This window comes from Chiloscyllium plagiosum, unplaced genomic scaffold (genome assembly GCF_037043375.1).
Source record: "Chiloscyllium plagiosum isolate Xiang-an unplaced genomic scaffold, Cpla_swu_hap1 HiC_scaffold_7, whole genome shotgun sequence".
Classification (NCBI taxonomy): Eukaryota; Metazoa; Chordata; class Chondrichthyes; order Orectolobiformes; family Hemiscylliidae; genus Chiloscyllium; species Chiloscyllium plagiosum.
This window is the reverse complement of record NW_028270145.1, coordinates 99776771-99848859: the sequence shown is the minus strand read 5'-3', so window position 1 is coordinate 99848859 and position 72089 is coordinate 99776771.

The window sequence follows — 72089 nt, the reverse complement described above, 5'->3', positions numbered from 1 at the left end:
CAGTTAGGTGAAATAACTCCACAGAGGCCGATATCACATCATCAAGACACCCTTCATTTACATATGGAGAGTCCTTTCCATTGATGCAGCTTCTTCAGAGTGAGCAGAACCTATAAGACCACAAGACATAGGAGTGGAAGTAAGGCCATTCAGCTCATCGAGTCCACTCCGCCATTCAATCATAGCTGATGGGCATTTCAACGCCTCTTAACCACACTCTCCCCGTATTCCTTAATTCCTCGTGAGATCAAGAATTCATCAATCTCTACCTTGAAGACATTTAATGTCCCGGCCTCCACTGCGCTCCATGGCAATGAATTCTACAGGCCCACCACTCTCTGGCTGAAGAAATGTCTCCTAATTTCTGTTCTACATTGACCCCCTCTAATTCTAAGGCTGTGCCCACGGGTTCTAATATTCCCGCCTTACGAAAACAAATTCCCAGCATCCATCCTTTCTAAACAATGCATTATCTTATAAGTTTCTATTAGATCTCCCCTCAACCTACCATTCCAGGGATCATCTGTGTGAATCTCCGCTGGACATGCTCCAATGCTATTATGTCCTTCCTAAGGTGAGGGGCCCAAAAGTGGACACAGTATTCTAAATGGGGCCTAACCAGAGTTTTATAAAGTCTCAATAGTACATCGGTTCTTTTACATTTCAACCTTTTTGAGATAACTGATAACATTACATTTGCTTTCTTAACCACGGACTTAATCTGCAAGTCAACCTTTAGAGAATCCTGGACTAGCATTCCCAGATCCCTTTGTACTGTGGCTTTAGGAATTTTCTCACCATTTAGAAAATAGTCCGTCCCTGTATTCTTTTTTTCCGAAGTGCAAGACCTCGAATTTGCTCAAATTGAATTTCATCAGCCATCAGAACCTTTGATACTCCTGCTTATATCTGTCAGCCAGGCCTCCCTGAATGGACCAGATTATCATTCCCAATCAAGGAACTTGTATTCTATGAGGCACAAAAATTGCTGGAAAAGATCAGCAGGTCTGGCAGCATCTGTGAAGAGAAATCAGAGTTAATGTTTCGTGTCCAGTGACCCTTCTTCAGAAGGTAAGGGACTGGGTATTTATCCAGCTGTGAAAAATGGTTTACTGTTTGTTAGAAATTCCCATAAAGGTAAACCAATGTGTCAGGCTTCACAATCGCTACGACCCGTGCTGCCCATTCTGCAAACTGGACTGCTTCACTGATGGTTCCTTTGCTTTCCAAACCTTCTGATTTCTGTCTTTACTTTTGCCTGTGAGGCAAATGGCACTGTATAGGCACTGAATAAATAGCCTTGCAGAATTGTGGAATCGCTTCCTAGTCAACATCCAAGGTGGCCTTAGCTCCTTAGATAGGCCCTAAACCTTTCTGAAAAGTCCAGATATGTAATTAGGACGTCACTCAGGTAGCCATTTTGTAATCAATAAATGTCAAGCCAATCGAGGTGAATCTTTCTCAACCAATTGTTCCAAGCCAGATGCAGGTGGACTTTCCAGGGTATGCACTCTCCTGGATATCGGCCTGTGAGTTCTTTACTCAATTAAGGTCTAGTGGGATTCTTGCTATTAGATTAGATTACTTACAGTGTGGAAACAGGCCCTTCGGCCCAACAAGTTCACACCGACCCGCCGAAGCGCAACCCACCCATACCCCTACATTTATCCCTTACCTAACACTATGGACAATTTAGCATGGCCAATTCATCTGACTTGCACATCTTTGGACTGTGGGAGGAAACCGGAGCACCCGGAGGAAACCCACGCAGACACGGGGAGAACATGCAAACTCCACACAGTCAGTCGCCTGAGTCGGGAATTGAACCCGGGTCTCTGGTGCTGTGAGGCAGCAGTGCTAACCACTGTGCCACCGTGCCGCCCGCTATCTTGAGTCCGGATACCACTACAATGGACCCGGATCCAGAAAATAATTTTAACCATTTGGCCAAGGCTTGGCTTTGTTTGCGGTTTTGCAGTGGGCTGACCAAGAGTCTGTCTGTTCAGGATATGACTTGAGTGAGGCTATGACAATTGCCTGCACTCAAGTAGTGTTCCCCAAGCTCAGACAAACTAGCAAAGGTGTCCACCTCCACTGAAATACCGTGCAACTCAAATGCTCCACTTGCTGCATTTTCCAATGATAAACTCAGGTGTAGTGTCTGTTTGAAGTCCAGTTGGGCTGCAGCTGGTTGGCACTTTTGCATGGTTATATCATTAATCTCACATACCAAATGGTCTGTCAGCATCTCATTAAGGGCTAAACCAAAGTCACTTCCAGTCATCTTAACTCAGTCAAAAATCCCGATACAGATTCCCCTGGTTCTCGAATTGCCGAGTAAAACCAATAGAGTCAGAATTAGAGGAATATTCCTGAACCAAATTCATCAACTCTTGAAATGTTTTAATATTAGGTGCCTCAGGGAAAATTAGGCTCTTAATAACCCAAAAATCTGCAAGTCCGTAAGCTGTCAGGAAAATTACTCATTGCTTTTCATCTCCCCAGAAGAAAGAATGCATTCTTTCCAAATACTGGGTCCAGTCTTTGATGACAGAATCAAATGAGTCAAGTAACAGCATGATGCCAGAAATGGTTACCCCAATTCAACAACAACTGTTGTGAGCAAATTTCATCAGAACCATGTTTTTCTCTTATCATCACTGAGAGCCCACCTAACCTGCACATCTTTGGAACTGTGGGAGAAAACCCACCCAGACACAGGGCAAATGTACAAACTCCACACAGTTTCCTGAGGCTTGAATCGAATGTGGGTTCCTGATGTTGTGAGGCAGCTGTGCTAACATCTGAGATGAGTGGACATAATAGCTCTTGAAGGGTGAATAAGTTGTGTACAACTGATACCATCTGAAGTATTTTACATTCAGCTCTTTAAATTTAGAAAAAAGCTGCAGTTTGTTAGTGAGAGTTTAAAATCAGACTCTGCAGGAATGCCTTGATTGACCAACTTAAATTCAAAGTAAAAATATTTAACCAAATTGTGATGTTTAAGTAGAGCTCATTGTTACACTTCACCAAGAGCTATCATTGAGTCAGCATGAATGTTTGGCTGTGTTTCAAAAGCTACAATTATCTCAATGGAGTTTCTGAGTTCATAGTATGCTTGACCACTTAACAGACTAATAACGAAGTAACTGTTAATTATTTGGAATATGAATAGAAAATCTGTTTGTTTTTGATAGGAAATCACCCACTGAGGAGGATTAAAACTTTGAATTAATTTTCTGAATGGGTGTTTATTTCTCTCATTATCTAGTGTGTAGGAATGAGAGCCACATTAAATGTTAGATTTATTTTTAAATGTCAATATGGCTCCTGAGGCCTGTCCAGCACGGATACCAAATGACAGGCACTGGAGACAGCATGCAGGATTTGAAGAGGCACAAGAAGTGGATGGGGATGATGGGATATGAGGGAGGAGGGCTGAAAGACCTAACTGCTAAAATGTTTGGAATGAAGCCTTGTAGCTATCCTGCTCATCAGCACATGCTCCATTTTCCATTCACCATCCCCAACACCATGTGAGAAACTATGCCTTTTGGTGCACTTTTTACAAAGATGGATTTGGTATGTCAGGCAATGTTCACTTGTATTGATAAGCAAAATCCAACTCTCCAGAAGGTTAGAATGTGAGAGAATATGAATGTAAGAGAGCATACAGTTGACTAAGCCCCTTGAACCAGCTCTACCATTTCATGAAATCATGGCTAATCTTTTGGGGCCAAAATTCAGGTTTTGCACTTTTTAACCCCATAATCTTTGACTCTCATGTAGGTCAAAAATCCACCTAATACAGCATTACCAATGAATGCACCTCCTCTCCTGCACTCTGAACATAGAACATAGAATATTATGGCACAATACAGGCCCTTTAGCCCTCGATGTTGTGCCAACCTGTGAAACCAATCTAAAGCCAAATAGCCTGCACAATTCCATTATCATCCATATGTTTATCCAATGATCATTTAAACGCCCTTAAAGTTGGTGAGTCTACTAATGTTGCAGGCAGGGAATTCCATGCCCTTACTACTCTCTGAGTAAAGAATCTACCTCTGACATCTATACTATATCTATCACCCTTCAATTTAAAGCTATGTCCCCTCATGCTAGCCATTGCCATCGCCGTCCACCATATCTAATCCTCTGATCATTTTGTATGTCTCTATTAAGTCTTTCTAACAAAAACAGCCTCAAGTCTCTCAGCCTTTCCTCATAAGACCTTCCCCCTATACCAGACAACATCCTGGTAAATCTCCTCTGCACCCTTTCCAATCCTTCTACAACCTTCCTATAATGCAGCAACCAGAACTGTACGCAATGCTTCAAGTGCGGCCACACCAGAATTTCGGTACAGTTGCAACTTCACCTCATGGCTCCAAAGCTCAATCCCTCTAAAACTAAAAACTAACACTTCGTACGCCTTCCTCACAACTGTATCAACCTGGGTGGCAACTTTCAGGAATCTATGCACATGGACACCGAGATCTCTCTGCTCATCCACATGACCAAGAATCGTACCATTAGCCGAGTACTCTATATTCCTGCTGTTCCTTCCAAAGTGAATCACCTCAGACCTTTCCGCATTTAACTCATTTTCCACCTCTCAGCTCAGCTCTACAATTTACCTATGTCCCTCTATAACATGCAACCTCCTTCCACACTATCCACAACTCCACCAAAGTTAATGTCATCAGCAAATTTACTAACCCATCCTTCTATGCCCTCATCCAAGTCTTTTATAAAAATGACAAACAGCAGTGGCCCCAAAATGATAGCATAAGGACACCTCCTCCTTATGAACGTCAATCCGATCTAGTTTAATAGCCTGTATCTTAGTATCCTTCTCGATTACATTATCTTTATCCTGTGTGAATACTGACAAAAATATTCATTTAGCACCTCTCTTATCTCTTTGGACTCCATGCACATCTTCCCACTACTGTCCTTGGCTGGCCCTAATTTTACTCTAGCCATTTTTTTATTCCTGACATTCTTATCAAAAGCTTTAGGGTTTTTTCTTGATCCTACGCACCAAAGACTTCTTATGTACCCTCCTGGCTCTTCTTAGCTCTCTCTTTAAGTCCTTCCTGGCTAACTTGTATCTCTCAAGTGCCCTTGCTGAGTCTTCACATCTCATCTTTACATAAGCCTCCTCCTTCTTCTCGACAAGAGATTCAACTTCTTTAGTAAACCACGGTTCCCTCGCTTGACCACTTACTCACTGCCTGACAGGTACACGCTTATCAAAGACATACAGTAGCTATTCCTTGAACAAGCTCCATATTTCAGTTGTGGCCATTCCCTGTAATTTCCCTCCCCATTTGATGCATCCTAAATCTTGCCCAATTGCCTCATAATTGCCTTTTTGCCAGCTATAACTCTTGCCCTGCAGTATGTACCTATCCCTTTCCATCGCTAATGTGAACGTAACCAAATTGTGGTCACTATCACCAACATGCTCACCTACCTCCAAATCTAGCACCTGACCTAGATCATTACCTAGTACCAACTGCAATGTGCTTCACCTCTTGTTGGTCTATCTACATACTGTGTCAGGAAACCCTCCTGCACACATTGGACAACAACTTACCCATCTAAAGTACTTGAACTATAGCATTTTCAATCAATATTTGGAAAGTTAAATTCCCCCAAAACAACTATCCTGTTACTTTCACTCCTGTCCAGAATCATCTTTGTAATCCTTTCCTCTACATCTCTGGAACTATTCGGAGGCTGATAGAAAACCCCCAACAGGGTGACCTTTTCTTTCCTGTTTCTAACCTCAGCCCATACTATTTCAGTAGACAAGCCCTCATCAAATGTCCTTTCTGCCACCTTAATACTGTCCTTGACAAACAATGCCACACCTCCCCCTCTTTTACCTCCTTCCTTGACCTTACTGAAACATTTAAATTCTGGAACCTGCAACGGCTATTCCTGTCCCTGCTCTCTCCATGTCTCCAAAATGGCCACAACATCGAAGTCCCAGGTCCCAACCCATGCTGCAAGTTCACCCATCTTATTCCAGATGCTCCCGGCATTGAGGTAGACATACTTCAAACCACCTTTCTGCTTGCTAGTACACTCCTATGACCTTGAAACCTTATTCATAACCTCACTAATTCCAACCCTCTGTACACTGGAGCGACAATTCAGATTCCCTTTCCCCTGCTGAATTAGTTTAAACTGTCCCAAAGAGTATTAGCAAATCTCCCCCCCCCCCCCCCCCCCCGCCCGAGGATATTGGTACCCCTCTAGTTCAGGTGTACACCATCCTGTTTATAGAGGTCTTACCTACCCCAGAATGCACCCTGATTATCCAAATATCTGAATCCCTCCCTCCTGCATCATCTCTATAGCCACATGTTCAACTGCTCTTTCTCCCTATTCCTCAACTCGCTAGCATGTGGCGCAGGTAACAAACAAGAAAAAACAACTCTGTTTATTCTAGCTGTAAGCTTCCTTGAATTTCTGCCTTAAATCCCCATCAACTTTACTACCTATGTTGTTGGTGCTCCCCCCTCCCCTTTAAGTATCCCAAAAACACGATCCAAGACATCACAAACCCCGGCACTTGGGTGGCAAAACACCAACTGCGAATCCCTCTCATTCCCACAGATTCTCCTATCTGTCCCCTAACTATGGAGTCACCAATAACTAATGCTCTACTCCTCTCCCCTCTTCCCTTCTCAGCAACAAGGACACACTCTGTGCTAGAGACCTGTACCCCATAGCTTACCCCAGGTGAAGAGAATTCCACTAACTAATTCCCCTTTTAGAGAAGAAGTTCCTCCTTATCTTCACCTGATATGGGAGTCACCTTCATTTGAACTTATATCCTCTAGTTCTACTTTCCCTCAAAGAAAGGAAAATCCACTTAACATCTATGCTGTCAAACATTCTCAGAATCTTATATGTTTCAATAAGGTCATTTATAATTCTTCAAAATGCTCACCCTACTCAATCTTTCCTCATAAGACAACCATTTCATCCCAGGAATTAGCATTGTGCACCTTCTCTGAACTGTTTCCAAAGCAGGTATGCTCCTCCTTGAGTAAGTTAGCCAAACCTGTACATAGGCTTCAAGCTGTTCTTGTACCACTGTTGCTTCTGATATATATAAATGATTTGGAGGAAGGTGTAGGTTGCCTTATTAGCAAGTTTGCAGATGACGCTAAGATTGGTAGAGTAGCAGATAGTGAAGGAGACTGTCAGAGAATACAGCAGAATATAGACAGATTGGAGAGTTGGGCAGAGAAGCAGCAGATAAAGTTCAATCCGGACAAATATGATACATTTTGGAAGATGAATTCCAGAGTGAACTGTACAGCATAGGGAAAAGTCCTGGGGAAAATTGATGTATGGAGAGATCAGGTCCATTGTTCCCTGAAGGTGGCAACGCAGGTCAGTAGAATGGTCAAGAAGGCACACGGAATGCTTTCCTTCACCAGTCGGGGTATTGAGTACACGAGTTGACAGGTCATGTTACAGTTGTATAAGACTTTGGTTCGGCCATATTTGGAATACTGCATACAGTTCTGGCTGCCACATTACCAAAAAGATGTGGATGCTTTGGAGATGGTGCAGAGGAGGTTCACCAGGATGTTGCCTGGTATGGAGGGTGCTAGCTATGAGGAGAGGTTGAGTAGAGTAGGATTATTTTCATTGGAAGGAAGGCAGTTGAGGGGGGGCATGCTTGAGGCTGACAAAATCATGAAAGGTGGAGGCAGGGTGGATCGCAAGAAACTTTTTCCCAGAGTGGAGGACTCAATTAGAGGGGAAAAGTTTAGAGGAAATATATGTGGAAAGTTCTTTACACAGAAGGTGGTGGTTACCTGGAATGCATTGCCAGCGGAGGTGATTGGGCTGTGAATGATCGCATCATTTAAGATGTATCTAGACACATGCATGAATGGACAGGGAGCAAAGGGATACAGACCCTCAGAAAATAGGTGACAGATTTAGATAGAGGATCTGGATCAGCGCAGACTTGGAGGGCCGAAGTGCCTGTTCCTGTGCTGTAATGTTCTTTGTTTTTTGTTCTCACCAATGCCCTGTAGAGTTGCAGCAAAATCCCTACTTTGATAGTTCACCCCTTTGCAATAAAGGTCAACATTCCACTTGCCATCCTCACTACTTGCTCTGCCTGCATGCTGACATTTTTGATTCATTAGTTGTGTGCTAAGTGTCAGATTTTATGTGCAGTTGCAGTCATAGCTGTAGGTGGCACTGTGATAGGGCTTTTCAGTTTAGAGCTGCTTCAACTTTTACAGCTCTGAAAAGCATTCGCAAGCAAGGCAATGAATCCTGTAGGTGAATCACAGCTGACTTCGTTAAGGTTATTAATTTACTAATAATTGATTCATTTAGCAACATGCTATTGCAAGGATAAGATCCTATCTTTAGTAATGCGGTAATCTGAGTGATGCTAGAAAGCAAGCTGATTGTCTGAAACAATCCCTCCCTATCCAAAGAAGTTGAAGGGCTCAGGGAATTCCTTGTCACCAACAGGTAACTAATTTGTGAGCTTTGACCACAAAATGGATTCAAATCCCACCATGGCAGATGGTGAAATTTGAATTCAATAAAAATCTGGAATAGATAGCGGGACCAATGTCAACCATATAACCACTGTGAATGGTCACTAAAAACCCATATGTTCACTCATGTTCTTCAGGGAGGTAAACTGCCATCTTTACTTGGCATGGTTTCCATGTGACTCCAGGCCTACAGCAATACAGTTGACCTTTAACTAAAAATTAGACACGGGAAAGAAATGTTGGCTGAATTATCCATGCATGAATAATTCCTATTATTTATAAAAGATTGAGGAACAAAGCATCAAAGGTGCTGCAGAACAAATTACAATCCAATCATGGTTGAGATAGAACAGTGCGAAACAGTTCTCCTTGCTGTACTAGGCCTAAGGGCCCATTTGGTTCAGAGGGAAGTCTGGAAAGACCGTCCTCACGGTTGTCACAGGGAAGCAGTCTTGGAAGAGGTGTCCTCACATTCAGTATCACCGTCAGCATGGATTTACAAAAGGGTGACATTTGTATTTGACAAATTGCCTGAAATGCTTTAAGTGTTGGCATTAGTAGAGTTGATCAGGGGAGGCCAGTGGATGCGGCTTATTTGAACTTTCAGAGGGCTTTCAACAAAGTCTGATGTAAGAGATTATGTGTAAATTTAAAACGTGAGGGATTGGTGGAAGTGTATTGGGATGGACAGGAAGTTGCTTCGCAAGCAAAAATCAAAGAATAAGAATAAACAGGACTTTCTTCTGAATGGCAGGTAGATACCACAGGAACCGGTTCCATGAATCCAGCTATTCACAATATAGGTTAAAGATTTCGATGAGGAAACTAAATGTGGTATCTCAAAATTTCACAGATAACACAAAGCTGGAACTTAGGGTGAGCTGTGAGGAGAGTGTAGAGATATTACAGAGCGAATTGGACATAGGAACGTTAAGAATTAGGAGTGGAGATAGGCAAGTCACCCCTTCTAGCTCGCTGTGCCATTTAACAGGATCATGGCTGATCTTATCCTGATCTCAACTCCACTTTCCTGTCTGCTCCCCATTGCTTCTTTTTTTTACTGTTTTTCATCAGAAACGTACCTATTTCTTTCTTGAATTTGAGATTGATTCTGCCTCCAATACATTCTGGGATAGTGAGTTGCCCAGATTCACAACCCTCTGAGAGTAGACTTTCCTCATCTTAGATTTGAACCTTTGTTCTCTCACTCTGTTTCTATGACCTCTTGTTCTAGACTGAGTCCCACATGGGGGAACAACTGATCAATGTCCATCTTATCAATCTCCTTTAGTATTTCATACACCACTTCTTTATTTTTATAATCCAGTCTTTTTACAATAAATGCCAGAATTCCATTTGCCTTTCTTATTACATGCTGTACCTGCACACCCATCTGCCAGATTCTCATCCATTCCTTTAGCCTATCAATATCCATCTGTAAACTCTTTATCTTCTCCTCACCGTCTGCTTTCCCACATATTAGTGTAATCTGCGAATTTTGTGCAATATACTCTGTCCCTGCTTCCAGATCATTTATATAGAGATTAAGTAGTTGAGGTCAGAGAACTGAACCCTGCATCACCTGTGAAATTACAGTTTGTCATTCAGAGAAGGACCCATTTATCTCCATCCTCCACTTTTTATCAGTCATCCAAATGTTTATCCAAGCCCATATCGTATCCTTAACCCCCTGGATATAACCATCCGGAACAGTCTTTTATAGGGCACTTTGTAAAATGCCTTCTGGAAGTCTAAATATACCATATCCACTGGATCACCATGATCCACTTACTGCTTACATCCTCAAAGAATTCCAAGTTTGTCAAGCATGACTAGTTCTTCATGAAACTGTTCTGACATCAGTGAATTGAGCTTTGTTTTTTCAAGTGTTCAGTTAATTCCTCTTTTAAAGTTTAGGCCAGCAACTTCCCCACTCCCCGGAGGTCAAACTAAATCATTTACAGTTTCCCACTTTTTGCCTATCTCCTTTTTTAAATAAGGGTGTCACAGCAACATGTTTCTAATCCACTGATATATTTCCAGAATCATAAAATCCCTACAGTGTGGAAACAGGCACTTCAGCCCAACAAGTCCACACCGACCCTCCAAAGAGTAGCCTACGCTATTACTCTACATTTACCCCTGATTAATGCACCTAACCTACACAACCTACACATCCCTGAACACTGTGGGCAATTTAGCATGGCTAATACACCTTAATCTGAACATCTTTGGACTGTTGGAGGAAACTAAAGCAGCTGGAGGAAACCCACGCAGACATGGAGAAAACATACAAACTCCACAGAGACAGTTGCCCAAGGCTGGAATCAAACCTGGATTCCTGGCACCGTGAGGCAGCAGTGCTAACCACTGAGCCACCGTGCCACCATGATTGTCTCCCAGGGATGTGTTAATGGGCCAGCACAAGACTTGCTGAGCCAAATAACCTCCATTTTTTCAGTATGTTTTTGGCACACTCCCTCTACCTGCTCTGTGCTCCTTCAACCTGACTAGTATTACACACAAGTGTTGGAAGCAACAGAATAGCATTCAGCCCATTGAGATAGATCATTGAACATCAGCATGGCCGATGTTGGGCTTCAACACCACCTTTAAGTTTGCTCACTCATGGGCCTCGCTGGCTGGGCCCAGCATTTATTGCCTGTCCCTGATTGCCCCCTTCAGAAGGTGGTGATGAGCTGCCTTCTTGAACCACTGCAGTCCGCCTGTTGTGGGTTGACCCACAATGCCCTTATGGAGGGAATTCCAGGATATTGACCCAGTGACAGTAAAGGAACGGCAATATATTTTCAAGTCAGGATGGTGAGTGGCTTGGAAGGGAACTTACTGGTGTCTCTATGTATCTGTTGCCTTTGTCCTTCTAGATGGAAGTTGTCGTAAGTTCGGAAGGTGCTGTCTAAGAGTAAATTTCTGCAGTGCATTTATAGAGAGGACACACTCTGCTACCGAGCATTGGTGGTAGAGGGAGTGGATGTTTGTGGATGTGGTGCTAATCAAGCGGACTGCTTTGTACTGGATGGTAAAAACGAGGTAAAAATGAGGTAAAAACATCATCCTTGTACTGGATGGTGTCAAGCTTCTTAAGTGTTGGAGCTGCACCAATCCAGGCAAGTGGGGAGTATTCCATCACACTCCTGACTTGCCTGCTCTCCATTTCCCATGATTCCTGAGACTGCGCCTCTGCCAGACTTGAAAGTATTCAGTAATGGAGTATCCACGCTACTCTCATGAGAACAACTGAATAGGTTCACAGCCCTTTAAATGAAGTTGTTTTTTTGTATTATAGTCTTAAAAAATAGGTCAGCTGAACTGAGCCTGTGCTGCCCAAGTATTATAATTGAACATCCATCATTGCCTCAAACTCCAAAAACCAACCACTCTCTCTGTAATATGCTCAACAGCCAAGTGTCTGCAGTTCCTGGGGGTTGCAAACTCTACTGGTCAGTATCCCTCTGAGGGAAGTAATTTCATAGAATCCCTACAGTGTGGAAGGAGGTTGTTCAGCCCATCAACTGCACTGACCTTGAAAGAATCTAGGGAATTTTGGAAAATCATAACTAATACATCCATTATTTCTGCTGCCACCTCCTTTAAGACTGTAGGTTGCAGGCCATTAGGCCCCAGGGATTTATCTGCCTTTAATCTCATCAGTTTGCTGAATACCTTTTCCCTAGTTATAGCATTTACATCAAGTTCCTCTGTAGTAACTGCAGTTTTTGGAAAGAAATTATTAGCTTCCACTGTGAAAACAGAGACAAAATATTGGTTTATTGCCTCTGCCATTTCTGAATTTCCCATTATGACTTTACCAGCAGATGACTCCAAAATTAGAGGTGCAGTGGACAGCGAAGAAGGTTATGTCAGAGTACAAAGGGATCTTGATCAAATAGGCCAATGGGCTGAGGAGTGGCAGATGGAGTTTAATTTAGATAAATGTAAGGTGCTGCATTTTTGGAAAGGCAAATCAGAGCAGGACTTCTACATTTAATGGTAAGGTCATGGGGACTGTTGCTGAACAAAGAGACCTCAGAGTGCAGGTTCATAGTTCCTTGAAAGTGGAGTCAGAGGTAGGTTGGATAGTGAAGAAGATGTTTGGTATGCTTTCCATTATTGGACAGAGCATTGAGTATAAGAGTTGGGAGGCATGTTGCAGCTGTACAGGACATTGGTTAGGCCAGTGTTGGAATATTATGTGCAATTCTGTTCTCCTTCCTATCAGAAGGGCGTGGTGAAACTTGAAAGGGTTCAGAAAAGATTAACAAGGTTATTGACAGGGTTGGAGGATTTGAGCTATAGGGAGAGGCTAAATAGGGTGGGGCTGTTTCATAGAGGTTTATAAAATCATGAGGGGCATGGATAAGGTAAATAGACAAGATGTTTTCCCTGGGGAGGGGGAGTTCAAAGCTAGAGGACATGGGTTTACGGTGAGAAGGGAAAAATTTAAAAGGGACCCAAGAAGCAACTTTCCATGCAGAGTGTGGTGTTTGTATGGAATAGACGGCCAGAGGAAGTGGTAGAAGCTGGTATAATTACAATATTTAAAAGGCATCCGGATGGGTATATGATTGTGAAAGGTTTAGAGCTGGCAAATAGGACTGGATTAGGTTAGATATTTGGTCAGCATGGATGAGTTGGAGTGAAGGGTCTGTTTCTGTGCTGTACACCTCTATGACTCTATTTATGTCATCTAATAGACCAGCATTTACTTTCACTATTTTCTTCCTTTTTATATGTTTAGAGAAGTTTTGATATTGGTGCTTCTATTTTCTGCTAGTTTCCTTTCATAGTTCATCCTAGCTCTTTTGATTTAGTTTTAAATAACCCTTTGCTGACCTTTAAAGTTCTTAAAAATCCTATAGAGTGCCACTACCTTTTCGAGTATGATATGCCCTAGTTTTTGCCTTTATGTTATCCCTAACTTCCTTATTAAGCCATGGATGATTTTTCACCTTTTAAGATTTCCTCTTCCTCTCAGGAATAGACTTTAATTAAGAGATTAGTGAGTTTTGAGAAGATTTGTAGCTCAGGTTGAGGTTCTGGATATAGGTTTGCTTGCTGAGCTTGAAGATTCGCTTTCAGACATTTCGTCACCATACTAGATAACATCTTCAGTGAGCCTCTGGACAAGGCACTGTTGATGATTCCTGCTTTTTATTTATATGTTTGGGTTTCTTTGCATTGGTGATGCCATGTCCTGTGGTGATGTCATTTCTTATAGTGATGTCATTTCCTGTTCTTTTTCTCGGGGGTGGTAAATCGGGTCGAAGTGAATGTGTTTGTTGATTGAGTTCCAGTTGTGTCGTTGGGCTAATCATCCTCAATTGTTTCATTGATGACCTCTGTCCATCATAGATTCAAAAGTGAGGATATTCATTGATAATTACACAATGTTCAGATATATTTGTGAATCATCAGGTGCTGAAATGTGCAGCATGACTTTGACAACATCCAAGCTTGTGCTGATAAATAACATTTACTCCAGGCAGTGACTATCTCGAACAAAAGAGAATCAAACTTTCTTGACATTCGGTGGCATATCATCCCTGACTTCATCCCTTTAACATCTATGGGGTTACAATTGAACGGAAACATACCAAGACAAACCATATAAATACAGTGGCTACGAGAACAAATCAGAGACTTGAAATTACAGTTATAGAGTTGTACAATAAGGAAACAGACCCTTCGGTCCAACTTGTCCATGCCAACCGGATATTCTAAATTACAAAGATGATAAATGAGGGCAGGGCCATTGACATAATTGATATGGATTTCAGCAAGGTGTTCAACAATATTACTCATGGTAGACTGGTTAGCAAGGTTAGATCACATGGAATACTTGGAGAACTAGCCATATAGATACAGGACTGGCTTGAAGGAAGAAGACAGGTGGTGTTGGTGGATGGTTGCTTTTCAGACTAGAGGCCTGTGACCGGCGGTGTGCCACAAAGATTGGGAATGGGTCCACTGTTTTTTATCATTTATTTAAATTATTTGGACATGAAAGTAGGAGGTATGGTTAGTAATTTTACAGATGACATCAAAAGTGGATGTGTCATGGATAGCAAAGAAAGTTACCATAAGGTACAATGGGATCTTGATCAGATGAGCTAATGACAGATGGAGTTTAATTTAGATAATTGCGAGGTTCTGCATTTGGGAAAAGCAAATCAGGGCAGGAGTTGTACACTTAATGGTAAGGTCCTGGGGTGTGTTACTGAGTGCAGGTTCCTAGTTCCTAATAGTGGAGTCCCATTTGCCAGCATTTGGCCCATATTCCTCTAAACCTTACCCATCCAGATGCCTGTTAAGTGTTATAATCGTACCAGCCTCCACCACTTCCTCTGGCTGCTCATTCAATCAACGCACCAACCTCTGTGTCAAAACGTTGTCCCTTAAATCCCTTTTAAATCTTTCTTCTCTCACCTTAACCCATGTCCCCTAGTTTTGGACTCCCAACCCAGGGAAAAAGAGCTTGGCTACTCAACCTCTCCATGTACCTCACGATTTTATAAACCTCTATAAGGTCACCCCTCAGCCTCCGATGCTCCAAGGAAAACAGCCCCAGCCTATTCAGCCTCTCCCTATAGCTCAAACCCTGGTAGCATCCTTGTAAATCTTTTTTGAAACCTTGCAAGTTTCACAACATCCTTCGTACAGCAGGGAGACGAGAATTGAATTCAGTATTCCAATAGTGGCCAAAACAATGTCTTAGACAGCTGCAATATTACCTCTCAACTCCTTTACTCAATGCACTGACCAATAAAAGCGAGCATACTCAACACCTTCTTCGCTATCCTGTCTACCTGGGACTCATTCTGTATAATCCAAGATGGAGGGCAGGAAAATGGTTGTGGCTGAATGGGCTGTTCGCTTTGAGGTATTTTCAGTGTTGGATCTGATTTCCTCTAATTCTAGGTACAGAAATGACTGTTTAATAAGTTGTTGCATTGTTTTTGAACTTTGGAAAAAAAGATCAAAACAATAGATCTTTAAAAAGGAGGAAGAAAGACAAAGCAGGGACAATGTGGAAGATGAAACGTATGGAGGTAACCCTGCACAGCTGTTTGAATTTTGCAGAGAATAACACATTTCATGTCAATATAAACCCAGTTCACAATCTACACTGCACGAGTCAGGAGCATGAGGAGATGTTCCCCACTTGACTGGGTGATGGTAGCTCCAACAACATTCAAAAAGCTTGCCAACATCCACAAAAGCAGCCTGCTGGATTGGCACTCTGTTGACTATCCTCAATATTCACTCCTTGAAACCTGTACACGAAACACGGGTTACACCTGAACTAGAGGGGCACCAATATCCTGGGCAGGAGGTTTGCTGGAAGTCTTCAGGATGGTTTAAACTAGATTGCTTAGGGGGATGGGAACCAGAGTTACAGATCAGATAATGGAGTAGGTAGTGAACAGCCAGATACAGAGTGCAGTGAGTCTGTGAGGAAGGATAGGCACTTGATAGGGCAAAGGTGCAGTCAGTGTGATGGGTTGAAGTGTGTCTATTTTAATGTGAGTAGTATCAGGAATAAGGGTGACAAACTCAGAGCGTGGATCAGTACTTGGAACTATGATGTTGTGGCCATTACCAAGACTTGGATATCATAGGGGAAGGAATGGTTGTTTGATGTTCCAGGGTTTAGATGCATTAAAAAGAATTGGGGGGCGGAGGTAAAAGAGGTGGCGGAGTGGCATTACTAATCAGGGATAGTATTACAGCTGCAGAAAGAGAGGTCGTTGAGGAGAGTTTATCTACAGAGCCAGTATGGGTAAATGTCAGAAACAGGAAAGGAGCGGTCACTTTATTAGGAGTTTACTACAGACCACACGCCCCACGGTAATAGCAACAGAGACATGGAGGAGCAGATTAGGAGGCAGATTTTGGAAAGGTTCAGAAGTAACAGGGTTGTTGTCATGGGCAACTTTGACCTCCCTAATATTCCCCAATAGTAGCTGGTGAATATTTAAAAAATGGATGGCATGGTGGCTCAGTGGTTAGCACTGCTGCTTCACAGCGCCAAGGACCAAGGTTCGATTCCCATATCGTCTGTGTGGAGTTTGCACTTTCTCCCTGTGTCTGCGTGGATTTCTTCCAGGTGCTCCGATTTCCTCCCACAGTCTAAAGATGTGCAGGTCAGGAGAATCGATCATGCTAAATTGCTCATAGTGTTAGGTGCATTAGTCAAGAATAAATGTAGGAGAATGGGTCTGGGTGGGTTACTCATCAAAGAATCAGTGTGGGCTTGTTGGGCCAAATGGCCTGTTTCTACACTGGAGGGAATATAATCTAATCTAAATTGATTGGAACCTCCATAGTTCAAAGAGTTTGGATGGGACAGATTTTTTTCAGGTGTGTCCAGAAAGGGTCCCTGACTCAATATGTAGATAGGCCAACTAAAGGGGAGCCCATATTGGATTTGACACTTGGCAATGAACCATAGCAGGTGTCAGATGTCTCAGTGGGAGAGCATTTTGGTGATAGTGATCACAACTCCCTGACCTTTATGATATGCATGGAGAGTGATAGGAGCAATCGGTATGGGAAAATATTTAACTGGGGGAGGAGGAATTACAATGCTGTTAGGCAGGAACAAGAGGATGGCCAGAGTGAGGGCAGGACTGATCAAAGATAGTGGAGGGAACTTGCGCCTGGAGTCAGAGGAGGTGGGGGAGTCCTTAATGAATACTTTGCTTCAGTATTCACTACTAAGAGGGATGTTGACATTTCTGAGGACAGCATGAAACTGACTGATATGTTAGAAAGATTAATGTTAGGAAGGATGATGTGCTGAAAATTTTGAAAAACATAAAGATAGATAAATCCCCTGGACCAGATGGGATATACCCAAAGTTACTACAGGAAGCAGGGGAAGAGATTGCTGTGCCTTTGGTGATGATTTTTGCATCCTCACTGTCCACTGGAGTAGTGCCAGATGTTTGGAGAGTGGCAAATATTATTTCCTTGTTCAAGAAAGGGCATTAGGGATAATCCGGGGAATTACATACAACTCAGTCTTAGGTCTGTGGTGGGCAAAGTATTGGAAAGGATTCTGAGACACAGGATTTATGATTATTTGGAAAACCATAGTTTGATTAGAGATAGTCAGCATGGTTTTGTGAGGGGGAGATCATGTCTCACAAATCTTACTGAATTCTTTGAAAATGTGACAAAACATGTTGATGAAGATAGATAGTGGATGTGATGTACATGGATTTTAACAAGGCTTTTGATAAGGTTTCCCATGGTCGGCTCATTCAGAAATAAGGAGACATGGGATACAGGAAAATCTGGCTGTCTGGATACAGAATTGGCTGGCCCAGAGAAGACAGAGGGTGGTTATAGATGAAAAGTATTCATCTTGGATCTCGGTGACCAGTGATGTTCCACAGGGTTCAGTTCTGGAACCTCTGCTCTTTATGATTTTTATAAAAGACTTGGATAAGGAAGTGGATGAGTGGACGAGTAAGTTTGCCAATGACTTGAAGGCTGGTGGAGTTGTGTATAGTGTGGAAGGCTGTGGTCAGTTGTAATGGGACATTAACAGAATGCAGAGCTGGATTGATAAGTGGCAGATGGAGTTCAGCCTGGAAAAGTGCAAAGTCATTCACTTTGGAAGGTCGAATCTGAATGCAGAATACAGGGTTAAAGGCAGGAGTTTTGGCAGTGTGGAGGAACTGAGGGATCTTGGGGTCCGTGTTCATAGATCCCTCAAAGTTGCCACCCAGGTTGATAGGGCTGTTAAGAAGGTGGATGGTGTGTTGGCTCTCAGTCACAAGGGGTTTGAGTTTCAGAGCCACAGGTTATGCTGCAGCTCTATACAGCCCTGGTTAGACCACATTTGGAACATTGTGTTTAGTTCTGGTTGCCTCATTATAGGAAGGATATGGAAACTTCAGGGAGGTTGCAGAGGGTATTTACCAGTCTATTGCCTGGATAGGAGGGCACGTCTTATGAAGAAAGGTTGAGGGAGCTAGGGCTTTGCTCATTGGAGCTTAGAAGGATGAGAGACGACTTGATAGAGATATATAAGATGTTGTGAGGCATAGATAGAGTGAGTAGCCAGAGGCCTTTTCCTACAACACATTCTCCCCACGTCAGTGTGGGTTTCCTCCATGTGTTCTGGCTTCCTCCCACAGTCCAACGATTGCATGTTAGGTGAATTATCCATGCTAAATTGGTTGGAGTGTCCAGAGATGTGTAGGTGAGGTGCATTAGTCAAGGGTAAATATAGAATAATAGGGTAGGAGAACAGGTCTGGGTACGTTACTCTTCAGAGGGTCAGTATGGACTTCTTGGGCCAAAGGGCCTGTTTCCACACTGTGGGGATTCTATTCTATATATGACAGAAATATCTATCATGAGGGGCATAATTTTAAGGTAATTGGAGGAAGGGTTAGGGGAGATGTTAAGGTAGGTTCGTTTCACAGAGAGTAGTGGGTGCATGGAATGCACTGCCAGCAGTGGGAGGAGAGTCAGAGACATTAGGGACACTTAAGATAGTATAATCAAGGGTATATAGGTTAGTCCGATCTTAGGGTATGGTAAAAAGGCCGGCACAACATTGAGGGCCAAAGGGCCTGAATTGTGCTGTACTGCTCTTTGTTCTATGTCTATGTTCTATGATTAGTTAAAGAAAGGATGATATGCACTACTCTTTCTGGTATTCAAAATATATGATTTTTTTTGGGACACTAAATTACAACCTAAGTACGATATTATATTAATCTCTGCTGTGTGCCGATATAAGAAATTCATTGCACCCAATTTGTGTCAGGTCTAAATTGCAATAATAACTCCAATCCTTCTCTTGCTTTGCAGCCAGGCTTGCCAGATAACAATAGACAGTGGGAATCTAACTTTAAGTTCCATCCTATGCTCAAGAATTCTGAGGCTAAATGTACCACCTGCAAGCTAAAGTTTTAATACCTTAAATGCAGAATGAAAATACAATTGGCAACTTTTGTGCTCTGACTGGTACTTACTGACCAAGCCACAAGAGCAAAACTTCCCAAAGTGAGTGTCAGGACCCCAATTAAGGTCACAAGCTGCGATTGTGGGAATTGCGAAGTCAGGGGAAGCAATAGCCACCATGGAACCTCTGAGAGAGATATTATGGCTGGACCTGTGCTCGAACAGGCTTCCCATCTCACAGTTCTCACAGAGGTTGTGACAATCTTCCAGCCATGAAATGGGGTCACGGGGGAAAAAAAGATTGGGAAGCATTGTGTTAGAGTTAGGCTACCTTCTCAAAACATGAAATACAACTTCAGATTTTATCTCACCACCAATCTGAAGAATGTTTTTTGTAACAAACAAGCACTTCTGCTCTAACATAATAGAAATGCTTTTGAAATGCTTTTTTTTGCAGGAAAAGTAAAAGTGAACTTAGATTTATGTATAACACCTGCATAACATTAAAAATCACACAACTCCAAGTTATAGTCCAACAGGCGTATTTGGAAGCACTAGCTTTTACAGCACTGGTCCTTCATCAGGTGGTTCTGGAGCAGGACCATAAGACACAGAATTTATTGCAAAAGAATACAGTGTCATGCAACTGAAATGATATATTGAACAAACCTAGACTGCCGTTAAATCTTTCATCTTTTAGAATGGGTTGCAGGTTTCGGGTTATTAATATGTAAATCCCAGAACTACCTTTAAGCTACATTCTTGAGATAACTTAAGGTTTAATAAAAAAAGATGACATCTCAGCTCAGATAATGCATTAAAGGTGTAAGGTTAGAGTCTGCCTGTATCCCAATCTTGAGTCAGACTGGTTCTATTTCCAATGTAGACACAGCCTGCAGACTATGTGCTTTTTGAGCAAAATAGAATGTGTGTGTATGAGAGAATGTGTGCATGTGAGTGTGTGAGTGTGAGTGCACACAAGAGAATGTATGTTTGTGTGTACGTGCTTGGTAGAGTGTGTGCATGAATGTGACAGAGTATAAACCTGTGAGCGGGTGTGTGCGTGGGTGAGAGTGTCGGCGGTGAATGTGTGTGTATGAGACAGGGTCTGCGTGAGTGTGTGAGTATGTAAGAGTGTGTGTGTAAGAGAGTGTAGTGGAGTCACCTGTAGTATGACATGAACCCAAAGATTCCGGTTAAGGCCACCCTCATAGATACCGAACTTGGCTATCAACCTCTGATCAGCCACTCTGTGTTGTTGCGTATCCCGAAGTTGGCCTTGGAGGATGGTCGCCTATAGATCCGAGGCCGAATATCCCTGACTGCTGAAGTGTTCCCCAACTGGGAGGGAACATCCTTGTCGAGAGATTGTTGCACAGTGTCCATTCATCCGTTGCCGTGGCACCTGCTTGGTCTTGCCAATGTTCCATGCCTCAGGGCATCCTTGCCTGCTGTACATGCCATAGACCATGTTGGCCAAGTTACATGAGTACCTGCTGTGTACATGGTGGGTCGTTTCCCCAGTATAATGGTGGTATCCATGTCGACACTCTGACATGTCTTGGTTTCCATGTTGACACTCTGACATGTCTCGCAGTGGTTGCCATGACAAGGTTGTACGGTATTTTGTGGTCAATGTTGTCCTGAAGGCTGGGCAGTTTGCTGCGAACAATGGCCTGTTTAAGGTTTGACGGTTGTTTAATGGCAAGAAGTGGAGGCATAAGGAATGTCTTGGCGAGATGCTGATCCTCATTGATAATGTGTTGCAGGCTGCGAAGAACACAGTGTAGTTTCTCCGCTCAGTATTTGACAATGAAGGGTACCCTTTCAATTGCATCCCGTGTCTGTCTCCTGAGGAGATCATTACTGTTTCTCACTGTGGCATGTCGGAACTGGCAATCGATGAGTTGAGCATCGTACACTGTTCATATGAGGGCGTCCTTCAGCACTTTCAGGTGTCCATTGCATTCCTCCTCATCTGAACAGATCCTGTGTATGCGTTGGACTTGTCCGTGGGTGATGGCTGTTTTAATATGTTCAGGGTGGGAAGTGCAGCATCATGAGATTATCCATGAGATTGTGGTAGAGTGAGGTATTGAGGCACTCGTCCTTGATGGAGATGCGTGTGTCCAAGAATGAGACAGATACTAAAGAGTAGAGATTGATTAGAGTGGTGCTGGAAAAACACAGCAGGTGAGGCAGCATCCAAGGAGCAGAAAAATCTGGTGTATACTGCTGGTTGGAGGTTCTTGCAGCAAAGAAGTCTTGTTCAAACTTATACATGAAAACGTTGGCATATTGAGGTGCAAATTTGACCAAATCAGTGTCGACATGGACACCAACCACCATGTACACTGGCAGGTACTCATGTGACTCGGCCAACGTTGCCTATCACATATGCTGCAGGCAAGCATACCCTAAAGGATGGTACATTGGCAAGACCAAACAAATGCTACAACAATGGGTGAATGGACACTGTGCAACAATCACCAGACAGGGATGTTTGCTCCCAATCAGGGACATTCGGCCTTGGATCTACGGTTGACCATCTTCCGAGGTGGACTTCGGGATATGCAACAATGTTGAGTGGTCAAGCAGAGTAGCCAAGTTCAGTACCCATGAGGATGGCCTCAACTAGGACCCAGGTTCATGTCACACTACAGGTGACTCTACTACGCTAAACACACACACAAACACATGCACACACTCTCACATACTCACACACACACGCAGACACTCTCTCATACAAACGCTCTCTCTCATACACACACATACGTACCTCCCACATTCATACCCATGCACATACCTTTTCACAGGCTTATACTCCATCATACTCACGTACATACTCTACCAAGCACGTACACACATGAATACACACTCTCTCACGTGTACTCACACTCACATGCACACACTCACTCTCTCTGTCATGCACACATACACAAGACAATGGGGTAAATTTGCATTTGCAGAAATGTATTTGCAGCTACATTCTATTTTGCTCAAAAAGTACACAGTCTGCAGGCAGTCAATCCATATAACATTTTATCAATTCCTACTTTGGAAATAGAACCAATCTGACTCAAGTTTGGGATATAGACAGACTCTAACCTTACACCTTTAATGGAGGGATCTCAATTATCCAGCACTCGATTATCCGAATTTTGGATTATCCAAACAAGATCGCAAGGTCCTGATGCTTGGCTAAACTATATCATCCGGCATTTGATTATCTGGCATTTGATAAACCAAATGAAATACTCCCCACCTGATTTGTATAATCGAGGTTCCTCTGCATATCATTTGAGTTGCGTGACACTGTAATCTTTTGCTATAAATTCTGTGTCTTATGATCCTGCTCCACAACTACCTGATGAAGGAGCAGCACTCTGAAAGCTAGTACTTCCAAATAAACTTGTTGGACTATAACCTGGTGTTATGTGATTTTTAACTTTGTCTACCCCAGTCCAACACTGGCACCTCCACACCTTTCATTACTTTCGCATATCCCATAGCATTCAAAACTACTTTGAAAGATCGTCGCCATTGTGAAAAGTTGGAACAAAATAAACTAGATTACAGTAGATTAATGGATAATTAATCACTGGTGTAATACTGGAAACATGGCAGTTAATTTATGCACTTTAAATCGTACAAACAGCAATATAGTAAGAACTAGATAATCCGTATAATGATGTTGGTCGAGAGATATATATCCCCCAGGAAGAATGATTGAAACACAATGTTTGCATAAACATCTTTTTGATTCATTTTGAAGTGTTCTTTGAGGACCAACAGATAACTGGAATTACTACACCTTGGTTTCATCTTGAATTTCCACTTTTATGCGATGTGATCAGGCACGAAGCTGCCAGCTTTGTTGCAATTTTGGATTTCCAGTAAAGCCAATTCCAATGCAAGTGGGTCCATTCTGCAATGCAAACTGTCCATCAACACTAGCGAACTCTCATTATTCAAACTTTACTATACTTAAAGAACAACAAAAGCATTCTTTTTTTTATTTTGACAGCAATAAGAGCACAATATTTATTTAAGTAAAGTATCTTTAGCAGAAGAAGATATCGTAATAGGAGAACAAACAATCAAAAGTTGTCACTGAGCTGATGAAATGAAGATGGTCAAAGAGGTAGGTTTAAAGCTTGTCTTTATCATAGTATCCCTACAGTATGGAAGCAGGCAATTTGGGCCATCAAGTCCACACCCATCCTCTGAAGACCATCCCACCCAGACCCACCCAGTCCCTGTAAATCTGCAGTTCACATGGCTAATCCATCTAGCCTACACATTGCTGGATGCTATGGGCAATTTAACATGACCAATCCACATAAATTGCACATATTTGGACTGTGAGAGGAAACTGGAGCACCCGGAGAAAAACCCATGCAGACACTGGAGAATGTGCAAACTCCGCACAGACAGATGCCTGAGAATTGAATTGAACCTTGGTCAGTGACACTGTGAGGCAGTGTGAGTAACCACTGAGTCACTATGCCATCATTTAAAGATGGAGAAGTGATAGAGAGTATGTTTTCAGGAGGTAACTCTAGAGATCAGTGGCTAGCAAAAAGCAAGGAGAATGAGAGACTTATGAATAATCAGGATTGAATTAATAGAGTTCTGCAAGGACTGTAGGCTGGAGGAAGTATTGTAGAGAGGAATGAGGCCGGGAAGTAATTTAATGGGAGATGAGAATTTTACTTTTGAAATTTTGGCTGACTAGAGGCCAATATAAGTACATTGTGGACTAAATTTGAAACAAAATGGACTCAATGTATGGAAGATTAAAAGAAAGTTTGCAACCTATCATCTTGTCCTTGATTATTTCAGAGAGTTTGTTTTCTATTGTAAGACTCTGTTAATTTGCAGTACAATGAGAATTTTAAAATGCCTGTAACGAGACAAGACTTACATTTTGTATGTCATGCATCTAGAAAGCTAAACTCCTCAAAGTCAATTGATTGAGCACACTCATCTGCTAAAAGGATCCTGCAGTAACAAATCGTACTTTCTTCATTTCTGGTCAGTGTTGTACTTATTAATTTTTGATGAAAAGTTAAAATGTGATACAAATTCTGCAGTACCTATTAGTCACATACATTGTTTTACATTAGTTTCTGTTTGAATGTGTAACTAACAAGTAATGTTAAATGTACAGAACACAGACCTATGTATGATTTTAAGTCCGGTCATAGTTTGCATTGAATAGTCAATAAGCTTTTCCATTAAATTGGTATGACCATCTAGCTCCATTTCAAGGTCAATCATTCTGAGTGATCACATGTCCATTTACAATAGATTGAGAGAGTAGACCATAAATTAATTAATGTTGACAACCACAACTAATGGAATGTGTTTATTTATTTTTTCTTTTGCCTATTTTTCTAATCAACCTGTTCAGAGATATTGTTACACTGGTGCAGGTGGGACTTTAACCTTAGGTATCATGATTCACAGATGGAGGCTCCAGCTCTGTTCCACAATAGGCTCCCTTATTATTATTTTCATCCCTTTTTAGACAAGTAAATCACAACAGCTGCTTTCTATTCAGGCTTGTTCACGTTTCTGATGGACTATAAGTGATGTAATCAGATTTCCTAGGAAAGGCAACTGGACAGGCATTTGAAGGGAGCTAATTTAACAGGTTATTCAGGGAACAAATACTGAGTTGTCAGCTGAATTGGACAACATGTTGAAAGAGCCAGTGCAGGTGTAATAGAACAAATCCTGCATTCCCCCCTTCTTTTTCTGTAAGGTTGTATCAGGTTAATAATACTTCATGAAGAAATGTCAAAGCAAATGACCTCCAGATAGATATGGAATTCTGTGCACTTCATCTCTATAATGTTAGAGAGAGACACGCTAAGCTCAAAAAATGAATGACTCAGGAGTCTGTAACTGTATAGAATCATGGTCAGTAAAGATGTTTATGAGAATGTAGATTTAATTGAGGAACCCAGATTGGATCAAAAGCTATAACAGCAAAACATTTGGGATTAATAAACACCAATTAAAACTTGAAATTGGATTACAGCTCTATTTTAAAAAAAGTTGAGAAAGGCGAACCAAAGAATTATTAAGCACTTAACCTAACATCTGCTGTTGGCAAGTTATTAAAAGTCTCTAATTAAAGAGAGATTGACACTTTGAAAATTTTTAGCTGTAACCCAAGATGGGTTTCGAAAGAGTAGTGAGGTTTGCCGAACCTGGTCGAAGTTTTTGAAAAAGTAACTGGTGGAGGAAAGGAAATGTTGAGTGTTATTTCCATGGACATCCGGCAAGCATTAGAAAAATTCTCACATGAGAGACTGCAGGCCAAAGAAGAATTTAAGGCAGCAATTGGCCCAATTAGGAAATCAGTCATGTTGTAACTCTGTATGTGTCTCTGGCATTGATTTTTGTAAACCAGTGAATCCATGCCGTGCTGCTTTGCAAGGACTAGTGCTGTCCCCTGATTTGCTGGAAGGCCCAAGCATGAATAGTGCCTTCAATTAGTACTTTAGTCAGTCTAGTTGACTACCTTCCCCTTGTGGTCAGGAACCATCACTTCCCAAACACCACCTACATGAAGACTGGAAGCTTAGTAGGAGCAGAGCAGGCTTGAGGGGCCAAATGGCCTACATCTGTTTCTATTTTGTATGTTTCATATTTTGTATACTGGCAGGTCTGCTAGTTAATAACAAGATTTAGTCTATGCCTCCTTCTAAGCCTTCATTTCCATGATGAATATTTTGATTGTCTGTTTTATGTACTGTTAGTTGACGGAGGAATTTTTATCAGGAAGATAATGTTAAACTAGAAAACACCTTATCTTTCCACTGGATATTTTTACATACACATGGAACAGTCAGATAGTCTGTTGTCTCAGCTACATAATGAGAATTTTCTAAATCTCTCAAGACCACACTGAGCTTTGAGCTTCATTTCTCCACTCAGTTCTGATTCAGAAGAAATATAAGCCTAAAACCCAAAACGTATTTTACACTAAAAATAACCTGATGAATGATGGAAATAATATTACTGTTTCTCAACTTTTCTGCACAAGTTGAATAAAAATGCTAGCGTATGGCCAGAGGTGCACACAAAATAAATATGAGATGATAGTGTTTACAAAAACAGTTTTATACAGCTGTACCTGTATTAAATCATGGTCAGTACTTTCAAGAAAATTATCTGCATTTACAGTGGCCAAAATGGAATTTTTGGAAACTAAAATGCCCTTATTGATTTACTGAAATTGGATTGTGTTCTCTGCAGAAAGGAATTTCTGGAAGTCTCCTTTCTTGTGAGATGGTCAGGGTAAACAAGAAAACTAATCAACAAAAGATATAGTTAACACAATAGGGATATTATAAGAATATCCCTAGTCCAGAACAGATGGCCATGATGTTTTGCTGTCTTGCTTTCCATGCTGCGCTTTCCTCTGACAACTCCCCCACTTAGTCCAATCCAAAACAGCTATGCAAATGTGCGTAGAATACAGAGCACAATTCTGGCACAGTGCTATTGTTGCTAGACTAGCAATCCCCAATGCCAGATTAAAGTTCTGGGTACATAGTGTGATGACGCTGTTGCTTTAAGAGGTTATTTTGTTCTGAATTCCTTTTTTGAAGAGAGGTTATAAGGCAGAGGTGCAGAACTGGTTACTGAACACCTCATGAGTAAACAGTTTAGGAAGCCTTGAGTATTTTTAAGCACCTGAGTACACGTGGCCAGCTCTCTCAGATCCAGATATCTGCATTTTGGTTTTTCGGTAACATCAGATGATATTGGGCTCTCAAAAAGTTGGAGGTTTCAGTGAATGCCTCTTGGCTGCTACTCTCTTTGAATCTTCTTTTGATATTTTTACCTCCTGGATTGGAGAACTGCATGGGAGAACCTGTGGCTGAATTTGCCTTTTTGCCAAGGGGTGTGTTAATAGGATGCTACTGTATTGGAACACTTAATTAGTAATAGTTACTGCATCTATTATTCTGTTAAGTTTTCAATCTGTTCAGTTATTCTAAATTCCTCTTTTTTTGGTTGTATTTTAACTGCGTTTAAATAAATTGTGTTTTGCTCAACATCGAGTAGTTTGACCAGGGGTCTAAGCTACCTTCTTAAAATATTTTTGAGGGGGTCTGGTCTGGTCCATAACAATACGTTTGAATGTGATCATGAAATTTCAATTTATAAAGAACTGGAATAAAATACTAGTCGCTGTCAATTGTTGTAAAAATCCATCAGGTTCCTTTCGGGAAGGAAATCTGCTGCCCATTCTTGTTTGTGCATATATGTAACTCCAGACCTATAGCAATGTGATTTATCCTTAACAGCGTACTGAACAACTTGGGATGGACAACAATGCTGACCGCGCTGGAGACACTCGCATCCCATGAACAAGTGGGAAAAAAAATCCTGCATTGACTTTGTCACACGTTTTCAAGGCAGATTTCGGGTTTCAATTTTATGTACACTTATACATGCCTATGTCATCAGACAAATGCACAGTTCTTTTAAAAGCAGGTCACTCTCTTCTGCCAGAATATTTAGCCTGAAGCAGTGACATTCTCTTAATTGTCAGCATAATTACTAAGACTGGGTTGGAGGGAAAAGGAGGGAGAAGGTAACTAGAGATAAGAGGAGTAAGGAGGAGATAGTGAGGGAAAGAAAAGGTGATTGAGCAATAATGGTGAACAATGCCAGCCACTTGCTGGCTCAGGAAAGGACAGTTCAGAAGATCTAGGGAATGACTGCCCTTCAATCAAAGATTTGTTTGCTTTCCAGCCAGTTTTGCCCTGCCAACAACTGGTTTCTCATTAATCACTGCTGACTGAAACAGTTTTCTTCTTTGTCTATAAATTGCATATTGTAAGCATTATTAAACACAATAACTGCCTTCTCAAACAACTGAAAACAATTTTACAATATTTCTTCAAAATTCACAATCAATATTCATACTTTGCGACTCATCCCTCCAAACGTTACATTTCAAATGCAATTTAACACGAATTTTAGATTTAGTGCCATTACATAAAGATGCCACACAGAATTTATTTTACTCTTATCATCAACAACAGGCTTACTCCATTGTTATATGCCATGGAGTCTGGATGGTTTTTACTATTTTGTAACAGTCTACATGAATCTTGGCCTTGAAACTGTGGGAGTGAAAAGCCCCCAGACTTTGATTTTTATTCCCTGCTCTTCATCTGGAAAATATTTTGAACTATGACTTGTTGGAAATGTGAACTGATTAAATGAGTCCTTGGTAAATGGTGGAACCAACAGTGTATCTCCTTAATAAATAAGTAATTTTTATAGATTCACCATAGAAAGCATCCCTTCTGGATGCATCATGCCTTGGTATGGCAACTGCTCTGCCCAAGATCATAAGAAATTACAGGGAGCTGTGAACAAAGCCCAGTCCATCACAAAAACTAGCCTTCTATCTATTGACTCTGCCTATACTTCATGCTGCCTCGGGAAAACAGCCATAATAATCAAAGACCCCTTCCATCCCGGTTATACTCTCTTCCACCCTCTTCCATTTGGCAGAAAATACAAAAGTTTGAAAATATGAATGAACAGATTCAAGAACAACGTTTTCCCCCCCGTTATCAGCCTTATGAACAGACCTGCCGTATATTAGAGCTGATCTTTCTCTGTAGCTGTAACACTATGTTCTGCATTCTGTTCTATGATCCTGGCGTATTTATGTAAGATGTATTTGCCTGGTTAGCATGTAAAACAATATGTTTCACTGTATCTTGGTACATATGACAATAATGAATCAAACTAAATCAATTTAAGAGTTGAGAAAATTAAACAAAGGAGTACTGCAAGCCAGGACTGACCTCCCACACTACAGCGCTTGAAACACAAGATACATGACATGGCCCACAGGAAAGGAAAGCTCACCTCTTGATTTGCTTTAAGGCGTTGGTGGATAGAGTGATGGAGATGAGGGTATTCCTTTTCCTCACTGATAACCAATGGATGATGCCACACCACCCGACCAAGTAGGCCTGGATGTACATTTTAGCCTGAGCCTGTGCTATTCCCAGGTAAAGTGGGAAGACCAGCAGTATAGGAGAAAAGTCAATGGTCTTACGTGCAAGAATATGTGCCACCGAACTCTATCTGATAACTCACACTCAGAGCTGCTATTTGTTTGCACTCTGCCACCGTGCACACATCTCATCAAGGCTTATGAATGACTGCTCTAAGTATTGCACGCAGCACGATCACTCACAGGCTCTCAGCCATTACCAGTGAATACTCATTTTTAATCTGCGTAAGCTTTTATCCTTCTTTGTCAACCATCACCATCTTTTCTCTCATGCAGACACTAGCAGCATGTAGTGAATCTTCAGGAAGAAGGAGCACACATCAGAGACCTTAACTCACTGCCACCTCTGAACTCCTAGTACTGACAAAGCTTTCACCAACTTCTTTCTCCATGGTAACTCTTTCGAGATCAGGCTCAGGAGTAGTACCTGACAAGCAAATCACTGATGCAGTTAGTTAAGGAAGGAGGGCCCAGGTATCCGACAGTCAGAGCATGACAGACAACAGGTACCTGCACAATCATAAGGAGAAGAAGGTGCTGCTGTTGCCATTAATGGCTTTGTCAGATTGCATGGTCAAGCACAGCAAATAGGTTGTGTCAGTGGTACTCAGTAAGGAGATCAAAGGATGGAGGAGTACACCAACATTATGTTGGCTTTAGCAGGCATATGGCTGACTGTCCTTCAGTGGCTGCATTGGAGAGACAGTTCCAGCATAAGGTCCACTGGATATGTGCATCGATCTGCACTCCATCACTCTAGCCATAGGTATTCTGCATTTCTCAGCTCTCAGGAAGATGAGAAGGGGACATGTGACCTTAGCCCTGGCCCCCAAAGCCTTATCTTCACCATGGACATCCAGTCCCTGTACACCTCCATCCCCCATCACGAAGGCCTCAAAGCTCTCCGCTTCCTCCTTTCCCGCTGAACCAACCAGTACCCTTCCACTGACACCCTCCGTCGACTGATTGAACTGGTCCTCACTCTGAACAACTTCTCTTTCCAATCCTCCCACTTCCTCCAAACCAAAGGAGTAGCCATTGGCACCCGCATTAGCCCCAGCTATGCTTGCCTCTTCATAGGATATGTGGAACAGTCCATCTTCCGCAGCTACACTGATACCACCCCCCACCTTTTCCTCTGCTACATCGATGACTGTATCGGCGCTACCTTATGCTCCCACGAGGAGGTTGAACAGTTTATCCACTTTACTAACATCTTCCACCCCGACCTCAAATTTACCTGGACCGTCTCAGACTCCTCACTCTCCTTCCGAGACCTCTCCATTTCTATCTCGGACGACCGACTCAACACGGACGTTTACTATAAGCCGACTGACTCCCACAGCTACCTAGATTACACCTCCTCCCACCCTGCCCCCTGTAAAAACACCATCCCATATTCCCAATTCCTTCGCCTCCGCCGCATCTGCTCCCAGGAGGACCGATTCCAATACCGAACAACCCAGATGGCCTCCTTCTTCAAAGACCGCAATTTCCCCTCAGACATGGTTGACGATGCTCTCCACCGCATCTCCTCCACTTCCCGCTCCTCTGCCCTTGAACCCCGCCCCTCCAATCCCCACCAGGACAGAACCGCACTGGTCCTCACCTACCACCCCACCAACCTCCAGATACATCATATCATTCTTCGTCATTTCCGCCACATCCAAACAGACCCCACCACCAAGGATATATTTCCATCCCCTCCCCTATCAGCGTTCCGGAAAGACCACTCCCTCCGCGTCTCCCTCGTCAGATCCACACCCCCCACCAACCTAACCTCCACTCCTAGCACCTTCCCCTGCAACTGCAAGAAATGTAAAACTTGCACCCACACCTCCCCCCTCACTTCCCTCCAAGACCCCAAGGGATCCTTCCATATCTGTCAGAAATTCACCTGCACCTCCACACACATCATTTACTGCATCCGCTGCACCCGATGTGGCCTCCTATACATTGGGGAGACAGGCCGCCTACTTGCGGAACGTTTCAGAGAACACCTCTGGGACACCCGCACCAACCAACCCAATTGCCCTGTGGCTGAACACTTTAACTCCCCCTCCCACTCCGCCAAGAACATGCAGGTCCTTGGCCTTCTCCAGTGCCAGACCATGGCAACACGACGCCTGGAGGTAGAACGCCTCATCTTCCGCCTAGGAACCCTCCAACCACCAGGGATGAATGCAGATTTCTCCAGCTTTCTCATTTCCCCTCCCCCACCTTTTCTCAGTCCCAACCCTCAGACTCAGCACCACCTTCTTGACCTGCAATCTTCTTCCCGACCTCTCCGCTCCCACCCCCTCTCCGGCCTATCACCCTCACCTTAACCTCCTTCCACCTATCGTATTCCCAACGCCCCTCCCCCAAGTCCCTTCTCCCTACCTTTTATCTTAGCCTGCTTGGCACACCCTCCTCATTCCTGAAGAAGGGCTTATGCCTGAAATGTCGATTCTCCTGTTCCTTTGATGCTGCCTGACCTGCTGCACTTTTCCAGCAACACATTTTTAAGCTCTGATCTCCAGCATCTGCAGTCCTCACTTTCTCCTTACTTCAGTGACCCTAGCTTTCAGGATGGTTCCAGCAGTCATCCCATAAGGAGGAGGAGCAACAGACAGAACACCCAGAAACTTCTTGTGCCACTCCTGAGGTGTTCAACCCCTTCATCTCTCTCCCTGCCCGTGATCTCAGAGGCTGCAACACCAAGAAAGATGAAGCTGTACCTGGGTAGGAGATCTGATGCAGTCCTGGCTCCACTACACCTGAAGACATCAGTCTATGAACACCTCGGTCCTTCAAGCCAAAAAAGCAGACTCCCTCCAGCCTAGTTTAGATTCGATTACAGTGTGGAAACAGGCCCTTCGGCCCAACAAGTCCACACCGACCCGCTGAAGCGCAACCCACCCATACCCCTACATTTACCCCTTACCTAACACTACGGGCAATTTAGCATGGCCAATTCACCTGACCTGCACATTTTTGGACTGTGGGAGGAAACCGGAGCACCTGGAGGAAACCCACGCAGACACAGGGAGAACGTGCAAACTCCACACAGTCAGTCGCCTGAGGCGGGAATTGAACCTGGGTCTCAGGCGCTGTGAGGCAGCAGTGCTAACCACTGTGCCACCGTGCCGCCCACTGTGGCACGGTGGCACAGTGTGGAAGTCAGGACCGCAGCTAAATTTAGGGGGAATTTAAGTCTACTGCAGATCATGGAACAAATTCAAATTTTGTCTAAACTTCATAATAAAACAGATCTGCTGCTTTTACCATTATTCTTCATGCTTCCAATATTTTTAAATGCTTTCTAGTTCACTGTGTCTGCAGCAAAAAAGTCACGAACTATGGAGTGAATGTGCCACTAAATGATGCAACCTGACTGGAGCCTGACATTCATGTCTATTGGAGAACCAAGAGGAGATTAAGCCAAAGATGCCAAAGACACAAATTAAATAACAGACAATATTACAAATCGTTATATTAATTCCTGTCCTCTTTTATGTTTGAACATTATTGTATTTCAGTAATGCATGTCTCCTAATGATGTAATAACGCTCTGTTCCCACCAAAAATGTATTTGAATTTAATGTAATTCAGAGAAATGTTTTTGAAATGGCTGTGCACTATAGATCATTATCAGGCCATATGTTCTCCAGTATCCAAACCCGATACATCATCAAATTAAATTAGGCTTTGGCAAGACGTTATGGCTTACTACGACCCTACGACTGTGACATGCAATACCTTGCTTGAAAGGCCAATTCTGCTTATGATAATTTAAACTTTCTAAACATTATGTCACTGCAATTTAAATTGGCAGTGTGTCCAATTCCTGAGATTTCATTACATATTCAGCTGCCAGGATAATGATTAATATAGCTAGATTTAAAAAATGATTGAATATGATCAGGTGTTCCACCTTTTCATTTTAATGGTGAGATGATCCACTGTATGTGTATGTGTTGCATAATGTATGCAATCTAGAAAATTTATCACAATAAGTTGACACTTGGAAATTATTTAGTATCATGTGGGAAGATGGTGGCATAGTGGTAATGCGAGCCAATAAAACAAAAAACTGGCCTAATGCCCCAGCAACACTGGTTCAAATCCCACCACAATGCTTCGTAGAATCAAACCCAGTTGAAAGATCTGCATTAAAAAGTTTGCAAGAGCAAGTTATCATGGATTGTTGTGTAAATTCTTTGGGGAATTTATCTTATGGGGAAAGAAATTTGCTGTCTTCAACTCGTCCAGCCAACATGTAACTCTAGACTCACAACACTGTAATTAATTGTCATAAACCTACCCTCTGAGATGACCTGGAAAATCATCGGATTCAAGGCAAACAATTAAGGATGGACAACCAAATCTGCTTTTGCCTGCGACACCTATATCTTACAAAATAATTTAAAATGCAGAAACACTTAAGTAAAAATGTTTGGTTCCCTGCATTTGTTAGCTTCCTGCATGTGCTCTAAATTTATCGAATGTACAATGTAAACCTGCTCACATGTAGAATTGGAATTTGCATTTGATCAATCAACACTTTCCTAATATGCGGTGTAAATGTTGTGTTTCTCCATAAATTGATATTCTTACAAATTGTCCTGATGAATGCAAGATGAAAATCTTCAACAAAATGTTTTTTTTTAGCAACACTTAATTTCTCTCTATCATTTTTAAGTGTGAAACTGAGTTGTGATCCATGGTCTAACTAAACTCTGAAGGACAGAGGTAGCAATTTTTTGTCCATTTCTTGTGGATTCTTGGTTTTATTTCTGAATCTTGCATTTCAGTTTGAAATAACTGCACAGAGGTCAGTATACCAAATCAATCTTTATTTAAATGTGCGTAGTACATGGGTTCTGACCAGCCTCCTCAAAGCCAGTCTCTTTACTGAGAAGATCATCTGACACTCCTGTTTATTTTTTTTTTATTTTATTAAACAAGTTACAAAACAATTTACAAAAAACATTGACAGCTGTACACGAAAGACAGCAGTTTTACAAGGGAGGGGAGCAGCAAAGCTAGGCCCCGAACCCTACCGTTCAACCATTTTACAGGGAGAGGAGGACAAACCTCAAATCCCAGTTCCATGTGTGACAAGACAGTGACAATGACATTTATACATTAGACAATACCGTTACATACAAAAGTGCAGACAATACAGACCCAGCAAGCCCCCACCCCTCCCACCTTCCGACCACTCTAAGGCAGCCCGCCCCTACCCACCTTCTGGTTCTCGGTCCACCCCATGCCCCTTCCAGTTCTCGGTCCGCCCTGACACACCTTTCGACCACCTCTAGGACAGCCCGCCCCAGTACCCGCCCAGGGTGACACTCCTGTTTATATCTGTCAGCTAGGGCTCCCTGATTGGACCGGGTTAACAGTCTCAATCAAGGATCTCATAGTCAATAAATCCTGGTTCCAATCACTACAAGTTGCAGCAGTTTGATAGTTCTATTAAATGAAAGCCATAGCACAAATTTGTTTCGCAGACAGCACAGCACAGCAGAATTTGAGATACTGCCTACAAATGTTATCCCAGGGAATGGGTGTTATGTACAATCGAAGTTGCTCCCAGCATAGCGGAACCAGCATAGCTTCATTCAAACCTGCAATTTTGACCAACTGCTACTGTACATGAGATTCTTGTTGAATTGATAGTTTTGATCAAATTATCGAAGGATATGGGAAGCTCATGGATAGAGCTGTTTACAGTGGGTGAGATGGTTCTTTTGCTTGATGCCAGAACTAGATTCTTTGGCAGAGTAGCCATAAATTAGTGATGGCAAAAATAAGGACTGCTGATGCTGGAGATTAGAGTTGAGAGTGTAGTGCTGGTAAAGCACAGCAGGTCAGGCAGCATCCGAGGAGCAGGAGAATCGACGTTTCAGGCATAAGCCCTTCATCAGGACTCTCTGCTCCTCAGGTGCTGCCTGACCTGTGGTGCATTTCCAGCACCACATTCTCAATTTAGCAATCCCGAAGGCTGGACCTCTTGTTGCATTACTTCATAGATCTCAGAAAGGCACGGTATCTTTAAGACAGCTGGCTGACACCATGGTATCTGATACATGAGTGTAAAGGATCTTCATCTTGTTCTTTTTTATGGTCAGTTCATCAGTAAGTTGGTCAGTCGATCAGTTAAGTAATCAGTCAGTTGGTGAATCAATTTATGATACCCATTCAGTTAGTCATCCAGTCAAACATATTGATGCTGCTGTTACTCTATACACAAACATAAACTATGTGTAGAAACCAAACTATATGTGAGTTTGAGATCTCATCTCCGTGTACACAGTTGTTACTAATTTTGCAGACATCTGTCTCATTAATATCCCAAATCTCTGTGGTATATGTCACATTGACTAAGAAATAGAAAATCAAATCATATCATGTGGTGGCAAGAAGGCACTTGGAGATGCTGACAGCAAGTGAATACAAAGAGTCATACTGCACAGAAACAGACTCTTCATCCAACCAGTCCACACTGACTATAATCCCAAACTTAACTCGTACCACCTGTCTGCACTTGGCCCATATCCCTCCAAATATTTCTTATTCATGTACTTACCAAAATGTCTTTTTAATTAGACCCACATACACCACTTCCTCAGGAGGTTCATTCCACACAGGATCCACTCATTGTAAAAAAAAATGCACATCTTTTTTAAATCCTTCTCCTCTCATCTTAAAAATATATTCCCTACTTTTGAAATCCCCAACCCTAGGGAAAAGACATCTGCCATTCAACATACTTTGCCCGCTCATGATTTCATAAAAGTTTATAAATTCTATAAATTGGGTTAGCGTGGTAGCTCAGTGATTAGCACTGCTGCCTCATAGCACCAGGGACCTGGGTTCAAATCCAACCTTGGACAACTGTATGTGTGGAGTTTATACATTCTCCCTGTGTCTGTGTGGGTTTCCTCCGGGTTCTCCAATTACCTCCCATAGTGCAAAGATGTGCAGGTTAAGTGAATTGGCTATGCTAAATTGCCCATAGTCTTCAGGGATGTGTAGGTTAGGTTGCATTAGTCAGGGGTAAATACAGGGTAGGGGAATGGGTCTGGGTGGTTTACTCTTATAGAGGGTCAGTGTGGACTTGTTAGGCTGTAGGACCTGTTTCCACACTGTCAGGATTCTAATTCTAATCGATATGATACAAAAACCTAGTTGCAGGAAGTTGGTACCAAGGTCTGAAAAGGTGATAGCTGCAGTGGCAGTTGTTAAAATATATTTTCTTAACTGTCACCCATCATTTGTTTGAGCTTAAAGCTGAGTTTCACATCTAACAATCAAGACTGAAGGCTATAATCTGTACTGAGGCATGTAACAATAACAGAGGAACAATTGAGTGTACACTCTCTCTCAAGAAAATCAACAGGAGATTGCATCGTGTTTGTGTGTTTTTTTTAAATACAGTTTACAATTTGGCAAAGTCAGCCCACAATAAACAATTACCCAAAAAAGTCAAGACATAACAGATTTTATTTCTCAATTAGGCTTTATTTGTGGCAGGCCAACAGAATCTACTTGACATCTTGCAATAGCTTTATACGTCCTTTATTCTTGCTTGATGTGGGAGGCTTAGGAACGTGTCTGACATTCCTGACTCTTACACTTGCAAGAAGTGTGTCCAGCGACAGATCTTGTTTGACCACTCTGGAGCTGCGGATGGACTCACTGTGGAGCATCCACGATGCTGAGGAGGTTGTGGACAGCACGTTTAGTGAACTGGTCACAATGCAGGTTAGGGTTATAGAACATAGAACATGGAAAAATACAGCCTAGTACAGGCCCTTTGGCCCTCAATGTTGTGCCGATCCAAGCCCACCTAACCTACACTAGCCCACTATCCTCCATATGCCTATCCAATGCCCGTTTAAATGCCCATAAAGAGGGACAGTCCACCACTGCTACTGGCAGGGCATTCCATGAACTCACGACTCGCTGAGTAAAGAATCTACCCCTAACATCTGTCCTATACCTACCACCCCTTAATTTAAAGCTATGCCCCCTTGTAATAGCTGACTCCATACGTGGAAAAAGGTTCTCATGGTCAACCCTATCTAAACCCCTAATCATCTTGTACACCTCTATCAAGTCACCCCTAAACCTTCTTTTCTCCAAAAAAACAGCCCCAAGTGCCTCAGCCTTTCCTCATACGGTCTTCCTACCATACCAGGCAACATCCTGGTAAACCTCCTCTGCATCCCTTCCAGTGCCTCCACATCCTTCCTGTAGTATGGCGACCAAAACTGCACACAATACTCCAGATGCGGCCGCACCAGAGTCTTATACAACTGCAACATGACCTCAGGGCTCCGGAACTCAACTCCTCTAGCAATAAAAGCCAGTACGCCATATGCCTTCTTCACCGCACTATTTACCTGGGTGGCGACTTTCAGAGATCTGTGTACATGGACACCAAGATCCCTCTGCTCATCCACACTACCAAGTATCCGACCATTAGCCCAGTACTCCATTTTTTTGTTACTCATACCAAAGTGAATCACCTCACACTTACCTACATTGAACTCCATTTGCCACCTTTCTGCCCAGTTCTGCAGCTTATCTATATCCCGCTGTAACCTGACACATCCTTCCTCACTGTCAACAACTCCACCGACTTTCGTATCATCCGCAAACTTGCTCACCCAACCTTCTAGCCCCTCCTCCAGGTCATTTATAAAAATGACAAACAGCAATGCTCCCAAAACAGATCCTTGCAGAACACCACTAGTAACTGCACTCCAAGATGAACCTTTACCATCAACTACTACCCTCTGTCTTCTTCCAGCCAGCCAATTCCTAATCCAAACCTCCAACTCACCCTCAATGCCATAGCTCTGTATTTTTTGCAGTAGCCTACCATGGGGAACCTTATCAAACTCCTTACTAAAATCCATATACACCACATCTACCGCTTTACCCTCATCCACCTCCTTAGTCACCTTCTCAAAGAATTCAATAAGGTTTGTGAGGCACGACCTGCCCTTCACAAAACCATGCTGACTATCCTTGATCACATTATTCCTATCCATATGTTCATAAATCCTATCCTTTACAATTCTCTCTAAGACTTTGCCCACAACAGAAGTGAGACTCACTGGCCTACAGTTACTAGGGTTATTCCTACTCCCCTTCTTGAACAAGGGAACCACATTTGCTATCCTCCAGTCTTCTGACACTATTCCTGTAGACAACGAGGACATAAAAATCAAGGCCAATGGCTCTGCAATCTCCTCCCTTGCTTCCCTGAGAATCCTAGGATAAATGCCATCAGGCCCAGGGGACTTATCTATTTTCACCCTTTCCAGAATTTCCAACACCTCTTCCCTACATACCTCAAAGCCATCCATTCTAATTAATTGTGACTCAGTATTCACATCGGCAACAATGTCCTGTTCCTGAGTGAATACTGACGAAAAGTATTCATTCAGTGTCTCCCCAATCTCTTCAGCCTCCACACGCAACTTCCCACTACTATCCTTGACTGGACCTATTCCTACCTATAGAAAGCCTTTGGGTTTTCCCTAATCCTACCAACTAAGGACTTTTCATCTCCCCTCCTTGCTGCTCTTAGCTCTCTCTTCAGATCCTTCCTGGCTACCTTATAACTCTCAATCGCTCCAATTGAACCTTCACGCCTCATCTTTACAGAGGCCACCCTCTTCCATTTAACAAGGGATTCCAATTCCTTATTAAACCACGGCTCCCTCACACGACCCTTTCCTCCCTGCCTGACAGGTACATACTTATCAAGGACACTCAATAGTTGCTCGTTGAACAAGCTCCACATATCAATTGCGCCCTTGCCTTGAGGCCTACTTTTCCAAGCCACGCATCCTAAGTCGTGCCTCACCACATCATAATTTCCCTGCCCCCAGCTATAACTCTTGCCCTGCAGTGCACACTTATCCCTCTCCATCACAAGAGTAAAAGTCACCGAATTGTGGTCACTGTCCCCAAAGTGCTCACCTACCTCCAATTCTAACACCTGGCCTGGTTCATTACCCAGACCAAATCCACTATGGCCTCACCTCTTGTTGGCCTGTCTACATATTGTGTCAGGAAACCCTCCTGCACACATTGGACAAACGCCGACCCATCTAATGAACTCAAGCTATAGCTTTCCCAGTCAATATCAGGAAAGTTAAAGTCCCCCATAACAACCACCCTATTACTTTCACTCTTCTCCTAATCATCCTCGCAATCCTTTCTTCTACATCTCTAGGAGGCTTGTAGAAAACTCCTAACAGGGTGAGCTCACCTTTCCTATTCCTAACCTCAGCCCAAACTACCTCAGATGGCGAGTCTTCATCCATCGTCCTTTCCACCGCTGTAATACTATCTTTGACAAGCAATGCTACACCTCCCCCTCTTTTACCCCCACCTCTGACCCTACTAAAACATTTAAACCCTGGAACCTGCAACAGCCAATCCTGTCCCTGTTCTACCCATGTCTCCGTTATAGCCACAACATCGAAATCCCAGGTATCAACCCACACTGCAAATTCACTTACCTTATTTCGTATACTTCTTGCAATGAAGTATACACATTTCAAGCCACTTTCCTGTTTACAGGCACCCTCCTTTGAGATTGATGCCATGTTCCTAACCTCCCTACACTCCAGGTCCTGCGCCCTAAAGCTACAGTCTAGGTTCCCATGCCCCTGCAGAGTTAGTTTAACCCCCCCCCAAGAGCACTAGCAAACCTCCCCCCAAGGATACTGGTGCACCTCAGGTTCAGGTGTAGACCATCCTGTTTATAGAGGTCCCACCTTCCCCAGAAAGAATCCCAGATATCCAGATACCGGAATCCCTCCCTCCTGCACCATCCCTGTATCCACGCATTTAACTGTTCTCTCTCCCTATTCCTCGACTCTCTATCACGTGGCACGGGTAACAAACCAGGGACAACAACTCTGTTTGTTCTAACTCTGAGCTTCCAACCTAGCTCCCTGAAAGCCTGCCTAACATCCACAGCCCTCTTCCTACCTATGTCGTTGGTGCCAATGTGGACCACGACTTCGGGCTGCTCCCCCACCCCCTTAAGGACCCGGAAAACACGATCAGAGACGTCACGTACCCTTGCACCTGGGAGGCAACATACCAAACGTGAGTCTCTCTCGCCCCCACAGAACCGCCTATCTGTGCCCCGAACTATCGAGTCCCCAATAACTATTGCTCTGCTCTTCTCCACCTTTCCCTTCTGAGCAACGGGGACAGGCTCCGTGCCAGAGGCCTGAACCCCATTGCTTACCCCTGGTAAGTTGTCCCCCCCACAAGTATCCAAAACGGTATACTTGTTCTTGAGGGGAACGGCCGCAGAGGGTCCCTGCACTGGCTGCTTCCTCCCAGTCCCCCTCACTGTCACCCATCTGTCTGCAATCTTTGGAGTTACTACTTCCCTCTGCCTCCCGAATGATCCTAAGTTCATCCAACTCCAGCTCCCTAACACGGTCTTGGAGGAGCTGGAGATGGGTGCACTTCCTGCAAGTGTAATCAGCAGGGACAACCATGGCATCCCTCACCTCAAACATGTTGCAAGAGGAACATTGCACTGCCTTCACTGCCATCCCTCTAACAGTAACCTTTAAAAAAAACTAGGTCTAAAGAATAGAACAAGCAAACTGCAGCACTTACCTACTTACCACAACGGGTCTTATTATTAGGTTAGAGGAGGAGAGAGGGTGGGAGGCACTACCTCTGTAGTGCCTCGGGTTCCTCTCCTGCGCACTTTTATAGGGGAAAAAAAACCTACCCAGGTAAGCTTGCGCTACACCAGCTTCCGGGTCCGCTCCGCGCTTTTTTTTTAAAAAAAACTTTCAAATTTAAACCGTTAAACAAACGTCACCGAGACTCCAAGCAGACACTGCCAAACAGCCCTTACCTGCTCCGCTCAGTGGTTGCTGAGGGAGACAGTGAATGGGTGACCAAAAGATAGTAAAAGAGTAGGAAGGCAGTGCAGGTGTCCCCTGCAGTCATCTCCCTCCAAAACAGGCATGCCATTTTGGATACTTTTGGGGGAGATGGCTTACCAGGAGAGGGCAGCAGTTGTCAAGATCATGGCACCATGGCGGGCACTGCTGTTCAGAAGGGCGGGGAAAAAGACTCGTAGAGCCATAGTCATAGGGGATTCTATTGTGAGGGGAGTAGATATGCAGTTCTGTGGCCAAAAACGGGACTCCTGGATGGTATGTTGCCTCCCAGGTGCTCGGGTCAGGGATGTCGCTGATCGGCTGCAGAGCATTCTAAAAGGGGAGGGTGAACAGCCAGTTGCCTTGGGGCATGTAGGCACCAACAATATAAGTAGAAAACGACCTGGGGTCCTGAAAGAAGAATTCAGCGAGCGAGGAGAGAAGTTAAAGAGGAGGACCTTTAAAGTAGTGATCGCGGGATTACTACCAGTGCCACGTGCGAGCTAGAGTAGAAATGAAAAAATAGGCAGGATGAGCACGTGGCTTGAGAGATGGTGTAGGAGGGAGGGGTTCAGATTTGTTGGACATTGGGACCGGTTCTGGGGAAGGTGGGACTATTACAAAATGGACGGTCGACATCTGAACCAGACTGGAACCAATGTCCTTGGGGAAGTTTTTGCTACTGCTGTTGGGGAGGTTTTAAACTAATGTGACAGGGACTGGGAACCAGAAAAGAAAACAAGTAGGCAGCGAGGTGGAGACTGGAGACTGTAAGAATCATGAAGATAACATTAATAAAGGGAAGAGTAGGCAGGGAGCAGATGAGCGCAAAAGAACTGGTGGCCTGAAATGCATCTACTTTAATGCAAGGAGTATAGTGTGTAAGGCAGATGAACTTAGGGCTTGGATTGGTGCCTGGGAATATGACGTTATTGCAATCACAGAGATTTGGTTGAAGGAAGGGCATGATGATTGGCAACTAAATGTTCCAGGATATAGATGCTTCAGACAGGTCAGGGAGGGAAGTAAAAGGGATGGACAGGGATGATATCACAGCTGTGCTAAAGGAGGATACGATGGAGGACTTGGGTAGTGAGGCATTATGGGTGGAGCTGAGAAATAAAAAGGGTGCAGTTACATTGTTGGGGCTGTATTACAGGCCTCCCAACAGTGAGCGTGAGGTAGAAGAACAAATAGGTGAACAAATTAAGGAAAGATGTAGAGGCACTCGGGTAGTGGTGATGGGAGATTTTAATTTTCCAAATGTTGATTGGGATACACTTAGCGTCAGAGGTCTGGATGGAGTAGAATTTGTACGAAGCGTCCAGGAGAGTTTTCTAGAGCAGTATGTCAATAGTCCGACTAGGGAAGTGGCCATATTGGACTTGGTAATGGGGAACAAGCCAGGGCAAGTGGTAGATGTTGCGGTGGGAGATTTCTTTGGGAACAGTGACCACAATTCTGTAAGTTTTAGACTACTCGTAGATAAAGATGAGAGTGGTCTTAAGGGAAGAGTACTAAACTGGGCCAAGGCCAATTTTTATCAAGATTAAGCAGGCGCTTGGAAATGTGGATTGGACACAGCTATTTGAAGGGAAGTCCACATTTGATATGTGGGAGGCTTTCAAAGATAGGTTAAAGATAGTGCAGGGTAGGCATGTCCTGTTGAAGGCAAAGGATAGGAAGGACAAGATTCGTGAACCGTGGTTGACAGGAGAAATTGTACGACTAGCCAAAAGGAAAAGGGAAGCGTACATAAGGTCCAGGCAGCTAAGAGCAGAACAGGCCCTGGAGGAATATCAGAAGAGTAGGACAAGTCCTAAAGGGGTCATGAAATAGCTTTAGCAAGCTAAATTAAGGAGAATCCCAAAGCATTTTATTCTGATTTAAGAAGCAAGCAGGTAACTAGAGAAAAGATTAGTCCACTAAAGTATAATGAAGGAAGGCTGCGTCTCAAACCTGAGAGAATGGGTGAGATTCTGAATGATTACTTTGCATCAGTGTTTACTGAGGAGACAAACATGATGAATCTTGAGATTAGAGATAAAAATTTGATTAGTCTGGATCACGTTGACATAAGTAGAGAAGATGTGTAAGGTAGGCTAGAGGTTATTAAGATGGACAAATTACCAGTACCAGATGGGATCTATCCCAGGTTGCTGAGGGAGATGAGAGATGAAATAGCTGGAGCCCTGACAGATACCTTTGTGACATCCTTAAATACAGGTGAAGTGACGGAGAACTGGAAGGTTGATCCTGTTGTCCCCCTGTACAAGAAGGGTAGTAAGGATATTCCAGGGAACTACAGACCAGTGAGCCTGACGTCGGTGGTGAGAAATTTGCTGGAGAGGGTACTGAGGGATAGGATCTACTTATATTTTGAAAAAAATGGGCTTATCATTGATAGACAACATGGTTTTGTACGGGGAGATTGTGCCTTACCAACTTAATAGAGTTCTTCGAGGAAGTGACCAAGTTGATAGATGAAGGAAGGGCTGTTGATGTCATATACATGGACTTTAGTAAGGCATTTGATAATGTTCCCCATGGTAGATGAATGGAGAAGGTGAAGTCACATGGTGTGCAGGATGTTCTAGCAATGTGGATAAAGAACTGATTAAAGAACTGGTTGAACAACAGGAGACAGAGAGTAGTAGTTGAAGGGAGTTTCTTGAAATGGAGAAAGGTGACCAGTGGTGTTCCACAGGGGTCAGTGTTGGGGCCACTGTTGTTTGTGATATACATAAATGATCTGGAAGAGGGCACTGTTGGTACGATCAGCAAGTTTGCAGATGACACAAAGATTGGTGGAGTAGCAGAAAGCATAAGGGACTGTCAGAGAATACAGGAGGATATAGATAGACTGGAGAGTTGGGCAGAAAAGTGGCAGATGGATTTCAGTCCAGAAAAACATGAGGTGATGCATTTAGGCAAAACTAATTCTAGAGCGAATTATACAATGAATGGAAGAGTCTTGGGAAAAGTTGTTGGGCAGAGAGATCTGGGAGTGCAGGTCCATTGTACCCTGAATGTTGCTTCACAAGTGGATAGAGTGGTCAAGAAGGCATATAGTATGGTTGCCTTCATTGGACGGGGTATTGAGTATAAGAGCTGGCAAGTCATGTTAAAATTGTACAAGACATTAGTTCAGCCACACTTAGAATACTGTGTACAGTTTTGGTCGCCACATTACCAAAAAGGATGTGGACACTTTGGAGAGAAGGTTTACAAGAATGTTGCCTGGTATGGAAGGTGCTAGCTATGAAGAGAGGTTGAGTAGATTAGATCTGTTTTAATTAGAAAAATGGAGATTGTGGGGGAACCTGATTGAGGTTTGCAAAATCATGAAGGGTATAGACAGGGTGGATAGAGACAAGCTTTTTCCCCGAGGTGAAGGATTCAATAATGAGAGGTCATGCTTTCAAGGTGAGAGATGGAAAGTTTAAGGGGGATACACGTGGCAAGTACTTCACACAGAGGGCGGTGGGGGTCTGGAACGCGATGCCAGCAGAGGTGGTAGAGGTAGGCACAGTAAATTCATTTATGATGCATCTGGACAGATGCATGAGTTGGTGGTGAGCAGAGGGATACAGATGCTTAGGAATTGGGAGACAGGTTTAGACAGTAAATTTGGATTGGCTCAGGCTTGGAGGGCTGAAGGGCCTGTTCCTGGGCTGTAAATTTTCTTTGTTCTTTGTTGTTGTTTTGTCAACACAGTCAGTTAAACCCATCAAAACAGAGTACTGTATTTTGTAACTTTTGCAAGATATGTTTCACAAGTCTAAATTGTACAAGAATTCCAAGTACTTGGTGAAATGAAAAATGCATCTCAATTCTACACAACAGCATTTAAAGAAACACTGACCAAGGAACAACGTCAAGACATTTCCAAACTCTGTCAATGCATGCAAGCATGTCAACAAAGGCTAAGAGGTAACTGCAACTTGCAGCTTCCAGGCAGAGGGCATTATGGTCAACTTGACAGGCCACATAGACACCATCAGAAAAACTTAAGGCCTTAACCTCTTTTCAAGTGATATACCCATAAAGCAATGGACAACATGCACTATACACCAAGATTTCCACTTGTGCAATGTAAATATAAATTGTTTATACAACTTATATAAAGTGTCACAGGAAACTGGCACAATGTGGTGGGGTCCACACAATAGGCTAACTGTTTATAATCTATCCATCATATTTACATTATCCCTCTTAAATGTCAATGCAGCTCCTCACTATGGACACCTGAAAACTTTTACATCATTGATACAAGAGGGCTTTCTATTATTAATCTTTTCATGATAAGGAGGTGCTGGCGTGGAACTGGGCGGTCAAAGTCAGAAGTCACACAACATCAGATTATAATCCAACAGATTTATTTGAAAGCACAAGCTTTTGAAGCACAACTTCTTTGTCAGGTGAAGTGACACTACACCTGATGAAGGAGCAGCTCTCCAAAACCTTGTGATTTCAAATAAATCTAATGGACGATAATCTGGTGTCATGTGACTTTTGACTTAGTCTACTAATGTTCTGCCACAACAATTGCACCCATCAACACAATGAGTAAAAGATCTGCATGAGTTGCACAGATCTACATATTATAATTTGGGGGTAACAAAACTTTCAACTATCATTATTTAAACTAATCTCTACCTAATAGTTTGGAATGATTGATAACTTTAAAGGATAGCACTACTACATCTGCAAGATGATGACTCTCCTTGTAAGTATACTTTTAATACCTTCATCTATATCATTAATGTACATTGTAAAAAGCTGCGGTCCCAGCACTGATCCCTGCAGCACACCACTGGTCACCGCCTGCCATTCCGAAAGGGAGCCTTTATCACTACTCTTCGTTTCCTGTCAGCGTTAGTTAAAATTGGAATTGGCCTCAAAAGTTGTCAATTAGCATGATTCTCTGTGAGAAAGTTGTACGAACAAATATCTATTCTGGCACTGAGCTTGGACTAATGCTTCAGAATGTGGGATTAAGCTCTTCCAGTGCAGGAATCTTATGTGAGCATTTTGGCTCTGAACAAACAAGTGGATGTAATCCTTTTTCAAAACATAAGTAATGGATTGGCACCAATCAATATGATGCTGAACTTTGTGAATTACGACATTTTGCATCATCGAATCCAAGTGAATTATCTGTTAGCCGTGATTTTTTTTCAGAAATGGATGGATCACATCATTGAGATTTCATTTGGTAGCCTCTGTATCATAAGTGATTTCACAGTTCTTGAGAAAACCAATCGTGAACAGTACACAAGCCTCCATCGTCCCATGGCGGCGGCAAGTAAATCTGGTCTCATTTCCAGCAACTCAAAATTCAATGTGAGTCAGATCAATGTTTTCAGATAGATCTACTCTATAAACTGGATTTGACCTTATCCTACCAAAACAGGAACCATATAGAAGACCTACACCTCAAGATAAAGGTGAATTGGAAAGGAATCTTGTTTTCTTCAACTCTTTATCCTTACCCATACTGAACTCCGTGACGAAAGTATTTCCTTTCCTACAAGGATACACCATATGAGTGGCAGGAAGACCACCAACATGTTTTTCAATCTCGCAGAAATGCTTTATTATCCAGCAGGGGTTTCTTCAATATTTCCATCCTTCCAACCTTAACACTTTAGGTGAAGATGCATTTCTAAAAGTCCCCTATTACTGAATGACAAGTCGATTGCATTTGGTTTGAAAGGCAGTATGACAGTTCAGGCAAACTACTTCAACATAGAAAGGGAAGTCTCACTCTTTTTTGGGATATGAAGATCCGCACGTCTATTTAACAAGCAGTTCCAGATTTTCACCGCTCTTTGTGTTTGCTGACATTACCTCTAAAGAACAGTTAAGATCTAATTTGGCGTTCTTTCCCCTTGTTCTGGATTCCCCAGGGAGAGGAACATATTTCATCTAGTGTATCAACTCCTTTATATGTTACAAGCAAGAAACTGGAAGGAGGCAGGAATTCAAGTGCTGAGAGATGAAACTAAATAAAGAGTGCTTGCATTTTCATTTGCACCAGTGGCATTACTTGATAGACCAAGTGACACATCAGACGTTCAATAAAACATGGTGGCATTAGAAATATCAAAAAGAGTCATCAAAGCCAGTTACTTAAGTAGAAAAGAGTATATTTTCTCAATGTTTGTTCAGAACATTGGGGTCCTTGTCGTTGCAACAGGAGACTAGGAAATAAGTCCAGAACCACGCAGCAATGAGCATCGGCCTGGAAATTTGTGCAGGAGACCAAACGTAGTTGTATACAAAGGAACAGAATCAGAGCTCAGACAAGGCTTGCAGACGCACTGAAAAGAACTATAATGTTGAACTTCTAACTTATTTCTTTATTTTTCTATGTTTTACCTAAGATTTTGTACCTTATACCTACAATGGCACCACAAATACATGTGGAGTACATGTGACTATAAAACCTAATTCTAATTCCAAAACAATTTCAGATAATCAAGGGACAATATCAACGAAGGAATAGGTAGTTTGAAGGTTACAACTGACCAGGAACAGATCCGGGACTGACATATAAGACTGTAAGATTTAAGAAAGTCGACCATTCAGCCCATTGAGTCGGGTGTGCATTTCAGTGAAATTTGGCTGATCTGATGATTCTCGATTCCACTTTCCTGTCTTTTCCCTGGAAGCTTTAAATTTATAACTGATTAAAAATCTGTCTACATTAGTCTTGAATATATAAATACTGTGGTTACGTCAGAAAGTCAGAAGCTAGAAATTCTTTTTAACGTCATCTCCCATCTCCCCAGTACTTGTCCACCAACTACAAGGCTGAAGTTAGGTATGTGATGGAATATTCTCCATTTTCTTGGATCTCTATCAATACTCAAGAAGGTCTACACCAGCTTTTGATTTGCACTCCAGATATCATCTTCAACATTCACAAACTTCACCACTGACACCATTGACAAAATGTGTGCTGAGAGAATCTTCCAAACAGCACCTTCCAAACCAACAAAAGATCATAGGCAATGGGTGTCCTACCATCTGTAAATTACTCTCCAAACTGCACACAGGAATGAGAACTATATAGGAACAGGGTTAGGCTCTTCAGCCCTTTGAGTCTGTCCAACTATTCAATGATATCATGGCTGACCTGTGACCTAACTCCAAGTACAGTCTTTTGCACATATCCCCTAATACCTTTGCTTAACAAAGAAATTATCTATCTCAGATTGATTTTTCTTTTTTTGCCACATGTAGAAGTGCTATCACACACATCTGATTGCACTAAATCACCAGTGATTTTTCTTCATCTTTTAAACTCCATCAGTAAATCACTTCAGTTCTCCAAGTGATTAATTTATGTGCAAAGGCCAATAATGGCAATGCAGACCATCAAAGGTAGGGAAAGGGAGAAGGGACTAAACAGAGTTGGAAGGGGCTCTATCTCAGATTATCTTTCATGTCTAGAAGTGCTCTTAAACACAAATGAATATTTTCTTTCCATCAACAAATCACCCATAATCTTTGATTTATTTACAAATCTCAGGTTTAAAATCGACAGCTAAACTAGCATCACCTGCCATTTGTGGAAGACAGTTCTAAATCTCAACTACACTTTGTGTCTGGAAGTGCTTCCTAACATTTGGGTGGCACGGTTGCACAGTGATTAGCACTGCTGCCTCACAGCGCCAGAGACCCGGGTTCAATTTGCGCCTCAGGCAACTGTCTGTGTGGAGTTTGCACATTGTCCCCGTGTCTGCGTGGGTTTCCTCCAGGTGCTCCGGTTTCTTCCCACAGTCCAAAGATGTGCAGGTTAGGTGAATTGGCCATGCTAAATTGCACGTAGTGTTCAGTGCATTAGTCAGGGTGAATGTAGTGGAATGAGTTAGGTGGGTTGCTCTTTGGAGCGTGATGTGGACTTGTTGGGCTAAGGGCCTGTTTCCACACTGTAGGGAATCTAATCCAATGTCTCTTGGATGACCCTGACTTCTAGAGTCTCCAACCAGTGGAAATAGTTTATCTATTTCCCTGTCTTTTCTTGTTAATATCTAAAGACTTTAATCAGATCACCGATTGACCATCTACATTCTGTCGAAAACAGACTTAATTTTATAATCTCTTCACATGAAATCCAAGAATCATTCTCATAAACCTGCATCCAAGGCCAATATATCCTTCCTAAGGTGTGGTGCTCAGATCTGCTCATAGTACTGCAAGGGGGGGTCTAACCAGGGTATTCTATAACTGCAGCATAACTTCTGTGTCTTTACACTCCTGTTCTCCAGATAGACAGAGTAACATTCCACTAGCTTTCTTAATTATTTTCTGTACTTTTCATGGCATATTAAGATCTATGCACCTGAACTCCCAACTCTCTTTGGGCATCTGCTATTCTTAACTTCAGTCCATTTACAAAGTGCCCTGATCTATCCTTTCTCAGTCCAAATGGATATCACTGTTGTCTCACTGACACTGTCTCAAAATCCTTGAATTCTATTCCTAAATGTAGTGTTGGGTGTGCCTGCAGCCCATGGACTACAGCATTCAAAAAAGCAGCTCATCACTATCTCCTCAAAAACAATTAGCAATGGGCAATATTGGCACTGGCCTAGCCAGAGATACCCACATCCTATGAATGAATATTAAAAAGAAATGGAAATAAAAAAAGCCAAAAGGACCAGTTCAGTACATATCTTAACATTCGTGATAACATATTATCAAGGTGGAGAACTGATGAGAAAACAGAATTGTATGAAGAATGTCACAGGCATTTGATTCCTATTTCAGTGTTGAGAGAAATCTAATTATTGAGTGACCCTTCCCCAGAACTGAACCTGAAACATTAACTCTGAATTCTGAAATTGCCAGAAAAACTCAGCAGCTATGGCAGCATCAGAGCTGTTGATTTTTTTCTAGCAATTTCTGTTCTTGTTTCTAATATCCAGCATCTGCAGTACTTTTGGTTTTTACAAATTATCGAGTGGATGACCTCAAATAGAAAGAAGTAGAGGCCAGGTGAAAGCATGGACTTGTTCACAAATGATCTAAGGAAATTGGAACTAACTCAATTTACTCATAGAGACGGTGCAGACATGAAGGGCTGAATGGTCTTCTTCTGAACTGTAGAATTCTGTGGTTCTATGATTTTCAAATCTAAGATTCAACCAAAAGCTTCAGAGAATGACTGTCCAGAACAACCACGGTAATCCAAACATCAATTATCCAAATTTTGGATTATCCTGACAAGATCTCAAGATCTTGCGGGCGGCACGGTGGCACAGTGGTTAGCACTGCTGCCTCACAGCGCCAGAGACCCGGGTTCAATTCCCGCCTCAGGCGACTGACTGTGTGGAGTTTGCACGTTCTCCCCGTGTCTGCGTGGGTTTCCTCCGGGTGCTCCGGTTTCCTCCCACATCACAAAGATGTGCAGAGTCAGGTGAATTGGCCATACTAAATTGCCCGTAGTGCTAGGTAAGGGGTAAATGTAGGGGTATGGGTGGGTTTCGCTTCGGCGGGTCGGTGTGGACTTGTTGGGCCGAAGGGCCTGTTTCCACACTGTAATCTAATCTAATCTCAGTACATGCATTTCAATTGAATTCTATTCTTCATCCATTTAATGCATCATTTTGTAAATTTGAACAGGAATATAGTTGCAAATAGGCTATATAAATAATTAACTTCAAATATATATTCAAGATATGATGTTAGAGTTAGGTCTTACAGCAAGACTTCCCCTCAACATTGACTCACTCTATTTTGCAAACCCAACAACTATTTTTTCCTCATGTCATTCTCCGGGGAGTTAAGTCAAAAAATGCACTTGCACTTTTCATTTCCGTTGCTTTTTCCTCCCGTTATCCCATGACGACTCTTTTTTCCAAACAAAACGTCGTTCGATATCTTTCAACTGACAAGTACATTTAATGTAACTTTTCTTTGATGGGGAGAACAAATCGTAGTGAGTTAGCATACATGAAAATAAACAGGAGGAAAACTTGACGGGAGGAAACACGAGGAAAACATTATGCCCTGAGAGAAAATTGATGAGAGGATAGAAGCTGAAGTCAGCGAAAAAAAAAATCTTCCCTCTCCCTCGTGTTCCCTCTGCATTTTGCGCCTCTCTGTCTCTAAGGGCTCGGCAGTCACCGAGGGAGGGACAACACTTGGTTAGTCTGCACGGCAGGACAACACCGAATAGAAAGATGCCGGCTGCTGTCGAGGACTGGGATAAAACCAAGGATAAGGTCAGTCAAAAATTTCACAGACTTCAGTCAAACTCTAGCGGAAAAGTGATTTTATTTGTAAAATATTATGATTCTTTAAGCAATATCCAGTGTTTATACACATTTTGTCAGTTGAATGAAATAAGAAACGTGCTTTTTCACGCAATCGTGTTCAGTATGGCTTCCTTTGTTTACGATCAGATCAGTTATTCAAACAATCAGTTTTCTGAACAAAATACTCCCCGCCCATGTCGTTCGGACAATCCAGGTTGTTCTGTTTCGTAAAAGTCACAATATTAACCAACAAACTAAATTCAAACTCTGGGTTTTTGCAGTTCCCTCTGATGGAAGATTGTAGAAAGGTTTAAACATTTATGATGACGTTCGATCATTATTGGTTTAACATACTCCCCTTTGGAATGTCATCCCCTTTAGAAAGTCTTTTAGAGACATCATCAAATATATTGGAAAGTTTTGAGAATGTTATTTACCAAATGAAGGACATGACATGCTAATACATGGAGCCAGAAAGGAAGAACATGACGAAAATATCCAAACTCTTAAAAAAATTCTTAGGGAATTCAAATCTAATATTGAATGGAAAATGTGAATTTACAAAACTGAGAATAAAACTTCTTGGACGCATTATTCCAGGCTACAGGAGTTATAATAGTTTAATAGAAGACCAAATCTAATCAAGAATTCCCAATACCACAATAGACGAAACCTTCACAAACTTTTTGAACCATGATTGACCCTGGCCTCCGCTGTTTCCTGACTCATAACCTCTTCAGGTTGCTGATCTATGATCTCCTTCCTGCCTTCCCCAGTGATCTTCCCAGTGATCCTTTGAGATCTCTGTCTCTCTATTTAAAACTGTCTCCCTCTGTTCACTTTGCTCCCTGATCACAATGGAAATGCAAGCACTCTCTATTTAGTTTCATCTCTCAGATAGGTTTGCACTAGTAAAATCAGCTGGATTCCCATGTTATTCGTTGCCTTGTCTCTTCCATGCCCCCACCATTCCCAATCTTCAAAAATAACAGGGCTGATTGATCTTCATTTTGATTAACAGAATTTAAGTGTAAGTAGTTTTAGGCTTCTTTCATTTCTTTCGGTTATATTTTTCATTTATTTACCATGAAGAGTATTAAGGTCTGGATTATGATACCCCAAGGTGCACTTCTGAATAAATTGTTATTGGGACATACGATAAAAGTTGCTTCAAAAGTGATAAACTGAGAATTACAATGTGACTCTTGGTCCTGAATGTTCAAATTAGAACTGAATTCAATGGTCTTTATGAGAACATTTATAAATAATAAAAAGCTTCATCATTACATTTCTTCAACATTAATTTTATATTGTAAAACATATCTTTTCATGCTTATTAACCACAGTTCAACTACACTGAGCTAACAGAGGCAGCAGTTTTTTACTTGTTCTCTGGACAGTGCAATGAATAATCTCTTTTACAATTTTATCTTTGTGTCATTTATGAAGTTCATGTTTTAATGAAGATAAACATTCAGGATATTAGAAATAACCCACAGTTTGTGCAGACTAAGGCATCTGAAATAACGTGTAGAGATTTGGGATGAGAATAGTTAGGTGGCTGTTTTTTGATTGGTTCAGACACAATGGGATAAAATCCTTTTTTCTGTGCTGTGGACCTCTCTGACTATGACTCTAAATATTCTGACCTAAAACAAAACTACAAATGGGGGAAAAAAGACAGAAATAAAACTGGCAATGCAGTTGCTCATCATGCTAGTACTTCAAAGAATGTCAAATTTGCCAGACAGTTTGACATCCAGAAAAATAATGTTATGATAATTCAGGTCGCAACATCAGAAATATATCACACCACTTGCATAATGTAGTGGTAAGTGATATCAGGACAATGTTGAGATGAGAAACAAAAACTGAAATTGCTGGAGAAACTCAGAAGGTCTGGCAGCATCTGTGGAGAGAGAAGCAGAGATACTATTTCAAGTTAATGACTCTTCTTCAGAATGTTGAGGCTCGTAGTTTGCTGCATGTGGGAGAGGTTCCAGCAATTATCCCTCAACTGACACACTGAAGACAGATGACCTGGTCAATGGCTCATGATTGTTAGTTGGATATTGCTGTGTGCACATTGATTAATTGCTTTATTGTTGTCTCCTGTGCCAAGGTACAATGAAAAGTGTTGTTTTGTGTACTATGCAAACAGATTGTACTAGACAAAGCACATCAGGGTAACAGAATACAGTGTTATGGCCACGGAGAGGGAGTAGAGAGAGAAAGAGAGAACGAGATCCAGAATTAACATTTGAGAGTCAAATGTTGGTGCTGGAAAAGCACAACAAGTCAGGCAGCATCCAAGTTGCAGGCGAATCGACCTTTCAGGCAAGAGCCCTTCATCAGAAATTTTTCCTGATGAAGGGCTTATACCTGAAACAATGATTCTCCTGCTCCTCAGATGCTGCCTGACCTGCTGTGCTTTTCCAGCACCACACTCCCAACTTTGATCTCCAGCATCTGCAGACCTCACTTTTTCATAACATTTGAGAGGTTCATTCAAAAGTCTGATGACAGCAGAAAAGAAGCTATTCTTGAATCTATTTGTACATGTATTCAAACTTTTATATCTTCTGCCCAAAAGAACAAAAAACAAAGAACAAAGAACATTACAGCGCAAGAACAGGCCCTTCAGCCCTCCAAGGCTGTGCCAATCCAAATCCTCCATCTAAACCTGCTGCCTATTTTCTAAGGGTTTGTTTCCCTTTGCTCCCTGCCCATTCATTTTTTTGTCTACACACATCTTAAATGATGCTATCATTCCCACCCCTACCACCTCCACTGGCAACACATTCCAGGTACCCACCACCCTCTGCGGATAGAACTTTCCACGTATATCTCCCCTAAACTTTTCCCCTCTCACTTTGAACTCGTGACCCCTAGTAATTGGGTCCTGCACTCTGGGAAAAAGCTTCTTACTGTCCACCCTGCCTACACCTCTCATAATTTTGTAGGCCTCAGTTAGGTCTGCTCCCCCGGACCCTCTTTCTTTCCAATGAAAATAATCCTAATCTACTCAACCTCTCTTCATAGCTAGCACCCTCCATACCAGGCAAGGTCCTGGTGAACCTCCTCCGCACCCTCTCCAAAGCATATTTTGGTAATGTGGCGACCGGAACTGTACACAGTATTCCAAATGTTGCCGAGCCAAAGTCTTATACAACTGTGACATGACCTGCCAACTCTTGTACTCAATACCCCATCTGATGAAGGAAAGTATGCCTTCTTGACCACTTTAATGACCTGCGTTGCCACCGTCAGGAAATAATGAACTTGAACACCTTGATCTCTTTACTCATCAACGTTAGTGATAGATTAGATTACTTACAGTGTGGAAACAGGCCCTTCGGCCCAACAAGTCCACACCGCCCCGCCGAAGCGCAACCCACCCCTACCCCTACATTTACCGCTTACCTAATACTACGGGCAATTTAGCATGGCCAATTCACCTGACCTGCACATCTTTGGACTGTGGGAGGAAACCGGAGCACCTGGAGGAAACCCACGCAGACACGGGGAGAACGTGCAAACTCCACACAGTCAGTGGCCTGAGGCGGGAATTGAACCCGGGTCTCTGGCGCTGTGAGGCAGCAGTGCTAACCACTGTGCCACCGTGCCGCCCATGACTTTTCCATTTACAGTATAGTTCACTCTTGAATTGGGTCTTCCAAAATGCATCACCTCACATTTGTCCGGATTGAACTCCATCTCTCATTTCTCTGCCCAACTCTCCAAACTATCTATATTCTGCTGTATTCTCTGACAGTCCCCTTCACTATCTGCTACTCCACCAATGTTAGCATCATCTAGAAACTTGCTAATGCGGCAACCTACACCTTCCTCCAAATCATTTATGTATATCACAAACAACAGTGATCCCAGCACGGATCCCTGTTGAATACCACTGGTCACAGTTCTCCATTTTGGGAAGCTCCCTTCCACTACTACTCTCTGTCTCCTGTTGCCCAACCAGTTCTCTATCCATTTAGCTAGAACACCCTGGATCCCATGTGACTTCACCTTCTTCATCAGCCTACCATGGAGAACTTTATCAAACGTTTTACTAAAGTCCAAATATATGACATCTACTTCCCTTCCTTCATGAATCAACTTTGTCAACTCTTCAAAGAATTCTATTAGGTTTGTAAGACATAACCTTACCTGCACAAAACCATGCTGCCTATCACTGATAACCCCATTTTTTTTTCCAAATGGGCATATATCCTATCCCTCAGTATCTTCTCCAGTAGCTTCCCTAACATTGACGTCAGGCTCAATAGGTCTATAATTACCTGGATTATCCCTGTTACCCTTCCTAAACAAGGGGACAACACTAGCAATTCTCCAACCTCCCCCATGTTCAAGGATGCTACAAAGATATCTTTTAAAGCCTCAGCTATTTCCTTTCTTGCTTCCCTCAGTAACCTGGGATAGATCCCATCTGGACCTGGGACTTGCCCACCTTAATGCTTTTTAGAATATCCACCACTTCCTCCCTCCTTAGGCTGTCTTGACCTAGATTAATCAAAGATCTGTCCCTAACCTCAACATATGCCATGTTGCAGTTGTATAAGACTCTGGTGTGGCCGCACCTGGAGTATTGTGTGCAGTTTTGGTCGCCATACTATAGGAAGGATGTGGAGGCACTGGAACGGGTGCAGAGGAGGTTTACCAGGATGTTGCCTGGTATGGTAGGAAGATCGTATGAGGAAAGGCTGAGGCACCTGGGGTTGTTTTCATTGGAGAAAAGAAGGTTTAGGGGTGACTTGATAGAGGTGTACAAGATGATTAGGGGTTTAGATAGGGTTGACCGTGAGAACCTGTTGAGGCTCATTCCCCAACACGAGGTCCAGTATGGAGTCAGCTATTACGAGGGGGCATAGCTTTAAATTAAGGGGTGGTAGGTATAGGACAGATGTTAGGGGTAGGTTCTTTACTCAGCGAGTCGTGAGTTTATGGAATGCCCTGCCAGTAGCAGTGTTGGACTCTCCCTCTTTATGTGCATTTAAGTGGGCATTGGATAGGCATATGGAGGATAGTGGGCTAGTGTAGGTTAGGTGGGCTTGGATCGGCGCAACATCGAGGGCCAAAGGGCCTGTACTGCGCTGTATTCTTCAATGTTCTATGTTCAATGTTTCTCTCCTCGGTGAATATAGATGCAAAGTTCTCATTAACAATCTCATCCATTTTCTCTGACTCCACGCATATCTTTCGTCCTTTGTCCTTGAGTGGGCCACCCTTTTCCTCGTTATGCTCTTGTTTCTTAAATATGAATAAACGGTTTTGGGGGTTTTCTTAACCCTGCTCGCTAAGGAGATCTCTTGACCCTTGAGACCTCTTGATTCCTCGTTTTAGATTGGTCCTACATTCCCGATATTCTTCCAACATTTTGTCTGTTTTCAGTCGCCTAGGCCTTATGTATGCATTCTTTTTCCTCTTAGTTTGTTTCACAATAGGGTGGCATAGTGGCTCAGTGGTTAGCACTGCTGCCTCACAGTTCTAGAGACCTAGGCTCAATTCCAGCCTTGGATGACTGTCTGTGTGGAGCTTGAGGGTCAGTGTGGACTTGTTGGGCTGAAGGGCCTGTTTCCATATTGTAGGGAATCTAATTTCACTTGTCATCCATGGTTCCCTAATCCTGCCATTCCTATCCCTCATTTACACAGGAGAATATCACTCCTGAACTTTAATCAATCTCTCTTTAAAAGCCTCCTACATATTGAATGTGAATTTCCCTTCAAATAGTTGCTTCTAATCTACCTTCCCCAGCTCCTGCTGAATTTTGCTATAGTAAGCACTCTTCCTTTAGGACCACTCTTGTCTTTATCCATGAGTATTCTAAAACTTATGGAATTGTGATCACTATTCCCAAAGTAATCCCCTACTGAAACTTCAACCACCTGTTGAGGCTTATTCCCCAACACGAGGTCCAGTATGGCCCCTTCCCAAGTTGGAATCTTTACATCCTGCTGTAGAAAACCCTCTGGATGCTCCTTACAAATTCTGCTTCATCCAGACCTCTAACACTAAGTGAATCCCAGTCATTGTTGGGAAAGTTAAAATCTCCTATCACCACCACTCTGCGCCCCTACATTTTTCTATGATCGCTCTACATATTTGTACTTCTATCTCACGCTCAGCACAGCTGTGATATCTTCTTTGAGCAGTCATGTAACTCCTCCACCCTTTTTACCGTCTTCTCTGAAGCATTAATACCTTGCGATATTTAGTTGCCAACCACGTCCTTGCCTCAACCAAGTCTCAGTAATAGCAATAACATCATACTCCCAGGTACTAATCCAAGCCCTAAGTTCATCTGCTTCACCTACTACACTTGTTGCATTAAAACAAATGCATCTCAGACCACCAGTCCCCTTGTGTTCATCATCCGCTCCATGTCTACTCTTCCCCTTATCAGGCTGACTTCATTATCTAGTTCCTTACAGGCATTAGTTACTACCTCCTTCCTGTCCACAAACCTCCTCATTTGGTTCCCATTCCCCTACCACATTAGTTCAAACCCTCTCCAACAGCATTAGCAAAAGCACCAAGAAGGACATTGGTTCCCATCCGGCCCAGGTGTAGACCATCCAATTTGTAATAGTCCCACCTCCCCTAGAACCGGTCCCAATGTCCCAAAAATCTGAACCACCCGTCCCTCCCGCACCATCTCTCAACCCATGCATTCATCCTGCTTATTCTATCATTCCCACTCTGACTAGTATGTGGCACTGGTAGCAATCCTGAGATTACTGCCTCTGAGCTCCTACTTTTTAATTTGGTTCCTAACCCCCTAAATTCTTCTTGTGTAGGACCTCAATCCATTTTCTTTTACGTGTATCATTGATGCACCATGACAACTGGATGTTCAGCCTCCCCCTTGAGAATTTTCTGCAGTCGATCTGAAATATATCTGACCTGTGCACCTGGGAGGCAACATATCATTCAGGAGTCTCATTTTTGACCACAGACACACCTATGTACTCCCCTTACAATTGAATTCCCTTTGACTAAACCCCTTCCACTCTTTTTCCCACCCTTCTGAACAGCAGAGCCAGCCACTGTGCCATGAACTTGGCTACTGCTGCCCTCACCTGCTGAGCCATCTCCCCCAACAGTATCCAAAACCTGCTTTTGGAGGTAGATGATCGTGGGTGCACCTGCACTGTCTTCCTGCTCTTTCTCTGCCTTTTGGTCACCAAGGAAGAGGGTGGAAGAGAGTTTAACTGTCTATTGTGGTTTGCTCCACTGGCTGGGAAATGCTTAGAGATGTCTTGACTCCTGAAAGATGTGATATAAACATCAATTTGTTTGGTTGTGTTGTAACTCTTGCAAACAGTTGTGTTTATTTAAATAAAACATTGGTTTTAATTGCTACTGATTTGCAATTGATTGGGATACTCCCAAAGTTGAAGCATCTCATTTCCTATGCTATGCTTGAAATCAATGATTTGATGCATAGGGTAAGTATGTCTAAGTGTAGGATTTCCTGCTGTAGAATGCATATGATTCAGTGGTAAAATGAGATGTGTAACAGGCAACGGCAGATAATTAATACTTGTGGTTAACAGTTATTTTATTACTCAATTCAGCAAAGCATTAATTTGAGAAACTTTTTAGGATCAGAGTTTTGTGAAATTCTGTTTCCTAATCAAATTTTTATCATTAGATCTGGCTTCCTCCATTATCCAAATTTTCTATCAATAAGGTAAGTGCTTCTGTCTCACATTGTCAAGCAGCAGACCTTGACAATCGTTCCAGCAAAATCTAGCAGAAATCACAAAGTGCTTCCTGAGTGGCCTTGGAAACAGAAACACTAAGGTTGAATCTAAGAAACTGAAAAGGCAAATTCTCCATGGCATAGTGGGGTAGCTGACTCAAAAAAGCAGATAAAACTTAGCCATTACGTTAAAAGCCAAAGTCTGCTCAGTCAGGATATGGAGGATATAGTATGGACCTTATTGTAAAAGGCCTTAAGCAAATTTTGGATAATGGCTGTGGTTGCATGAGATACAATTTGCCACCAAGAAGTTAACTTCCCCTTCCATTCAGGACCCTGAAAACAAGAACAGCAGTGCATTGCTACAGAACAAAGGAGCCTTGTCCTATATTGAATATTGTTACAATTGAGAGGTCTCGAAAGATTTTAGTGTTTTGGAACTCTCTCTTTAGAACATAGAACATAGAACAATACAGCACAGTACAGGCCCTTCGGCTCACGATGTTGTGCCGAACATTTGTCCTAGCTTAAGCACCCATCCATGTACCTATCCAATTGCCGCTTAAAGGTCACCAAAGGTCTTTAACGTAGGGTAAAATGGAGGAATGCAGGTGACCATGTTTCCTGTTCTGAATTCTGACAGGTAGCCTGAGAGAAGCAAGATATTTACACATGTAAACAATGAGAGGACAGTTGTGTTAATGGTAATTAATCATCTGTTAGTGTCCAAATCCCATGATATGTTAGGAATACCAATTTTTGCAAACGGTTGTGCGATAAACTATTCAATTTGAAGATAGAACAGAATTGGGAGTCTAAAATGACCCTTTCTACTGGCTACAATAGTCCTATGATCCACATTGACATGGGCCTTGAGAAGGAAAAAGTCCTTGGGAAATCATTGTAGGCTTGGGTTGTAGATCTTCTGAAAATTATCACCGAGCATCACAAGACCAGTCTTCAAGAATTTGGGAAAGAAAGACACAGAGAGAGATGGTAGCAAGTTACACCACATAAGAATTCAAATGGGAACTGCTGCTTGGTTTGAAAAAACAGAATTCATAAAGATTAAAATAAGGCTATAATGTTAGCCTGGTTTTGGCTAGAGGAAAGGATCTCTCAAGTAACCTTCACCATGAAATTTCATTTATGGGTTAAAATTTATCCATCTGGAAAAGGAAGCCCACCAGAGCGAAGAGACATTGGACTGTGTCGAGGAGGAAGAGGGAAAGTTAAGTCTAATTGTAAAGGGAGATTTTTAATAGAGCTACAGCAATAGCAAGTGTTGAAATGTATTTGTTCAAAGTTATCTGTATTACAGGGAACATACTGACCTTGTGCATTAGGAGCGTGTGGTTGCAGAATATCTGTGTGGTAATGGACTGGAAGCCTTGGCCTTGGGCCAATGCTAGATGCTCAAATGACTCAGATACAATGAGTCACTTGCTGCATTCTGACAAAACAAGACAATGGTACAGACATATTTTCCTATTAAACTGTTTCAGGTTTGATATTACTATTGGTTATATACATTTAAACAAAATACCCATGTTCCTATTACATAAAATTCTTGGATAGTAGCCCATCCATCCTGAGACACCTAATGAATATGAGGAGAAGAATCGGATACAACAGCATCTTATAATTGCAGAAAGCAAAGACCAGCAGTGATCATCTACATGCACTTGAAATAATCCATCCTGATAGTGTGCTACCAAAAGAAAACTGCACACATTCCACACACAATGTCACTCTGATGGCAGATAGTGGCTAGAATAGATAACTGATATGAATCATCACAGACCAAAATGTCCATGGTTCACCACACAAGAATGTGAATGCAAGCTTGCACTCATGTTGAAGAAACTGCGTTTGCAAGATTTAAACAAAATTGTTAATTGAGAGACCAGGTCATAGAGTCATAGGAACCTGAGTTTAAATCCTGCTAGGGCCGATAGTGGAATTTGAATTCAATTAAAAGCCTAACAATGACTGTGAAACCATTGTCAACTGATGAAGGGCTCTTGCACGAACTATCGATTCTCCTGCTCCTCAGATGCTGCCTAACCTGTTGTGCATTTCCAGCACCACATTCTCGACTCTAATCTCCAGCATTTACAGTCCTCACTTTCTCCTGTCAGAAAAGTCCATCTGGTTCACTAATGTCCTTCAGGAAAGGAAACTGCCATTCGTACCCAGTCCAGACTACATGTGACTCCAGAATTGTCCTTGGGTATTTAGTGATGGCAATAAATGCTGGTTTAGCCAGTGACATTCTCATCCTATGAATGAATTTTAGAACAAAGAACAAAGAAAATTTACAGCCCAAGTATAGGCCTTCAGCCCTCCAAGCCTGAGCTGATCCAAATGTACTGTCAAAACCTGTCGGTCAGTTCCTAAGCATCTGTATCCCTCTGCTCCCCACATACTCATGCATCTGTCCAGACACATCTTAAATGAATTTACCGTGCCTGCCTCTACCATCTCTGCTGGCAAAGCATTCCAAATGCCCGCCACCCTCTGTGTGAAGTACTTGCCACATGTATCCCCTTAAACTTTCCACCTCTCACCTTGAAAGCGTAACCTCTCATTATTGAATCCATCACCCTGGGAAAAAGCTTGTCTCTATCCACCCTGCCTGTACCCTTCATGATTTTGTAAACCTCAATCAGGTCTCCCTCAATCTCCTTTTTTCTAGTGAAAATAAACCTAACCTACTCAACCTCGCTTCATAGCTAGCACATTCCATACCAGACAACATTCTCGTAAACCTTCTCTGCACCCTCCCCAAAGCGTCCACATCCTTTTGGTAATGTGGTGACCAGAACTTACACAGTATCCTTAATGTGGCCAAACCAATGTCTTGTACAATTTTAACATGATTTGCCAGCTCTTGTACTCAATACCCTGTCCGATGAAGGCAAGCATACAATATGCCTTCTTGACCACTCTATCCACCTGTTCAGCAACCTTCAGGGTACAATGGACCTGCACTCCCAGATCTCTCTGCCCATCAACTTTTCCCAAGGCTCTTCCATTCATTCCATTTAAAAAAATTCTGTCAGCTGTTCCTCACTTTGTCCAGAGGAAAGAATCTCCAGTGAAACCTGCACTGTGAAAATTAATTGCAGACTAGAGTTTACCTGGCTGAGAAGGAAAACAACGGAAATAATTGAGAGCGAAGAATCAAAGACACTTGCTGAAATGTAGTGAGTTAGATTAGAAATCTGTAGCATGCCTTTAGGATAGGTAGTTCTAAGTGGTGGTATGGCATCTGTGAAGAACTTGGATTCTAACAGTTAAACATTGGTGCTATTGTTGTTTAAATCATTGCAATTCACCAGCTTGAATGATGTTTGTAATGACGCTTGTTGATATTCATTAGATCTAGCAGGTGATTTACAATTCAGTTGATAAATTGTTTTAGACCTGCACTCAGAGAAGGATCATCAAGTAATAGTGACTTTAAGGTAATATTGTTGAACAACAGAAACTTCTACTCAATTTAATTATCAACATTGACAATATACTTAAAGTTGCAAGTACTTTATTGCTTAATAACTTAAGTATTAAAATTTAAGAATATATCATATATAATTTACCACAATACAGGGGTGTTGCTGCAACTTATTTGCACATACCCCTTGAAATGCAGGTTAGATAATCTAATTAAAGGAAAACAAGCATACCCTGCTTGAAATACTAGCTAGGGAGCAATTAACAAAACCTAATAATGTTTCTTACCATCATCTTGCTGAAACAGTGTTACTTTGAGAGTGTGGCATTTAAAATCATTCCATTTTCGTTCTTACTTTAAATGTTGCATGCTGCAAATTAACATGTGGAATCAACTAAAAGAGCTTTGGAATCTGTTAATTGTTCCCCAGTCAATGACTTTAGAGGTTTAGATTTTTCAGCCAAAGTACAACAAAGTTTTAAATAGCATCTGAACACAGCTCCCACTAATATCTCAACACTACTTCACATGCAATGTACTATTACTTGGAGGTTTACTCAGTTACACACTTTGTTACAGAAGTAAGTCATTTTACACAGAGCTAGATCCCATTTCTGGACACGAGAAGAATGACCAAATAATCTGTTCTTTATTTATTGGAAGTCTATTGTAGGAGAAGTAATAGAAGGGAGACTGGGAGATCTCCACACTCCTCTACCCAATGGTCACATTAGCCCCACATTGAGCAGCATGAATTGAATCTTTAGTTCAGAACCGAAGAAAAGCTAGAGTGAGCTTGAAGTGTTAGCTTTCTCCACAGATACTGTCAGACGTGCTGCGTTTCTCCAGCATTTTCTGCATTTGTTTCAGATTTCCAATCTCTGCAGTGCTTTGCTTTGAAAGAAATTGAATCTTCTCTTGAACCTTCAGAAGGTACAATAATTGTTCACTTCCTTGTTGAACTCATTGACTGTTGGTTCGAACTTACACTGATGTGCAGTACAAATGCTTATTGAGCCAAAGAGCTGCTCAGTAATTACTGAATGCTCAGGAGGAAATGAATAAATGGGACATTTATTTTGCTCCATAAATTTAACTGTAAATGCACCAATGCTTCAGTTGCTGCCTGATGCTCAGTCAGGCTTCCCCTGCCACAGTTAAAAGGGAGATGATGGCTTTGTGGTATTATTGCTGGACTATTCATCCAGAGACCTTGTTAACGTGCTTGCTACCCAGGTTTAAATCCCCCAATGACAGATGATGGAATTTGAATTCAATAAGAAATCTGTTAAATTTGACTGTAATGATGACCATAAAAACAATTGTTAACTATTGGAAAAGTCCATCTGGTTCACCAACATCCTTTAGGGACATTGTTGTCTGTTGTCCTTAACTGGTGTGGCCTACACATGACTCAAGACCCACAATAATGTGCTGACTTTTAATTGTCCTCCAGGCAATTAAGGATGGACAATAACTGTTGGGCTAGCCAGAGATGCCCGCATCCTGTGCGTGAATGGAAAAAACAATTAACGTAGACATTTCTAGGTTGCTTTTAGATTAGGTTCCCACAGTATAGAAACAGGCCCTTCAACCCAACAAGTCCACACTGACCCCGTGAAGAGTAGCCCATCCCCCTACCCTATACTTACACCTGAATAATCCACCTATCAGCTTGGCCAATTCACTTGATTACACATCTTTTGGATTGGGAGGAAACCAGAGCACCCAAAGGAAATCCACACAAGCATGGGGAGAATGTGCAAACTCCAAACAGGCATAGGGAGAATGTGCAAACTCCAAACAGGCATAGGGAGAATGTGCAAACTCCACGCAGGCATGGGGAGAATGTGCAAACTCCACACAGGCATGGGGAGAATGTGCAAACTCCACAGGAATGGGGAGAATGTGCAAACTCCAAACAGGCATGGGGAGAATGTGCAAACTCCACACAGGCATGGGGAGAATGTGCAAACTCCACACAGGAATGGGGAGAATGTGCAAACTCCAAACAGGCATGGGGAGAATGTGCAAACTCCAAACAGGCATGGGGAGAATGTGCAAACTCCAAACAGGCATGGGGAGAATGTGCAAACTCCACACAGGCACGGGGAGAATGTGCAAACTCCACACAGACAGTTGCTCGAGGCTGGAATCGAACCCAGGTCCCTGGTGCTGTGAGGCAGCAGTGCTAACCACTGAGCCACTATATTGCTACTAACTCCTTAAAGTATCACTAGTTAGTGATCTTGATACTGGGAACCCTTGTGCTGAGCATTGTGGTGTACTGTGGCTGGATCTGAGAGATAGGTTGATAAATGTTGAAAGAGTCTTTTGATAGAATGTCAAACATGAAACCTTTTATTTAAATGCAGGTGGTTGCTACTTGAAGTTGAAACAATGCCAGCTGAGGGTCTCCTACCCTGCATAACAGGTGAGGGCAATGTTTCACTTGAAAAGGCATATTGATTTTCACCATTACAAAGGAATCAGATAAGATATGAGCTACAGTGAAATGTGATCTCTATCATGGGAGGCTGTTAGAGAAAATGCAGAGGCATGGGGTTGAGGGTGATTTAGCAGTTTGGATTAGAAACTGGCTTTCTGAAAGAAGACAGTGAGTGGTGGTTGATGGAAAATATTCAGCCTGGAGTCTGGTTACAAGTGGTGTGCCACAAGGATCTGTTTTGGGACCACTGCTGTTTGTCATTTTTATAAATGACTTTGATGCAGGCATAGGTGGATGGATTAGTAAATTTGTAGATGACACTAAAGTTGATGGAGTAGTGGACAGTTTGGAAGAATGTTGCAGGTTGGAGGAGGACTTGGATAAACTGCAGAATTGGGCTGAGAGGTGGTAAATGGAGTTCATTGCAGCTAAATGTGAGGTGATGCACTTTGGGAAGAATAACAGGAAGGCAGAGTACTGGGTAAATGGAAAGATTCTTGGTAGTGTGGATGTGCAGAGGGATCTTGGATTCCATGTACATAGATCCCTGAAAGTTGCTACCCAGGTTGATAGTGCTGTTAAGAAGGCATACGGTGTGTTAGGTTTCATTGGTAGAGGGATTGAGTTCTGGAGCTGCAATATCATGTTGCAACTATACAAAATGCTAGTGCAGTCACACTTGGAATATTGTGTACAGTTCTGATCGTCGTATTTCGGGAAGGATGTGGAAGTATTGGAAAAGTTGCAGAAGAGATTTTCCAGGATGTTGTCTGGTCTGGAGGGAAGGCCTTATGAGGAAAGGCTGAGAGACTTGGTTCTGTTCTCATTGGAAAGAAGAAGGCTAAGAGGGGATTTGATAGAGACATACAAGATGATCAGAGGATTAGACAGTGGAAGTCTTTTTCCTAGGATGATGACATCAGCTTGTACGAGGAGGGGGTGATAGATTTAAGACAGATGTCAGAGGCAGGTTCTTTACTCAGAGAGTGGTAAGGGCGTGGAATGCCCTGCCTGCCAATTTAGTTAACTCAGCCACATTAGGAAGATTTAAACAATCCTTGGATAAGCACATGGATCATTTTGGGATAGTGTAGGGGGACGAGCTGAGAATAGTTCACAGGTCAACACAACATCGAAGGCCGAAGGATCTGTTCTGCGCTGTATTGTTCTATGTTCTATGTTCTAATAACTGTGGTTGTTTCGATCACTTTGGTTTCTGATTTCAAAAGGACTCTAGATGTTATATTTTTGTGGAGCCAAATAATTTCAGCAAAGTAGTTTAGATCATAATGTTGGGCTGAAGAGATATTAACATTTTTTTTATTTAAGAAGTGCACTTCATTCTTTTAAGACAGTCCTTGATGGTTTCCCGATTTCTACACTCTGTAAACATGAGGTCATCCAAACCTACACTGCCATGTCCTTAATCACATCAGGTTCTGTCACCTGTCTCCCTGTGTTCACAGTTCCTGGTTAAGGAATGTGCTGACAGTAAAATGCTGAACCTAGTTTTCAAATTTCTCATGGCTGCCTCCCAGCCCATCCCTATTTCTGTAACCTCCTGTAGTCTCTCAATCTCTGATATATCTAAACTTGACTAATTCTGACCTCATGAGAATCTCTAGATTTGATCCTACACCATTGGTGATCATGCCTTAAATAATCCCACAACCAAACACTGGAGTTTCCTCCCTCTACCTTTCAACCTTTGTACCTCACTTTTGTCCTTTAAAAAAACTCTATAAAATTGAACTCTTCAAACAAACATTTGGTTCTCTATTCTAATATCACCGCTTATGGTTCAACGTCAAATCTTACTTCATGACACACATGTGAGTGCCTTGGAATGCTTTGTTACATCAACAAAGCTATAAAATACATAGTTAAAAATCACACAGCACCAGGTTATAGTCCAACCGGTTTATTTGGAAGCATTTGCTTTCAAAGCGCTGCTTCTTCACCAGGTGGTCCAACACCAGCTCCTCCAAATCATGACTACCACTCCACCACTGTCGGCTCAAAGTGGAGAGGAGACCACCTGATGAAGAAGCAGTGCTTCAAAACTAGTGTTTCCAAATAAACCTGTTGGGCTATAACTTGGTGTTGTGCAATTTTAAACTTTGGCCACCCCAGCCCAATGCCGACTCCTCCACATCATAGAAATACATAGTTTTACCTTGAAAATATGAAGTTGCTGCATTTAATGTTTCTTTATGTAGTTTTTCTTTAATAGTAGTGACTTTATGAACACATGATCAGTCCATGTTATTTAAAAATAATTAGCCACAAACTGGGCAAGTTTAAATTCTATTGCATGATCAGTGACCCCTGCGTTAAGGAGAGATAGTAAACTTTTCTCTTCCTGGTGACTGGCTGCCCTGGTCTTAAGGATGAGAATTCTGATCACAGGAGGGAGAACTGGCAGGAAATAAAGTATATGATTAAAAGCAGACTACTCAACTAAAATTGCTTGTGGAGAACTGTAGCCATATTTGCGGTCTCATTGTCAAATCTAGAACAAAATTATTTCTACAATCAATGAGCCTTTCCTTACACTCATCTCAATTCCCGAAATATATTTTGTGAGAAGGGATTGAATTAAAGCTACAGTTGCCTATCTTGATGACTTTAAATTGCTGTGAGTTATTGAAGTCAACTCAATAACTAGCAGGAGAAAGTGAGGATTGCAGATGCTGGAGATCAGAGCTGAAAAATGTGTTGCTGGAAAAGCGCAGCAGGTCAGGCAGCATCAAAGGAGCAGGAGAATTGATGTTTCGGGCATAAGCTTTCTTCAGAAGGGCTTATGCCCGAAACGTCGATTCTCCTGCTCCTTGGATGCTGCCTGACCTGCTGCACTTTTCCAGCAACACATTTTTCAGCTCAATAACTAGCAGGTCAAACAACTTTCAGATGCCAATGACTTGCGCAGAATGTTCAGCTTTGTAAAGATGAACAATGGCAAGCACTCAAGGGTTTATTGTATTGGAAGCCAAGTGGAGCTCACCATGGACAGGACATTTTGGGACAGAACATTGCTCAGAATGCCTTAACTGGGACTCTGCCTTTGACTTAAAGGCCTTCCACTCCATTGCTAAATACTCGCTGGGCTGAATTCTGGTACTCCTCTGGTTGAGAGAGGAATTGAAACCACCCCGACGCCTGGAGGAAGAATGCCTCATCTTCTGCCCCGGAACACTTCAACCCCAGGACATCAATGTAGACTTCACCAGTTTCCTCATTTCCCCTCCCCCCCCCCCCACCTTACCCCAGTTCCAACCTTTCAGCTCAACACTGTCTCCATGACCTGTCCTGCCTGCTTATCTTCCTTTCCACCTATCCACTCCACCCTCCTCTCTGACCTATCACCTTCACCCCCACCCCCATTCACCCATTATACTCTTTGCTACCCTCTCCCACCCTCCTCTCTGACCTATCACCTCCATCCCCACCCACATTCACTTATTGTACTCTATGCTACTTTCTCCCCTGCCCCACCCCCCTCATTTATCTCTCCACTCTGCAGGCACTCTGCCTCTATTCCTGATGAAGGGCTTTTGCCTGAAATGTCGATTTTCTTGCTCCTTGGATGCTGCCTGACCTGCTGTGTTTTTCCAGCACCACTCTAATCCAGATTCAGGTTTCTAGCATCTGCAGTGCTTGTTTTTACCTAGAGGAATTGAAACAGCCATTCGCCAGCTGAGAAACAGCAAGGCATCTGGACTCAGTGGAATCCCTTCTGACAGTCCGAAACATGTTAACAATAAACTCCAGCAATATCTCATACACTCCTCTTCCTAGATGAGGGATATGTGGGGAGAGCTCAGGGACTTGTCATCATGATGATATTCAAGATGGGAGACATGTCTGATCATAGTAACTAGTGAAGAGACTCCCTGCTACTTGCCATAGGATAGGTCATTGCAATGAACCACTTCAAACATCTGCTCCCGTTAGCTGAAGTACTCCTTCAAGGGTTGCAGAGTGGTTTTCATTCCCTAAAGGGTACCACAGATCTTCATTGCATGGCAAATGCAGCACAGCCTTCTTAAGACCTCACAAAAGAGTTTGTATCAATAGAACATATGGACTATGCTTCTCTAATTTTTGCTGCTTCAGAAATATGTCATCAATCTTTGATCCTCTATGGTGGAATCCAAATGAGAAACCACATCAGTCACCACAGGCCCTATATCGGTGAACGCTTGGGTCAAAGAAGTAGCAGAGCTGAAACTGTGTTGCTGGAAAAGCGCAGAAGGTCAGGCAGCATCCAAGGAGCAGGAGAATCGACGTTTCGGGCATGAGCCCTTCTTCAGGAATCAAGGAAGAAGCAGTTCAGAGAAGGTTTACTAAAATAATACCTGTAATGAGTGATTGCCTGAGGAGAAAAGGCTGAACAGGGTCTTCCTGTATTCTCTGGTGTTTAGAAGAGCCAGAGGTGAACAAATTGAAACGTTTGAGGGTGTTGGAAGCACATTTTCTCTTGAGGAAGAATCAAGAACCTTGGATCATATTTTAAAAAGAAGGGGGCTCTATTTAAAACAGATGAAGGAACAATGTTTTTTCTCCAAGAGGGAGAATGTTTTTTTTCTCCAAGTCTTTAATGGCAGAATCTTTAAATATTTTTAAAGCAGAGGTAGGTAGATTCTTGATTACCAAGTGGATAAAAGATTTTTGAGGATATGCAGGAATGTAGTGTCATAGAGTTGCACAGCATGGAAACAGAGCCTTCAGTCTAACTCATCCATGCTGACCAGGTAACTTAAATTAATCTAGTCCCATTTGCCAGCATTTGGCCCATGTCCCTCAAAACCCTTATTATTCATTTACCCATCCAGATGTTTTTTAAATGTCATAATCATACCAGACTCTATCACTTCCTCAAGCAGGTCATTCTATAGACGCAGCATCCTCTGCATGAAAAAGTTGCCCCTTGGGTCCCTTTTAAATCTTTCCCCTCTCACCTTAAACCTATGCCCTCTAGTTTTGAACATCCTCACCCCAGGGCAAAGACCTTGGCTATTCACCCTATCCATGCCCCTCATGATTTACCTTATTCATCACCCGCTCATGCCCCTCATAAGGTCACCCCTCAACCTCTGATGCTCCAGGGCAAATAGCCATATAGCTCAAACCCTCCAACCCTGGAAACATTCTTGTACATCTTTTCTGAACCCTTCCAGGTTTCACAACACCCTTCCGAAAGGAGGGAAACCAGAATTGTATGCAGTATTCTAAAAGTGGCCTAACCAATGTCCTGTACAGCCACAACATGACCCCCCCAACTCCTATACTCAATGCTCTGACCAATAAAGGCAAGAATTTAAAATGCCTTCTTCACTATCCTGTCTACCTGGGATTCCACTTTCAAGGAAGCATGAACCATCACTCCAAGGCCTCTTTGTTCAGCAACACTTCCCAGGATCTTATCATTAAGTTTATAAGTCCTGCCCTGATTTGCCTTTTCAAACTGCAGCATCTCACATTTATCTTAATTAAACTCCATTTGCTGTTCCTCCGCCCATTGGCCCATCTGATCAAGATCCTGTTGTACCCTGAGGTAACCTTCTTTGCTGTCTACTACCCCTCCAATTTTGGTGTCATCTGCAAACTTATTAACCATACCTCCTATGTTCACATCCAAGTCGTTAATATAAATGATGAAACGCAGTGGACAAAGTTGAGGTTAAAATTGGATGATCTTATTGAACAGCAGAATAGGCTTGATGAGCTGAGTTTATATGTTATTGTACCAATTCTCATTTCCATGTTCCTTATTGTAACACTACATTTTACTACCTGCAAATTGCTCACAGGTATGAATTCATTTACAGTGAAGATGTTAAGCTCTTCAACCTGCACTGTCTTCAATCTGAAGCAAAACACTTGATAACATAATCACTGAACTTTTGCATGCAAGTGGTGTTTGTTTGACTGCTGAGTTGTAAACTCAGCTCCAGATTCTTGTCAATTCATTCTTCGAAGCACGTTACAGTATGTGCCTTTCACCAACCACCTGGAAAGCTAAAGTCCTCTTACAACTAGCTTGAACAACGTGACACCTGCCTCCTGTCGAATAAGATCGATGATGAGATCCTGGGAAATGTGGGACATTTTTCTTATTTGGAGAGCCTCCTCCTGACAAAAGCTGACATAGATGGACAACATTGATCATCAACTCCAAGTGTGCCAGTTCTGACCACAGAATCTGGTACTTGATCTCAAACCCAAGATTAAGGTCATGTCTTATTAGGCATCGGTGATCTCTATAGTCCTAAGTGTTTCAAAGACTTGGACAAGCTGGAGCAGATATCTCAAAGTTCTGGATTTAGATTTAAGTTTTATTGTCACGTGTACTTATGTACGGGGTACAAGTATATGATGCAAGTGTACAATATCGCCACACATGGTGCCATCTTGGGTACAAAGTACCTAGGCACAAAATCTTAGTTACAGAAATGGAGAAATAAAGAAATAAGTTAGAAGTTCAGCACTACAGTCTTCTTAGCATAAAAGTAGAAAAATAAAGAAGTAAAGTTGAAATGTCAAGCATTATAGTCCTTTCTTGAGCTGTGGTCTTACAGATGCTCCAAGCTGGGCTTCCCCAAGAGGGATCGTGCTCTCCCACACTGGGCATGTTTTCACCTGTGCTGGGCTAACACTGGCCCAGGCACGCCAAGCTTCGGCC